The following is a 72089-nucleotide window of genomic DNA, read 5'->3' as shown; positions in this document are numbered from 1 at the left end:
GATAGAATGTGGACATGATGAAATTGTAAAGTTATGTATAGATATGTAATGTAATGATATTGAGGTTTAGAAGTGTGCTTGACCATAGTATATTGAAATCCTTTTTTTATACATGATCTTAATGTTTAATGATGTTTATGTAAACCAACTCAACACATGTTGTATCGCCCTTTGGGGCATTGATGAGATCCCACAGAGGGACCATGTTTATGATTATGTTCAGTGCATGCACAGGTTGAGTTTGGTGTATGAATGAAAGAAAAGTTTTAAATTTTTATGTATGTGGTTGATCATGTATGGGATTATATAGATTTTCAGGTTGCATGTTAGGCTTGCTACGGGTTCCGGCGGCCTTAAGTCGACCTGGATCCTAGCACCGGTAGCGGTCCGATTTTCGGGTCGTTACAGAATGGTATCAGAGCCCTAGGTTCATATGGTCGGACCTAGAGTGTCGGGCTCATAGTTGTGTTAGAAGGTCAAGCACAATAGGAAGATCATGTCCACTAGGATAGGATGTGGAGTCCTGTCTTACATGATGATGTGAAATTCCATGATTATATACATGTGCATTAATGCTATGATATGAATGTGATGTGTGTGATGCGGGTTCATGTGTGCCCACATGAACCATATGATGCTAATGTTTATGTGATGTGAACTTTTTTTTTCAGAAAACAGGATGAGAGGAACTCGTCGATCAGCAAGATTGACTGGAGTACCACCTGAGGATGAGGGCACGAGCGCCCGTCCTCCAGCATTGCCTAGGGCAATGTCAAGTAGGTCTAGCAGGGAAAGAGCAGTAAGAGACCCTAGAAGGTCTTTGGATCTGGGTAGAAGCAGATCAGTAAGAGGAACAGTTCAGGGAGGAATGTCAGAGGACATGGGGGATGATATGGATGTAGAGCAGAGGAAGGATGGCAGTCTGGGAGTCAGCATGTCAGAAGAAGGAATGGGAGAATCCCAGGGATGCACCCAGGCCTCGGGATTTGTTCAGCCACCCTACTACCCACCCTTCTCACAAAACCCTGGGTATTCGATGGGAGGCACATCGGATTCCCATAGCTTTAGCCCTTATCCCACACAGATGCCATACCCACCTTATTATCCACCATACCCACAGTACCCAATGTATCCACCTCCACCTTACTATCCAAATCCAGCAAACCCTACCCCAGGGGATGCTGCACCTCCTCCTCCTCCAGCAGAACTAGCAGCCCCAGCTACTCAACCTTCTAGACCTAGCTCAGCCAGTGGGAGCAAGGTCAAGATGACCGACTACATGAAGTTGGGTGCTCCTCAATATGAAAAAGGGGATGACCCGTTTGTGTATCTTGAGAGGGTCAAGGTGATCACAGATGAGATTGGGGCTGATGATAGTAGAGCCATTCAGATGGCTGGGTTCACACTTAAGTGCAAGAAGGCACGAGAGTGGTTCAAGAATTATGTGAACCCGAAAGTGGATAGCATGTCTTGGGAGGAGTTTGCAAACGAGTTTGCAGGATGGGCTTTCCCAGATAGTTCAAGGGAGCTGAAGATGATAGAGTTTGAGCAGTTGAGGCAGATTGATGAGATGGGTGTAGAGGAGTTCACAGACAGATTCTTGGAGCTGTTGCCATTTGCAGGGCAAAACCTTGACTCAGACCAGAAAAGGTCAAGGAGGTATATCATGAAACTCCACTCCAGATATTCCTCCTTGATCCAGTCAGCAGATAGGGAGAGCTTCCATGCCATAGTGGATATGGCCCAGAAAATGGAGGCCAGTGCCATCGTTCAAGGGACAGTTAAACAGTCAGCGGCACAGCCTTCTGGTTCTAAGACCTCAGGCTCTTCTTCAATGAGTGCAGCAGCTTCAGGCAGCAAAAAGTGGGACAGAGGTCCCAGGAAGTCTAAGAAGAATAAGTTCTGGAACAAGGTCAAGTCCAGTCTGGGACTAGGGAGTGGCTCAAGCTCTGGTGCGGATAATGCAGTTTGTGCAAGGTGTGGTAAGCCACACAAGGGAGTATGTCGGTTTGGGACGACAGCCTGTTACAGATGTGGTCAGGAGGGGCATATGTCTCGAGAATGTCCAAGAACAGCCCCGATGGCACAGTCCCAGCAGACAGCTTCAGGTAGTGTAGCGCAGCCAGCAGCTCCAGCCATGACTCAGGCCAGTGGTAGAGGTAGAGGGAGAGGGGCAGCCTCTTCTTCAGCGGGTTTCAGAGGTGAAGGTCCATTAGCTCCTGCACGGATCTTCACAATGACACAGCAGGAGGCAGATGCATCTAACACCGTGGTGGCAGGTAACTTAGTCATTGGTTGTTCAGATGTGTATGCCTTGATGGACCCTGGTGCATCTCATTCTTTTATTGCTCCGAGAGCCGTCCAGAGGTTGGGGTTGATGATCTCTGAGTTAGAGTGTCCTCTCTAGGTCAGTGGACCCAAGTGTGATCCATCAGTAGCAGAGTCAGTTTGCCAGTGTAGTCCTGTGTTTGTTGAGGAAAGATGCTTGTCCGCCGACCTTGTGGTTCTAGACTTGACAGATTTTGACGTCATTCTAGGGATGGACTGGTTATCTACCCATGGTGCTACCTTGGACTGTAGGGACAAGGTAGTCAGGTTCAGAGGTCAGGATGGGTCAGAGGTTGTCTTCAGGGGAGACATGAGGGGTACACCTAGAGGTCTGATATCAGCTCTTCAGGCTCGTAGGTTGCTTAGGAAGGGATGTCAGGGGTATTTGGCTCATGTGAGAGAGCTTAGCAGTCAGGTTAGAGAGCCCGCCTCGGTGCCAGTGGTTAGAGAGTTTCTAGATGTCTTCCCAGACGAGCTGCCAGGTTTACCGCCTGCTAGGGAGATAGAGTTCGAGATAGAACTGATGCCTGGAACTCGACCGATCTCTATCCCTCCCTACAGGATGGCTCCAGCCGAGTTGAAAGAATTGAAAGAACAATTGCAAGAGCTGGTAGAAAAGGGCTTCATCCGACCGAGCACCTCACCTTGGGGTGCACCAGTTTTGTTTGTGAGAAAGAAGGATGGATCCCTTAGACTTTGTATCGACTACAGGCAGTTGAACAAAGTCATTACCAAGAATAAGTACCCATTGCCAAGGATCGACGATCTATTTGACTAGCTAGCCGGAGCAGGTTGTTTCTCCAAAATAGATCTGAGATCGGGGTACCATCAGTTGAGGATCAGAGAAGATGATGTGCTAAAGACGGCTTTCAGGACCAGATATGGACATTTTGAGTTCCTTGTAATGCCGTTCGGGTTAACCAACGCCCCTGCAGCATTCATGGATCTCATGAACAGAGTGTTTAGCCAATACCTGGATCACTTTGTTATTGTCTTCATAGATGATATCTTAGTGTATTCCAGGAATGCAGAGGAGCATGCCCATCATCTGAGGTTGGTTCTGCAGACCTTGAGGGAACATGGCTTATACGCCAAGTTCTCCAAGTGTGAGTTCTGGCTGAGGAGCATTTCATTCTTGGGGCATGTTGTGTCAGAAAATGGAATAGAGGTGGACCCTAAGAAGACAGAAACTGTGGCTAATTGGCCTAGACCCACTTCAGTGACAGAGATTAGAAGTTTCTTGGGTTTGGCTGGTTACTACAGGAGGTTCGTTCAGGACTTCTCAAAGATTGCAGCTCCTCTAACCAGACTAACCAGGAAGAATCAAAAGTTTGTGTGGACCGACCAGTGCGAAGAGAGTTTTGAAGAGCTTAAGAAGAGGTTGACTTCAGCACCAGTGTTAGCTCTGCCATCTAGTGATGAGGACTTTACAGTCTTTTGTGATGCGTCCCGTGTGGGACTGGGTTGTGTACTAATGCAAAATAAAAGGGTGATCGCTTATGCTTCTAGACAGCTGAAGAAGCATGAGTTGAATTACCCCACACATGACCTAGAGATGGCAGCAGTAATCTTTGCGCTCAAAATGTGGAGGCACTACCTCTATGGGGTAAAATGTGAGATCTTTACAGATCATAAGAGCCTGCAGTACATCCTGAGTCAAAGAGATTTGAACTTGAGACAGAGGAGATGGGTAGAGCTGCTGAGTGACTATGATTGCAAGATTCAGTACCATCCGGGTAAGGCGAATGTTGTGGCAAACGCCTTAAGCCGAAAATCACTCGGTAGTTTATCCCACATATCGGCAGAAAGGAGGCCAGTGGTGAAGGAGTTTTACAAGCTCGTTGAGGACGGTCTACAGTTGGAGTTGTCTGGTACAGGTGCATTGGTAGCCCAAATGAGAGTGGCACCCGTGTTTCTGGAGCAGGTGGCGCAGAAACAGCATGAGGACCCAGAGTTAGTGAAGATTGCCAGGACTGTTCAGTCAGGCAAAGATAGTGAGTTCAGATTCGACAGCAAAGGGATCCTCCGCTATGGGAGCAGACTGTGTGTACCAGATGACATAGGGCTAAAAGGAGACATTATGAGGGAGGCTCATAATGCAAGATATAGCGTTCACCCCGGAGCCACCAAGATGTATCAAGATTTGAAGAAAGTTTATTGGTGGCCAATGATGAAGAAAGAAGTGGCACAGTTTGTGTCGGCCTGCGAAGTGTGTCGGAGGGTGAAACTGGAACATCAGAAGCCGGCTGGAATGCTTAACCCGCTACCTATGGACTTCGTAGTGGGGTTACCGGCGACGTCCAACAGAGTGGACTCCATATGGGTGATTGTGGACAGACTCACCAAATCTGCTTACTTCATCCCTATCAGGAGTGGCTATTCTATGGACAAGTTGGCGCAGGTATATGTTGATGAGATCGTCAGGCTGCATGGGGTTCCTGTTTCAATAGTGTCGGATAGAAGGCCCCAGTTCACCTCCAGATTTTGGCGGAGTCTGCAGAATGCCATGGGTATCAGGTTGGATTTTAGCACTGCTTTCCATCCACAGACAGACGGACAATCAGAAAGAACCATCCAGACCATAGAGGATATGCTTAGAATGTGTGTGCTGGACTTTGGCGGTTCTTGGAGGCAGCATCTACCCTTGGTGGAGTTTTCCTACAACAACAGCCATCATGCTAGCATCGGGATGGCTCCATATGAAGCTTTGTATGGGAGGAAGTGCAGGTCACCTGTTTGCTGGGAAGAAGTTGGAGAAAAGGCCTTGGCAGGGCCTGAGCTAGTAGAGATTACCAGCAGGGTAGTACCAATAATCAGAGAAAGGATCAAGACTGCTGCAAGCAGGCAGAAGAGTTATGCAGACATCCGCAGAAGACAGGTAGAGTTTCAGGAGGGGGATCTGGTATTGCTCAAGGTGTCTCCAATGAAAGGAGTGGTTCGCTTTGGGAAGAAAGGTAAACTAGCCCCACGATACATCGGACCCTTCGAAGTCTTGCAAAAGATTGGGAATGTGTCGTACAAGCTGGATTTACCTGCTTCAATGGAAAGAATCCATCCGGTTTTCCATGTTTCAATGTTAAGGAAGTTCGTGTCAGATCCGAGCAAGGTTCTTAGTGAGCCTGATGTGGAGATCCAAAAAGATCTCACCTATGTTGAACAGCCTGTACGGATCATAGACACCCAGATCAGGAAGCTGAGAAACAAGGAAATCCCGATGGTGAAAGTCCTTTGGAACCACCATATTTTGGAAGAATGCACTTGGGAGACACGGGAGTCCATGTTCCAGCAATACCCTTATCTTTTCTAAGGTTAGTTTCTTATATGTTTCATGTGTTTTATGTGTATGTTATGTTGTATACCATGCTATGTGCTAGTTGAGGAACATTCGGGGACGAATGTTCTTAAGGGGGGAGAATGTAATACCCGGCTAGACTCCGGTATCGGAATTCCTACCGTCCGGTGGAATCTCGAATGTCGGAAGCCTCTAGTAGGGTAGAAACATGTTTTCATAAAATGTTTTAATGTTTTTGATGGTTTTAAGTAAAAAAGGAAATGAGTTTTCTTGCATGAAAACAACCTTGGAGGAAAACCCAGGTCCGGCCGCCGAACCTCAAGTTCGGCCGCCGAACATGCAGGCATTTCGGGTGTGCCTTAGGCCCCCGAAGGCATAAGTGAGGGAAGTCCAGGTTCGGCTGCCGAACCTCAAGTTCGGTCGCCGAACATGGCATGCATGCGGAGGCACGTTCGGCCCCCGAACGTGGCCTGGCCAGCCACTATAAAAGGGTCCCTTAGCCGAAAACGGGTGAGCTTTTCTCCCCATTGTCGGCCAAGGTGAGTTCTCCGCCGTCCCTCACCAATCTTGAGTCTTTTCCTTCAGATCTTTCAAGATTTTCACAAGTTTTTGCTTTCTTTTGAAGATTTTCAAGCTTTGAGCAAGTTTTGAACTTGGAGACCCAAGGCGCAAAATCTCTCCCAACTCCAAGTTAGATCGCCTCTACTCTCGATCTTCAAGAGGTAATGGTCGATCTCTAGCTTACATTATGTTTTAAACAAGTTTTATGCAAGTTCATGGGGTAGAAAATGCATGAGTAAGCTTATGTTGAGTTTATGGGTTTTTGATGAGTTTTTGAGCAATGTGGCTTGTAAATGTATGTTTGATGTGTTGTAGTTGGGGTTTAAGGTAGTTTGAGACTCCTAGGAGCTTGTATGCATGTTTTGGTTGAGCTAAATGCATGATGGTATGAGTTTGGAGGCATTTGTGCATGTTTGAACCAAGTTTCTGCCCTTTTGGGAGAAACCAGGTTCGGCAGCCGAAGGGACTTTTGGCCGCCGAACCCTCTTGTGGAGGCAGCCTTCGGCTGCCGAAGCTTGCCCCCGAAAGGAGACTTTCGTCTCTGTCTGGGAGTTTCGGCCGCCGAAAGTGCCGCCGAACATGCATGAGTTTCGCCTCTGTCTGGGAGTTTCGGCCGCCGAAGGTGCCGCCGAACCTGCCTGACTTTCGGCTCTAGAGGGACTTTCGGCCGCCGAACCTGCCGCCGAAAGTGCCCTGTCCAGCCTTTCTTTGCATGTTTTTGCATGGATGTTTTGAGGAGTTCTAGAGGGTTTTTGGGGGATGTTTTTAGAGTTATGTTCTAGTTGTTTGGTCCCTCATTTGAGTCCACCTGTGTAGGTTCAGACCCGAGGAACCGAGGACCTCAGCAGTGAGTCAGCTGCTTCAGTCAGTGCCAGAGCTAGCCAGAGGTGAGTGGAATAACTCTTATGCTTTTAAATAAATAAATCAGTTTTGAGCATGTTCATGCATCACGGATGCCATGTGATATTTTAGGTTGTTTGCATTAGAAATCACGAATATGTTGCATTGCATAATATGTTGTTGATGTGGATGAATGTTGAATGATCCATTAGCCCTCATATGTTATGACGTGATGATATGATATGGAAGTCCAGGTGTGGCCTGCACTACGCCCCTGGCACTATGTAAAAGAAAGACCGGACGTGGCCTGCACTACGCCCCCGGCACCATGGATTATGTATGTTATGTTATGTATAAGGGAAAGATCAGGTGTGGCCTGCACTACGCCCCTGGCATGATTGGAATATGTAGAGGGCTAAATGGTGACAAGTTCATCCTTGATATGATTAGTTGTGATGTGATGCATTTCATGTTATCATGTGTTTAAATGTTTTATTATTCTGCTCACTGGGCTCTTGTAGCTCACCCCTTTCCCCTTAACCCTAGGTATGCAGGTACAGGGTAGACCAAGAGGTCCGCAAGACTATTGAAGTCGTTTATATGTAATAGATAGAATGTGGACATGATGAAATTGTAAAGTTATGTATAGATATGTAATGTAATGATATTGAGGTTTAGAAGTGTGCTTGACCATAGTATATTGTAATCCCTTTTTGATACATGATCTTAATGTTTAATGATATTTATGTAAACCAACTCAACATATGTTGTATCGCCCTTTGGGGCATTGATGAGATCCCACAGAGGGACCATGTTTATGATTATGTTCAGTGCATGCACAGGTTGAGTTTGGTGTATGAATGAAAGAAAAGTTTTAAATTTTTATGTATGTGGTTGATCATGTATGGGATTATACAGATTTTCAGGTTGCATGTCAGGCTTGCTACGGGTTCTGGCGGCCTTAAGTCGACCTGGATCCTAGAGCCGGTAGCGGTCCGATTTTTGGGTCGTTACAGAATGGTATCAGAGCCCTAGGTTCATATGGTCGGACCTAGAGTGTCGGGCTCATAGTTATGTTAGAAGGTCAAGCACAATAGGAAGATCATGTCCACTAGGATAGGATGTGGAGTCCTGTCTTACATGATGATGTGAAATGCCATGATTATATACATGTGCATTAATGATATGTGATGTATGTGATGCGGGTTCATGTGTTTGCACCTGAACCATTTGATGCTAATGTTTATGTAATGTGTGTTGTTTTTCAGTAAACAGGATGAGAGGAACTCGTCGATCTGCACGATTGACTGGAGTACCACCGGAGGATGAGGGCATGAGGGCCCGTCCCCCTGCATTGCCAAGGGCAATGTCTAGCAGGTCTAGCAGGGAAAGAGCAGTGAGAGACCCTAGAAGGTCTTTGGATATGAACAAAAGCAGATCAGTAAGGGAAACAGTTCAGGGAGGAATGTCAGAGGATGTGGGGGATGATATGGATGTAGATCAGAGGAGGGATGGCAGTCTTGGAGTGAGTATGTCGGAAGAGGGTATGGGAGAGTCCCAAGAAGGCACTCAGGCCTCGGGATTTGTTCAGCCACCCCAGTACCCACCCTTTTCTCAGAATCCCGGGTATTCGATGGGAGGTAAATCGGATTACCCCAGCTTTAACCCTTACCACTCCCACATGCCATACCCACCTTTCTACCCACCATACCCACAGTACCCTATGTACCCACCCCCTTCCTTCTATCCAGGTACAACAAACCCTACCCCAGGGGATGCTGCACCTCCTCCACCACCAGCAGCACCTACTATCCCAGAAACCCAAATGCCTAAACCTAGCTCATCTGGAGGGAGCAAGGTCAAGATGACCGATTACATGAAGTTGGGTGCTCCCCAGTATGAAACCGGTGATGACCCGTTTGTGTATCTTGAGAGGGTCAGAACGATTACAGATGAGATAGGAGCTGATGACAGTAGAGCCATTCAGATGGCCGGGTTCACACTAAAATGCAAGAAGACCCGTGAGTGGTTCAAGAACTATGTGAACCCGAGATTGGACAGCCTATCTTGGGAGGAGTTTGCAAATGAGTTTGCAGGATGGGCTTTCCCTGACAGTTCAAGGGAGTTGAAGATGATTGAATTTGAGCAGTTAAGGCAGTCAGATGAGATGAGTGTAGATGAGTATACAGACAAGTTCTTGGAGCTGTTGCCATTTGTTGGGCAAAATCTGGATACAGATCAGAAGAAGTCAAGGAGGTATATCATGAGGCTCCATTCCAGGTATTCCTGCTTGATTCCGTCAGCAGAGAGGGAGAGTTTCCATGGCATTGTGGATATGGCTCGAAGGATGGAGGCTAGTGCAATCATCGAAGGGAAAGTTAAGCAGTCAGTAGCATAGCCTTCTGGTTCCAAGACCTCAGGTGGGGGAAGGTTAGACCCATCTTCTCTGAGTGCAGTAGCTTCAGGCAGTAAAAAGTGGGGTAAGGCCAAGTCTAAGAAGAACAAGTTCTGGAGCAAGATCAAGTCAGGTCTGGGATTGGGAAGTGGCTCGAGCTCAGGTGCAGATAATGCAGTATGTAGGAAGTGTGGGAAGCCGCACAAGGGTGTATGTCCGGTTGGGACGACAGCCTGCTTCAGATGTGGGCAGGAGGGACACATGGCTTGGGAGTGTCCTAGAGCAGCTTTTATGGCACAGTCTCAGCAGACAGCTTTTGGTAGTGTGGCTCAGCTAGCAGCTCCAGCCGCGACTCAGGCTAGTGGCAGAGGCAGAGGGAGAGGGGCAGCCTCTTCTTCAGCGGGTTTCAGAGGTGAAGGTCCATTAGCCCCAGCACGGATCTTCACAATGACACAGCAGGAGGCAAACGCATCGAACACCGTGGTGGCAGGTAATCTCATCATTGGTTGCTCAGATGTTTATGCCTTAATGGACCCTGGTGCATCTCATTCTTTCATTGCTCCAAGGGCCGTCGAGAGGTTGGGATTGATGGTCTCTGGGTTAGAGTGTCCCCTATGGGTCAGTGGACCCAAGTGTGACCCATCAGTGGCAAAGTCAGTCTGCCAGTGTAGTCCAGTCTTTGTGGAGGGAAGATGCCTTTCTGCCGACCTTGTGGTTCTAGATTTGACAGATTTTGACGTCATTCTAGGGATGGATTGGCTATCTACCCATGGTGCTACCTTGGACTACAGAGACAAGGTAGTCAAGTTCAGATGTTAGGATGGGTCAGAGGTTGTCTTCAGAGGAGACAGGGGGAGTACACCTAGAGGTTTGATATCAGCCCTTCAGGCTTGTAGGCTACTCAGGAGGGGTTGTCAGGGTTTTCTAGCTCATGTGAGAGAGCTGGATAGTCATGTTGGAGAGCTCGCCTCAGTGCCCGTGGTCAGTGAGTTCTTAGACGTTTTCCCAGACGAGCTGCCAGGTTTACCACCTGCTAGGGAGATAGAGTTCGAAATTGAGTTGATGCCTGGAACTAGACCGATCTCTATCCCTCCCTACAGGATGGCACCAGCAGAATTGAAAGAGCTTAAGGAGCAGTTATAAGAGTTGGTAGATAGAGGCTTCATCCGACCGAGTACCTCACCTTGGGGTGCTCCAGTGCTATTTGTGAAAAAGAAGGATGGATCTCTCAGACTTTGTATCGACTACAGGCAGTTGAACAAGGTCACTACCAAGAATAAGTACCCGTTGCCAAGGATCGACGATCTATTCGACCAGCTAGCAGGAGCAAGTTGTTTCTCCAAAATAGATCTGAGATCGGAGTATCATCAGCTGAGGATAAGAGAAGAGGATGTACCGAAGACAGCATTCAGGACCAGATATGGGCACTATGAGTTCCTTGTGATGCCGTTCGGATTAACCAACGCCCCTGCAGCATTCATGGATCTCATGAACAGAGTATTTAGCCAATATCTGGATCACTTTGTTATTGTCTTCATAGATGATATCTTAGTGTATTCCAGGAATGCAGAGGAGCATGCCCATCATCTGAGGTTAGTTCTGTAGACCTTGAGGGAACATGGCTTGTATGCCAAGTTCTCCAAGTGTGAGTTCTGGCTGAGGAGCATTTCATTCTTGGGGCACGTTGTGTCAGAAAATGGAATCGAGGTAGACCCCAAGAAAGTGGAAGCTGTAGCTAACTGGCCTAGACCCACTACAGTGACAGAGATCAAGAGTTTCTTGGGTTTGGCAGGTTACTATAGGAGGTTCGTCCAGGACTTCTCTAAGATTGCAGCTCCCATGACCAGATTGACTAAGAAGAACCAAAGGTTTGTGTGGACCGACCAGTGTGAAGAGAGCTTTGAAGAACTAAAGAAGAGGTTGACTTCAGCACCAGTGTTAGCTCTGCCAACTAGTAATAAAGACTTCACGGTTTTCTGTGATGCGTCCCGTGTGGGACTGGGTTGTGTGCTAATGCAGAATGAAAGGGTAATTGCTTATGCTTCTAGACAGCTGAAGAAGCACGAGTTGAATTACCCTACACATGACCTAAAAATGGCAGCGGTGATCTTTGCGCTCAAGATGTGGAGGCACTACCTTTATGGGGTAAAATGTGAGATCTTCACGGATCATAAAAGCCTGCAGTACATCCTGAGTCAGAGAGAGCTGAATTTGAGGCAGAGAAGATGGGTAGAACTGCTCAGTGACTATGATTGCAAGATTCAGTACCATCCGGGTAAGGCGAATGTTGTGGCAGACGCCTTAAGCCGGAAATCACTTGGCAGTTTGTCCCATATTTCAGCAGCGAGGAGGCCAGTAGTGAGGGAGTTCTTCGAACTCATCAATGAAGGTCTACAGTTGGAGTTGTCTGGTACAAGTACTTTGATAGCCCAGATGAGAGTGGCACCCATGTTTCTGGAGCAGGTGGCTCAGAAACAGCACGAGGACCCAGTGTAACGACCCGGAAACCGATACCCCTCTGTAACGGCCCGAACCGTTACCGGCGCTAGGATCTAGATCGGCTTAAGGCCGCCGGAACCCGTAGCAAGCCAAACATACCTCCTATCACCTGGTCAAATCCCATACATGATCAAAACTTTAACATAAAAACTTAAACATCTGATGCAATCACCGAGCTTGACCTGTATGCGACATAACTGGAACCATAAAGAACCCCCTACTAGAGCCCTCATCAAAACTCTAGCTGGGTCAACATAACATACATTAAGCTGGGATCACATCCAGAACCTAACCTGTGCATGCATCAAACCACAAACATAAGACCTCCACTAGGGTCCTCATCAAACTCTAGCGTGGTAAATAACACATGCCACAAGATTAGTTCAAACACAACTCAACAATAAACCATTACATACATCATGTACTAAAAAGGGACTAACCAAGTCTTAGGGCCAAGCACAGTACTAATACATAAACATAACTCTACTTTACTTTACATTACATTCTCTTACAATTCATTATCTCAGTTTACATTACATGTCCACACAACACAAATCTATTACAAAAGCAAAGCCTTAACTCCTGAGACTTCCCGGACGACCTCATACCTGCAACACTGGGGTTAGGGGATAGGGGTGAGCTAAAAAGCCCAGTGAGTAGAAACAGAAAAACAGTTCATTAATTACATGCTTTTATGAAATGCGTCACAGCACAAACATTTCACATAACGGATTGGACATGACCACCAAAACTCCCTCTGACTGTAACATAACATGGTGCCCGGCCCTTCGGGCTCCTCAGGACTTCATTATGCCTGGCCCTTCGGACTCCTCAAGACTTCATTATGCCCGGCCCTCGGTGGGGCTCCTCAGGACTTCATTAACATAACATAGCTAGGGCTATTGGGGTCGCCTTGGTCCATCCACATCAACAGTAAATAATGCAATGCGTCATATTCAGGTAACTAGTGCAATCAACCTATTACATATAAACATGATGCATGAACATGCTTTAGGCATTTGAATTTCGTAAAATAAAAGATTAAGTTTAGTTCTACTCATCTCGGCAGACGCTGGACTGACTCTGCAACTGCTAACACTGATGGCCTCCTCGGTCCCTCGAGTCCGATCCTACACAGGTGGACTCGAATGAGGTGCCAAACACACTCTAAACAACTCATAAATAACTACCCAAAAACCCCCTAAAACATCACTTAAACATGCATAGAAAATAACCATGAAAGGGCTGGACAGGGCACTTTCGGCGGCACCTTTGGCGGCCGAATGTCCCTTCCAGAGACGAAAGTCATGCAGGTTCGGCGGCCGAAACCTCACTCCAGTACCGAAAGTCAGGCACCTTCGGCAGCCGAACATCACCTTCGGCGGCCGAACATCACCTTCGGCGGCCGAAAGTCTGCTCTAGATCCGAAACACAACTTTCGGGGGTAGGGTTCGGCAGCCAAAACAAGCTACCACAGGCAGGTTCGGCGGCCGAAACTACTTTCGGCGCCGAACCTGAGTTCTTCCCAGAAGGGCAGAACTCAGCTTTCACATGCCCCACAGCCTCCAAACCTTCCAAAACATGCATTAACTACTCTACAACATGCAACCAAGCACATAGGGGTCTCAAACTATCCTAAACCCCAACAATAATACATTCATTATACATAAACACACATTTGCATAAAGGGTAACATAAACCCTCAACCTTATGCATTTGTTCTAAAACAACCCAAATCCTCACATACTCTCTCCCCATCATGCATACTCACTCCCACATGCATAGACTAGTCTACACTTCCAACATATCATCACATAAACACTCATAAACATACATTTATATAAAAACGCACATAAACCTTATCATGCATACCTACCCATACTCAACCATTAAAACTTCTTAAAACTTCATTAAAACATAAAGGAAAGCAAAGATCTACACTTACCTCTTGGAGATCGAGGGTTGGTGTGATCCCTAACTTGGAGATGGGAGGAAACTACTCCTTGGGTCTCCAAGCTCCCAAAACTTAGATCTAAGCTTGAAAACTCTTCAAAACAACCAAGAAACTCATAAAGACATGAAGGAAATGAAGAAAAACATGAAAACGGCCAAGGGAGGACAAAAACTCACCTGAGCTCGAGAATGGGGAGAAAACTCGCCCATTTCCAATCTGAGGGCTCTTTATAGGTGGCCTGGTCAAAGACCTTCGGCAGCCTAACGTGCCCCCTAAACTCATGCATGTTCGGTGGCCGAACTTGAGGTTCGGCGGCCGAACCTTGGCTCGTCCAAACAAAGCTTTCGGAGGCCAAAAGCGCTCCCGAAGCCTTCCCATGTTCGGCGGCCGAACATAACTTTCGACGGTCGAACCTGGCAAATGCCTCCTTGGTCTTTTCTTTTCAAAACTCCATTCTTTTCTTTTTAAAACCATAAAATCATGTGAAAACATTTTAAAAACACATTTTACCTCTCTAGACGCCTCTGGCATCTTCAGAATTTTAGATTCCAACGGAGATTCCACCGAAGGTAGGGATTTCGATGCCGGAATCTAGCCGGGTATTACACCCAGAGTTAGTGAAGATTGCCAGGACTGTTCAGTCAGGCAAGAATGAAGAGTTCAGATTTGACAGTAAGGGGATCCTCCGCTATGGGAATAGATTGTGTGTACCAGATGACGTGGGACTGAAGGGAGACATTATGAGGGAAGCTCATAATGCTAGATACAGTGTTCACCCTGGAGCCACCAAAATGTATCAAAATCTGAAGAGAGTGTATTGGTGGCCAGCTATGAAGAGAGAAGTTGCAGAGTTTGTGTCAGCCTGCGAAATATGTCAGAGGGTGAAACTGAAACATCAGAAGCCGGCTGTAATGCTTAACCCACTACCTATTCCAGAGTGAAAATGGGAGAACATAGCTATGGACTTCGTGGTGGGGTTACCGGCAGCGTCCAACAGATTAGACTCCATATGGGTGATTGTGGACAGACTAACCAAATCTGCTCACTTCATTCCTGTCAGGAGTAACTACTCTGTGGACAAGTTGGCACAGGTGTATGTTGATGAGGTTGTCAGGTTGCATGGGGTTCCTGTTTCAATAGTGTCTGATAGAGGGCCCCAGTTCACCTCCAGATTTTGGCGGAGTCTGCAGAATGCTATGGGTACCAGGTTGGATTTTAGCACTGCTTTCCATCCACAGACGGACGGACAATCAGAGAGAACCATCCAAATAATAGAGGATATGCTCAGAATGTGTGTGCTGGATTTTGGCGGTTCTTGGAGGCAGCATCTACCCTTGGTGGAGTTTGCCTACAATAACAGCCATCATGCTAGCATAGGGATGGCTCCATATGAAGCTTTGTATGGAAGGAAGTGCAGGTCACCTGTTTGCTGGGAAGAAGTTGGGGAAAGGGCCTTGGCAGGGCTTGAGCTTGTAGAGATCACCAGCAGAGTGGTGCCCATAATCAGAGAAAGGATCAAGACTGCTGCAAGCAGGCAAAAGAGTTATGCAGATATCCGCAGAAGGCAAGTAGAGTTTCAGGAGGGGGATTTGGTATTGCTCAAGGTGTCTCCGATGAAAGGGGTGATTCGGTTCAGGAAGAAAGGTAAGCTAGCTCCACGGTACATTGGGCCCTTTGAGATCTTGCAAAAGATTGGGAATGTATCGTATAAGCTAGATTTACCTGCTTCCATGGAGAGAATCCATCCCGTTTTCCATGTTTCTATGCTACGAAAGTTTGTGTCAGATCCGGGTAAGGTTCTTAGTGAGCCTAATGTGGAGATCCAAGAAGATCTCACTTATGTTGAGCAGCCAGTACGGATTCTTGACACTCAGATCAGAAAGTTGAGAAACAAGGAGATCCCGATGGTGAAAGTCCTTTGGAATCACCACAACATTGAGGAGTGTACCTGGAAGACACGGGAGTCCATGCTCCAGCAATATCCTCATCTCTTCTAAGGTGAGTTTTATGTGCTTTGTTGTGTGTTTATGTTTTTATGCCATGCTAGGTTTGTTTGGTGAACATTCGGGGACGAATATTCTTAAGGGAGGAAGAATGTAATACCCGGCTAGACTCCGGTATCGGAATTTCTACCGTCCGGTGGAATCTCGGACGTCGGAGACCTCTAGAAGGGTAAAAAAAACCATGTTTTCATAAAATGTTTTAATGTATTTTATGGTTTTAAGCAAGAAAAGAATTGAGTTTTTGAATGAAAAAGACCAATGAGGCATTTTCAGGTTCGGCCGCCGAACATTGGATAGTTTAGGGGGGAAAGTTAGGCTTCCGAAAGTTTCAAAGGTTCGACTGCCGAACCTCATGTTCGGCTGCCGAACCTCATGTTCGGCTGCCGAACCTCATGTTCGGCCGCCGAACTTGCATGAGTTTTGGAGGCATTTTAGGCTGCCGAAAGGTAGTCTGGCAGTCCCTGTATAAGAGCTCCATGGCCGAAACGGGCGAGTTTTCTCCCCATTTTCGGCCACGGTGAGTTCTTGCTCTCCCATGGTTCGTTTTTGATGTTTTTTCCTCCAATCTTTCAAGTTTTAACAAGTTTTCACTTGGTTTGAATATATTTGAACAAAAAGAGCAAGTTTTGAAGCTTGGAGACCAAAGAGTTGATTTCTCCCTATCTCCGAGCTAGGATCGTCTTTCCTCTCGATCTTCAAGAGGTAAGCTTAGATCCAACCTTCCTTGTAGGTTTTAAACAAGTTTTATGAAGATCTATGGGGTAGAAATGCATGTTTAGGTTATTTTAAGTTTATGGGTTTTTATGTTGAGTTTTGAGCAATGTATGTTGGATATGCATGTTTGATGTGTTGTAGTTGGGGTTTAAGATAGTTTGAAGCCCCTAGGAGCTTATATGCTTGAGTATGCATGTTGTAGAATAGGAAAATACATGATTGAATGAGTTGGGAGGCGTTTATACATGTGAAAGGCTGGGTTCTGCCACTTTGGGAGGACCCAGGTTCGGCAGCCGAAGGCCCTTTCAGCCGCCGAACCTGCCTGTGGAGGCCAACTTTTTGCTGCCGAATCCTGCCCCCGAAAGTGGAATTTCGGCTCTGGAAGGAACTTTCGGCCGCCGAAGGTTCCGCCGAACATGCATGAGTTTCGTCTCTGGAGGGAACCTTCGGCCGCCGAAAGTGCCGCCGAAGGTGCATGACTTTCAGCTTTGGAGGGACTTTCGGCCACCGAACCTGCCGCCGAAAGTGCCCTGTTCAGCCCTCCTTTGCATGATTTCTATGATTGTCTTAAGGTGTTTTTAAGGGATTTTTGGAGAGTATCTTAGAGTCATGTTCATGGATGTTTGGTCCCTCATTTGAGTCCACCTGTGTAGGTTCGGACCCGAGGAACCGCGGACCTCAGCAGTGAGATAGCTGCCCCAGAGTCATTTGAGCTAGCCTAAGGTGAGTGGAATAACTCTTTATGCTTTAAAGTAAATAAATCAGTTCTTAGTATGATTCACGCATCATGAATGCCATGAGATATACTAGGGTGCTTGCATTAGAATTCACGAATATGTTGCATTGCATAATATGATGATGATGTGGATGGGTGTTGGATGATCCTTTAGTCCTCGTATGATATGATATGGTATGGTATGGAAGTCCAGGTCGAAACCCATTCTACGCCCCTAGCACTATTGGATATGTTGAGGACTATTGGTAACAAAACCATCCTTGATGTGATTTGTCTGTGATGTGATGCATTCCATTGTAGCATATGATTTAAATGTTTTATTATTCTGCTCACTGGGCTCTATAGCTCATGTAACGACCCGAAAATCGGACCGCTACCGGCGCTAGGATCCGGGTCGACTTAAGGCCGCCGGGACCCGTAGCAAGCCTAACATGCATCCTGAAAACCTGTTTAATCCCATACATGATCAACAATCATAGATAAAAATTAAAAACTTTTCTTTCATTCATGCCATCATATGCCGAACTCAACCTGTGCATGCACTGAACACAATCATCATCATAAACTTGACCCCTCTATGGGATCTCATCAATGCCCCCAATGGGTGGCATAACATGTGTTGAGTTGGCTAACATAGTCATCAATAAACATTAAGATCATGTATCAAAAAGGGATTACAATATACTATGGTCAAGCACACCTCTAACCTCAATATCGTTACATAACATATCTATACATCATTATACAATTTATCATGTCCACTTTCTAACTATTACAAATACAATACTTTACTCTTCTCGACTTCTCTGTCTAGCCCGTACCTGCAAATCCTGAGGGATTAGGGAAAAGGAGTGAGTTACAAGAGCCCAGTGAGCAGAATAATAGAAAACAATATTTAAAATCTCATGCCATCATGTAATGCAACACATCACAGCAAATCACATCTCGGATGGTATTGTCACCGATAGTCCTCTACATTCCAAAGTGCCGGGACGTAGAATGGGTACAACCGGTCTTTCTCTTAACATAACATATCATACATACCAATGTGCCAGGGACGTAGAATGGGTACAACCTGGACTTTCTCTTACATAGTGCCAGGGACGTAGAATGAGTACAACCTGGACTTCCATACCATATCATGCCGTAGCATCATCATACCATATGAGGACTAAAGGATCATCCAATAACCAATCCACATCAACATCATAAATGCAATGCAACATATTCGTGAATTCTAATGCAAACAACCTAATTCATCACATGGCATTCATGATGCATGAACATGCTCAACTGTATAATTCATGTGCTTTAAAAATATAAGGGTTTATTCTACTCACCTCTTGGCTGAAGCTCTACTGACTCAGAAGCAGCTGAACTCACTGCTGGGGTCCTCGGTTCCTCGGGTCCGAACCTACACAGGTGGACTCAAATGAGGGACCAAACAACTAGAACATAACTCTAAAAACATCCCCCAAAAACCCCCTAAAACACTTCAAACAATCATGCAAAAACATGCAAAGGAAGGCTGAACAGGGCAGGTTCGGCGGCACCTTCGGCGGCCGAAAGTCTCTCCAGAGCCAAAACCCAGGCAGGTTCGGCGGCACCTTCGGCGGCCGAAAGTCCCAGACAGAGACGAAAGTCTCTTTTCGGGGGCAACTTCGGCAGCCGAAAGGCCTGCCTCCCCAGCCATGTTCGGCGGCCGAAAGTTCCTTAGGCTGCCGAACCTGGTTTCTGCAAAAGGGCAGAAACTTGGCTCCTTTATGCACATTTGCCTCCCAAATCTTTCAACATGCACATAACTCATTCAAATCATGCAAATATACATACATTGGCTCCTAGGGGCTTCAACTAACTTAAACCCCAACTACAACACACAACAACAACACATTGCTCAAAAACACAACATAAACTCAAAAACCTAACCATGAGCTAAACATGCATTCTACCCCATAGATCTTGCATAAAACTTACTTTAAACATGAAATGAGCTTAAGATCGGCTCTTACCTCTTGAAGATCGAGAGAGAGACGTCCTAAACTCGGAGGTAGGAGAGATTTGAGTCCTTGAACCTCAAAGCTCCAAAACTTGCTCAAAACTTGGAAATCTTCAAAATAAGATGAAAACTTGTGAAAACCGTGAAAGATTCGAAGGAAAGAACTCAAGGATGGTGAGGAATGGCGGAAAGGCTCACCTTGGCCGAAAATGGGGAAAAAGCTCGCCCGTTTTCGGCTAAGGGACCCTTTTATAGTGGCTAGCCAGGCCACGTTCGGGGGCCGAATGTGCCTCCGCATGCATGCCATGTTCGGCGGCCGAACTTGAGGTTCGGCAGCCGAACCTGGGCTTCCCTCACTTATGCCTTCGGGGGCCTAAGGCTCACCCGAAAAGCATGCATGTTCGGCGGCCGAACTTTTGAGTTTCGGCGGCCGAACCTGAGTTTCCTCCAAGGGTGTTTTCATGCAAAAACTCATTTCCCTTTTTACTTAAAACCATGAAATACATTAAAACATTTTATGAAAACATGTTTCTACCCTACTAGAGGCTTCCGACATCCGAGATTCCACCGGATGGTAGGAATTCCGATACCGGAGTCTAGCCGGATATTACATTCTCCCCCCCTTAAGAACATTCGTCCCCGAATGTTCCTCAACTAGCACACAGCATGGCATACACATAACATACACATAAAGCATATAGAACTCACGAAGAACTAACCTTAGAAAAGATAAGGGTATTGCTGGAGCATGGACTCCCGTGTCTCCCAAGTACATTCTTCCATATTGTGGTAGTTCTACAGGACTTTCACCATCGGGATTTCCTTGTTCCTCAACTTTCTAATCTGGGTGTCTATGATCCGTATTGACTGCTCAACATAGGTGAGATCCTCTTAGATCTCCACATCAGGCTCACTAAGAACCTTACTCGGATCTGACACGAACTTTCTCAACATTGAAACATGGAAAACCGGATGGATTCTTTCCATTGAAGCAGGTAAATCTAGCTTGTACGACACATTCCCAATCTTTTGTAAGACTTCAAAGGGTCTGATGTATCGTGGAGCTAGTTTACCTTTCTTTCCGAACCGAACCACTCCTTTCATTGGAGACACCTTGAGCAATACCAGATCCCCCTTCTGAAACTCTACTTGCCGTCTGCGGACGTCTGCATAACTCTTCTGTCTGCTTGCAGCAGTCTTGATCCTCTCTCTGATTATGGGTACCACCCTGCTGGTAATCTCTATTAGCTCAGGCCCTGCCAAGGCCTTCTCTCCAACTTCCTCCCAGCAAACAGGTGACCTGCACTTCCTTCCGTACAAAGCTTCATATGGAGCCATCCCGATGCTAGCATGATGGCTGTTATTGTAGGCAAACTCCACCAAAGGTAGATGCTGCCTCCAAGAACCGCCAAAGTCCAGCACACACATTCTAAGCATATCTTCGATAGTCTGGATGGTCCTTCCGGACTGTCCGTCCGTCTGGGGGTGGAAGGCAGTACTGAAATCCAACCTGGTACCCATGGCATTCTGCAGACTCCGCCAAAACCTGGAGGTGAACTGGGGCCCTCTATCCGATACTATAGAAACAGGAACCCCATGCAGCCTGACGATCTCATCCACATATACCTGCGCCAACTTGTCCACAGAATAGCCACTCCTGACAGGGATGAAGTGAGCAGATTTGGTGAGTCTGTCCACAATCACCCATATGGAGTCCAATCTGTTGGACGCCGCCGGTAACCCCACTACGAAGTCCATAGCTATATTCTCCCATTTCCACTCTGGAATAGGTAGCGGGTTAAGCATTCCAGCCGGCTTCTGATGTTCCAGCTTCACCCTGTGACACACTTCGCAGGCTGACACAAACTGTGCCACTTCTTTCTTCATCGCTGGCCACCAATAAACCTTCTTCAGATCTTGATACATCTTGGTGGCTCCGGGGTGAACGCTGTATCTGGCATTATGAGCCTCCCTCATAATGTCTCCTTTTAGCCCTATGTCATCTGGTACACACAATCGACTCCCATAGCGGAGGATCCCCTTACTGTCGAACCTGAACTCACTATCTTTGCCTGACTGAACAGTCCTAGCAATCTTCACTAACTCTGGGTCCTCATGCTGTTTCTGAGCTACCTGCTCCAGAAACACGGATGTCACTCTCATCTGGGCCACTAAAGCACCTGTACCAGAGAACTCCAACTGTAGACCTTCGTCAATGAGCTTGTAAAACTCCTTCACCACTGGTCTCCTCTCTGCCGTAATGTGGGATAGACTGCCTAGTGACTTCCGGCTTAGGGCGTCTGCCACAACATTCGCCTTACCCGGATGATACTGAATCTTACAATCATAGTCACTCAGCAGCTCTACCCACCTTCTCTGTCTCAAATTTAAATCTCTTTGACTCAGGATGTACTGCAGGCTCTTATGATCTGTAAAGATCTCACATTTTACCCCATAGAGGTAATGCCTCCACATCTTGAGTGCAAAGATTACTGCTGCCATCTCAAGGTCATGTGTGGGGTAATTCAACTCATGCTTCTTTAGCTGCCTAAAAGCATAAGCAATCACCCTCTCATTCTGCATTAGTACACAACCCAGTCCCACACGGGACGCATCACAAAAGACTGTAAAGTCCTCATCACTAGATGGCAGAGCTAATACTGGTGCTGAAGTCAACCTTTTCTTAAGCTCTTCAAAACTCTCTTCGCACTGGTCGGTCCATACAAACTTCTGATTCTTCCTGGTCAACCTGGTCAGAGGAGCTGCTATTTTCGAGAAGTCCTGAACGAACCTCCTGTAGTAACCTGCCAAACCCAAGAAACTCCTGATCTCTGTCACTGAAGTGGGTCTAGGCCAGTTAGCCACAGTTTCTGTCTTCTTGGGGTTCACCTCTATCCCATTCTCTGACACTACATGCCCCAAGAACGAAATGCTCCTCAGCCAGAACTCACACTTAGAGAACTTGGCATACAAGACATGTTCCCTCAAGGTCTGCAGAATCAACCTCAGATGATGGGCATGCTCCTCTGCATTCCTGGAATACACTAAGATATCATCTATGAAGACGATAACAAAGTGATCCAGGTATTGACTAAACACTCTGTTCATGAGGTCCATGAATGCTGCAGGGGCGTTGGTTAACCCGAACGGCATTACAAGGAACTCAAAATGCCTATATCTGGTCCTGAAAGCTGTCTTCGACACATCCTCATCTCTGATCCTCAGCTGATGGTACCCAGATCTCAGATCTATTTTGGAGAAACAACCCGCTCCTGCTAGCTAGTCGAATAGATCGTCGATCCTTGGCAAAGGGTACTTGTTCTTGGTAGTGACTTTGTTCAACTGCCTGTAGTCGATACAAAGTCTAAGGGATCCATCCTTCTTTCTCACAAACAAGAGTGGTGCACCCCAAGGTGAGGTGCTCGGTCGGATGAAGCCCTTTTCTACCAGCTCTTGCAACTGTTCTTTCAATTCCTTTAACTCAGCTGGAGCCATCCTGTAGGGAGGGATAGAGATCGGTCGGGTTCCAGGCATCAGTTCTATCTCGAACTCTATCTCCCTAGTAGGTGGTAAACCTGGCAGCTCGTCTGGGAAGACGTCTAGAAACTCTCTAACCACTGGCACCGAGGCGGGCTCTCTAACCTGACTGCTAAGCTCTCTCACATGAGCCAAATACCCCTGACATCCTTTCCTAAGCAACCTACGAGCCTGAAGAGCTGATATCAGACCTCTAGGTGTACCTCTCCTGTCTCCCCTGAAGACAACCTCTGACCCATCCTGACCTCTGAACCTGACTACCTTGTCCCTGCAGTTCAAGGTAGCACCATGGGTAGATAACCAGTCCATCCCTAGAATGACGTCAAAATCTGTCAAGTCTAGAACCACAAGGTCGGCGGAAAGGCATCTTCCCTCAACAAACACAGGACTACACTGGCAGACTGACTCTGCCACCGATGGATCACACTTGGGTCCACTGACCCAGAGAGGACACTCTAACTCAGAGATCATCAACCCCAACCTCTGGACGGCTCTCGGAGCAATAAAAGAATGAGATGCACCAGGGTCCATCAAGGCATACACATCTGAACAACCAATGACTAAATTACCTGCCACCACGGTGTTAGATGCATCTGCCTCCTGCTGAATCATCGTGAAGATCCGTGCTGGAGCTGATGGACCTTCACCTCTGAAACCCGCTGAAGAAGAGGCTGCCCCTCTCCCTCTGCCTCTGCCACTGGCCTGAGTCATGGCTGGAGCTGCTGGCTGAGCCACACTACCAGAAGCTGTCTGCTGAGACTGTGCTCCAAAAGCTGCCCTAGGACACTCCCGTGCCATGTGTCCCTCTTGCCCGCATCTGAAGCAGGCTGTTGTCCCAGCTCGGCAAACTCCCCTGTGTGGCCTATCACACTATGCACAAACTGCATTATCCGCGCCAGAGCTTGAGCCACTCCCTAGTCCCAGACTAGACTTGACCTTGTTCCAAAACTTGTTCTTCTTGGGCTTCCTAGTGGTGTTACTCCACTTTTTGCTACCTGAAGCTGCTGCACTAAAAGAAGAAGAGCCTGGGGTCTTAGAACCAGAAGGCTGTGCCACTGACTGCTTAACTGTTCCCTGAACGATGGCACTGGCCTCCATTTTCCTGGCCATATCCACTATGGCATGGAAGCTCTCCCTATCTGCGGACTGGATCAAGGAGGAATATCTAGAGTGGAGTTTCATGATATACCTCCTCGACCTTTTCTGGTCTGAGTCAAGGTTTTGCCCTGCAAATGGCAACAACTCCAAGAATCTGTCTGTGAACTCCTCTACACTCAAATCATCAGTCTGCCTCAATTGCTCAAACTCTATCATCTTCAGCTCCCTTGAACTATCTGGGAAATCCCATCCTGCAAACTCATTTGCAAATTCTTCCCAAGACATGCTGTCTACTATGGGGTTCACATAATTCTTGAACCATTCTCGTGCCTTCTTGCACTTAAGCGTGAACCCAGCCATTTGAATGGCTCTACTATCATCAGCCCCAATCTCATCTGTGATCACCTTAACCCTTTCAAGATACACAAACGGGTCATCCCCTTTTTCATACTGAGGAGCACCCAACTTCATGTAGTCTGTCATCTTGACCTTGCTCCCACTGGCTGAGCTAGGTCTAGGAGGTTGAGTAACTGGGGCTGCTGGTTCTGCAGGTGCTGGAGGTGGTGCAACATTTTCTGAGGTAGGGTTTGGATAGTAAGGTGGGGGTGGATACATTGGATACTGTGAATATGGTGGGTAGTAGGGTGGGTATGGCATCTGTGTGGGATAAGGGGTGAAACTAGGGTAATCCGATGTACCTCCCATCGAATACCCGGGGTTTTGTGAGAAGTGTGGGTAGTGGGGTGGCTGAACAAATCCCGAGGCCTGAGTGCCTCCTTGGGACTCTCCCATTCCCTCTTCTGACATACTAACTCCCATACTGCCATCCCTCCTCTGCTCTACATCCATATCATCCCCCATGTCTTCTGACATTCCTCCCTGAACTGTTCCCCTCACTGATCTGCTCCTACCCAGATCCAGAGACCTTCTAGGGTCCCTTACTGCTCTGTCCCTGTTGGACCTGCTTGACATTGCCCTAGGCAATGTAGGAGAACGGGCGCTCATGCCCTCATCCTCAAGTGACACTCCAGTCAATCGTGCAGATCGACGAGTTCCTCTCATCCTATTTTCTGAAAAACAGTGCACATAGCAAGCAAACATTAGCATCATATGGTTCATGTGGGCACACATGAACCCTCATCACATACATCACATAGCATTAATGCACATGCATATAATCATGGCATTTCACATCATAAAACAAGACAGGACTCCACATCCTATCCTAGTGGACATGATCTTCCTATTGTGCTTGACCTTCTATAACATCTATGAGCCCGACACTCTAGGTCCGACCATATGAACCTAGGGCTCTGATACCATTCTGTAACGACCCGAAAATCGGACCGCTACCGGCGCTAGGATCCGGGTCGACTTAAGGCCGCCGGGACCCGTAGCAAGCCTAACATGCATCCTGAAAACCTGTTTAATCCCATACATGATCAACAATCATACATAAAAATTAAAAACTTTTCTTTCATTCATGCCATCATATGCCGAACTTAACCTGTGCATGCACTGAACACAATCATCATCATAAACTTGACCCCTCTATGGGATCTCATCAATGCCCCCAATGGGTGGCATAACATGTGTTGAGTTGGCTAACATAGTCATCAATAAACATTAAGATCATGTATCAAAAAGGGATTACAATATACTATGGTCAAGCACACTTCTAACCTCAATATCGTTACATAACATATCTATACATCATTATACAATTTATCATGTCCACTTTCTAACTATTACAAATACAAGACTTTACTCTTCTCGACTTCTCTGTCTAGCCCGTACCTGCAAATCCTGGGGGATTAGGGAAAAGGGGTGAGCTACAAGAGCCCAGTGAGCAGAATAATAGAAAACAATATTTAAAATCTCATGCCATCATGTAATGCAATACATCACAGCAAATCACATCTCGGATGGTATTGTCACCGATAGTCCTCTACATTCCAAAGTGCCGGGACGTAGAATGGGTACAACCGGTCTTTCTCTTAACATAACATATCATACATACCAATGTGCCAGGGATGTAGAATGGGTACAACCTGGACTTTCTCTTACATAGTGCCAGGGACGTAGAATGGGTACAACCTGGACTTCCATACCATATCATGCCGTAGCATCATCATACCATATGAGGACTAAAGGATCATCCAATAACCAATCCACATCAACATCATAAATGCAATGCAACATATTCGTGAATTCTAATGCAAACAACCTAATTCATCACATGGCATTCATGATGCATGAACATGCTCAACTGTATAATTCATGTGCTTTAAAAACATAAGGGTTTATTCTACTCACCTCTTGGCTGAAGCTCTACTGACTCAGAAGCAGCTGAACTCACTGCTGGGGTCCTCGGTTCCTCGGGTCCGAACCTACACAGGTGGACTCAAATGAGGGACCAAATAACTAGAACATAACTCTAAAAACATCCCCCAAAAACCCCCTAAAACACCTCAAACAATCATGCAAAAACATGCAAAGGAAGGCTGAACAGGGCAGGTTCGGCGGCACCTTCGGCGGCCGAAAGTCCCTCCGGAGCCGAAACCCAGGCAGGTTCGGCAGCACCTTCGGCGGCCGAAAGGCCTGCCTCCCCAGCCATGTTCGGCGGCCGAAAGTTCCTTCGGCTGCCGAACTTGGTTTCTGCAAAAGGGCAGAAACTTGGCTCCTTTATGCACATTTGCCTCCTAAATCTTTCAACATGCACATAACTCATTCAAATCATGCAAATATACATACATTGGCTCCTAGGGGCTTCAACTAACTTAAACCCCAACTACAACACACAACAACAACACATTGCTCAAAAACACAACATAAACTCAAAAACCTAACCATGAGCTAAACATGCATTCTACCCCATAGATCTTGCATAAAACTTACTTTAAACATGAAATGAGCTTAAGATCGGCTCTTACCTCTTAAAGATCGAGAGAGAGACGTCCTAAACTCGGAGGTGAGAGAGATTTGAGTCCTTGAACCTCAAAACTCCAAAACTTGCTCAAAACTTGGAAATCTTCAAAACAAGATGAAAACTTGTGAAAACCGTGAAAGATTCGAAGGAAAGAACTCAAGGATGGTGAGGAATGGCGGAAAGGCTCACCTTGGCCGAAAATGGGGAAAAAGCTCGCCCGTTTTCGGCTAAGGGACCCTTTTATAGTGGCTGGCCAGGCCACGTTCGGGGGCCGAATGTGCCTCCGCATGCATGCCATGTTCGGCGGCCGAACTTGAGGTTCGGCGGCCGAACCTGGGCTTCCCTCACTTATGCCTTCGGGGGCGTAAGGCTCACCCGAAAAGCATGCATGTTCGGCAGCCGAACTTTTGAGTTTCGGCGGCCGAACCTGAGTTTCCTCCAAGGGTGTTTTCATGCAAAAACTCATTTCCCTTTTTACTTAAAACCATGAAATACATTAAAACATTTTATGAAAACATGTTTCTACCCTACTAGAGGCTTCCGACATCCGAGATTCCACCGGACGGTAGGAATTCCGATACCGGAGTCTAGCTGGGTATTACAGCTCACCCCGCTCCCTTAACCCCAGGTTTGCAGGTACGGGATAGACCAGGAGGTCAAGAAGAGTAAAGTCATGGTCATGTAATAGCTAGTGGTGGACATGATAAATATTGAAATGTAATGAATAGTATTAGTTAGTTATAAAGTGTAATGATGATATTGGGGATTATAGTTGTGCTTGACCCTAGATTGTATGTTAATCCCTTTGTTTACATGATCTTTCGAATATAATGGTTTAATGATATTTTAAGTAAGCCAAACTCACTATATGTTATGTTACCCCATTGGAGTATTTGATGAGGACTCCAGTGTGGGGTTGATGATTATGTTTATGATTTGTGCATGCACAGGTTGAGTTTAGTGATTGGATGAAAAGAAAAGTTTTAAATTTTTATGTAATTGTTGATCATGTATGGGATTAAACAGGTATACAGGATGAATGTTTGGCTTGCTACGGGTCTCGGCGGCCTTAAGCCGATGTGGATCCTAGCGCCGGTAGCGGTCCGGTTTCCGGATCGTTACAGGACGCATCACAATACACTGTGAAGTCTTCATTACTAGTTGGCAGAGCTAACACCGGTGCCGACGTCAACCTCTTCTTTAGCTCTTCAAAGCTCTCTTCACACTGGTCGGTCCACACAAACCTCTGGTTCTTCTTAGTCAGTCTAGTCATAGGAGCTGCAATCTTAGAGAAGTCCTGAACGAACCTCCTGTAGTAACCTGCCAAACCCAAGAAGCTCTTAATCTCTGTCACTGAAGTGGGTCTAGGCCAGTTAGCTACAGCTTCCACCTTCTTGGGGTCCACCTCTATCCCATTTTCTGACACAACATGCCCCAAGAATGAAATGCTCCTCAGCCAGAACTCACACTTGGAGAACTTGGCATACAAGCCATGTTCTCTCAAGGTCTGCAAGACTAACCTCAGATGATGGGCATGCTCCTCTGCATTCCTGGAATACACTAAGATATCATCTATGAAGACAATAACAAAGTGATCCAGGTACTAGCTAAACACTTTATTCATGAGATCCATGAATGCTGCAGGGGCATTGGTTAACCCAAACGACATTACAAGGAACTCATAGTGCCCATATCTGGTCCTGAATGCTGTCTTCGACACTTCCTCTTCTCTTATCCTCAGCTGGTGGTACCCGGAACTCAGATCTATCTTGGAGAAATAACCTGCTCCTGCTAGTTGGTCGAATAGATCGTCGATCCTTGGCAACGGGTACTTATTCTTGGTAGTGACCTTGTTCAACTGCCTGTAGTCGATACAAAGTCTAAGGGATCCATCTTTCTTTTTCACAAGGTGAGGTACTCGGTCGGATGAAGCCCTTATCTACCAACTCTTGCAACTGCTCTTTAAGCTCCTTCAATTCTGCTGGTGCCATCCTGTAGGGAGGGATAGAGATCGGTCTGGTTCCAGGCATCAACTCTATTTCGAACTCTATCTCCCTAGTAGGTGGTAAACCTGGCAGCTTGTCTGGAAAGACGTCTAAAAACTCTCTGACCATGGGCACCGAGGCGGTCTCTCTGACATGACTATCCAGCTCTCTCACATGAGCTAGAAAACCCTGACAACCCCTCCTGAGCAACCTACGAGCCTATAGGGCTGATATCAAACCTCTAGGTGTACCCCTCCTGTCTCCTCTGAAGACAACCTCTGACCCATCCTGACATCTGAACCTGACTACCTTGTCTCTGCAGTCCAAGGTAGCACCATGGGTAGATAGCCAATCCATCCCTAGAATGACGTCAAAATCTGTCAAATTTAGAACCACAAGGTCGGCGGAAAGGCATCTCCCCTCAATAAAAACGGGACTACACTGGCAGACCGACTCTGCCACTGACGGGTCACACTTGGGTCCACTGACCCATAGGGGACACTCTAACCCAGAGACCATCAGACCCAACCTCTCGACGGCCCTCGGAGCAATGAAAGAATGAGATGCACCAGGGTCCATTAAGGCATAAACATCTGAACAACCAATGATGAGATTACCTGACACCACGATGTTTGATGCATTTGCCTCTTGCTGAGTCATCGTGAAGATCCGCGCTGGAGCTGATAGACCTTCACCCCTGAAACCCGCTGAAGAAGAGGCTGCCCCTCTCCCTCTGCCTCTGCCACTGGCCTGAGTCGCGGCTGGAGCCACTGGCTGAGCCACACTACCAGAAGCTGTCTGCTGAGACTGTGCTACAAAAGCTGCTCTAGGACACTCCCGTGCCATGTGTCCCTCCTGCCCACATCTGAAGCAGGCGGTCGTCCCAAACCGACAGACTCCCTTGTGCGGCTTCCCACACTTCATACATACTGCATTATCTGCACCTGAGCTTGAGCCACCTCCTAATCCCAGATCTGACTTGATCTTGCTCCAGAACTTGTTCTTCTTGGACTTAGCTTTACCCCACTTTTTACTGCCTGAAGCTGCTGCACTCAGAGAAGAGGGATCTAACTTTCCCCCACCTGGGGTCTTGGAACCAGAAGGCTGTGCCACAGACTGTTTAACTCTCCCTTCAATAATTGCACTAGCCTCCATTCTCCGGGCCATATCCACTATGGCATGGAAATTCTCCCTCTCTGCTGACTGGATCAAGGAGGAATACATGGAATGAAGCCTCATGATATACCTCCTAGCCTTCTACTGATCTGTGTCTAAATTTTGCCCAGCAAACGGCAACAGCTCCAAAAATCTATCTGTGTACTCATCCACACTCATTTCCTCAGTCTGCCTCAACTACTCAAATTCAATCATCTTCAATTCCCTTGAACTGTCAGGGAAAGCCCAACCTGCAAACTCATTAGTAAACTCCTCCCATGATAGACTATCCACCCTCGGGTTCACATAATTTTTAAACTACTATCGGGCCTTCTTGCACTTCAGTGTGAACCCAGCCATCTGAATGGCTCTACTGTCATCAGCTCCTATCTCATCTGTAATCATCTTGACCCTCTCAAGGTACACAAATGGGTCATCACCTGTTTCAAACTGGGGAGCACCCAGCTTCATGTAATCGGTCATCTTGACCTTGCTCCCTCCAGATGAGCTAGGTTTAGGTACTTGGGTTTCTGGGACAGTAGGTCCTGCTGGTGGTGGAGGAGGTGCAACATCCCCTGGGGTAGGTTTGCTGTACCTGGGTAGAAAGATGGGGGTGGGTACATAGGGTATTGTGGGTATGGTGGGTAGAAAGGTGGGTATGGCATGTGAGAAGGGTAAGGGTTAAAGCTAGGGTAATCCGATGTACCTCCCATCGAATACCCCGGATTCTGTGAAAAGGGTGGGTACTAGGGTGGCTGAACAAATCCCGAGGCCTGAGTGCCTCCTTGAGACTCTCCCATGCCCTCTTCAGACATACTCACTCCAAGACTGCCATCCCTCCTCTGATCCACATCCATATCATTCCCCACATCTTCCGACATTCCACCTTGAACTGTTCCCCTTCTGCTCACATCAAAAGACCTTCTAGGGTCCCTTGACGTTCTCTCCCTGCTTGACCTGCAGGACATTGCCCTAGGCAATGCAGGAGGACGGGCATCCGTGCCCTCATCCTGAGGTGGTACTCCAGTCAATCGTGCAGATCGACGAGTTCCTCTCATCTTGCTTACTGAAAAACAGCACACATCACATAACACATTAGCATCAAATGGTTCATGTGCAAACACATGAACCTACATCACATACATCACATACATAGCATATCATCAATGCACATGTAACGACCCAAAAACCGGACCGCTACCAGCGCTAGGATCCAGATCGGCATAAGGCCACCGGGACCCGTAGCAAGCCTGACATATATCCTGTATACCTGTTTAATCCCATACATGATCAACAATTACATAAAAATTTAAAACTTTATCATTTATTCATTCATTCATTCGTTCATTCATTCCTTCACCAAGCTTAACCTGTGCATGCACAAATCATAACATAAAACCACTCACTGGAGTCCTCATCATATACTCCAATGGGGTATCATAACATACATTAAGCTTGGTTTACAATAATCATCATTAAACATTTAAGATCATGTACTAGAAAGGGATTAACAACATACTATGGTCAAGCACACTCTAAACTTCCATAAGCATCATTACATTACATTTCTATACTATACTTTTACATTACATCATATTCATGTCCACGTCTAACTATTACATACAATATGACTCTACTCCTGCTGACCTCTTGGTCTACCCTGTACCTGCAAACCTGGGGGTTAAGGGAGAGGGGTGAGCTATAAAGCCCAGTGAGCAGAATAAATAAACATTCAATTTAAATTTCATGCTTTCATGAAATGCAACACATCACAAACAAATCACATCAAGGATGGACTTGTCACCAATAGTCCTCTACATAGTCCAATCGTGCCAAGGGCGTAGAATGGGCCTCACTAGTCTTTCTCTTAACATAACATAACATAGCATAACATTCCATAGTGCCAGGGGCGTAGAATGGGCCTCATTGGTCTTTCTCTTAACATAGTGTCAGGGGCGTAGAATGGGCCTCACTGACTATCCATACCGTATCATCATCATACCATAACATACGAGGACTAAAGGGTCATCCAACATCCATCCACATCATCATCAAGTTATGCAATGCAACATATTCGTGAATTCTAATGCAAACAACCTAGTATATCTCATGGCATACGTGATGCATGTATCATGCTCAAAATTTATTTATTAGCTTTGAAACATAAAGAGTTATTCCACTCACCTCTGGCTGAAGCTCTACTGACTCTGAAGCAGCTATCTCACTGCTGAGGTCCTTGGTTCCTCGGGTCCGAACCTACACAGGTGGACTCAAATGAGGTACCAAACAAAGACTAACATAACTCTAAACTGCTCCCCAAAAACCCCCAAAAACATCTTAGAACAACCATAGAAATCATGCAAAGGAAGGCTGAACAGGGCACTTTCGGCGGCATGTTCGGCGGCCGAAAGTCCCTCCAGAGCCGAAACTTAGCCATTTTCGGCGGCACCTTCGGCGGCCGAAAGTGGGTTCCAGAGCCGAAACTCATGCATGTTCGGCGGCACCTTCGGCGGCCGAAACTCCCTTCCAGAGTCGAAAGTCCACTTTCGGGGGCAGGGTTCGGCAGCTAAAGGCTGGCCTCCACAGGCAGGTTCGATGGCCGAAAGTCTCTTCGGCTGCCGAACCTGAGTTCTTTCAAAGGCAGAACTCAGCCTCAACTCATGCACAAATACCTCCCAATCTATTCCATCATGTATTTACCTAGTCTACAACATGCAAACTCAAGCCAACAAGCACATAGGGGTCTCAAGCTAACTTAAACCCCAATCAAAACACATCAAACAACCCACATTGCTTATAAGCATAACATAAACCCATAAACTCAACAATAACCTAAACATGCATTTCTACCCCATAGATCTTCATAAAACTTATTTAAAACATACAAGAAAGGTTGGATCTAAGCTTACCTCTTGAAGATCGAGAGGAAAGATGATCCTAGCTTGGAGATGGGGAGAAATCACCTCTTTGGTCTCCAAGCTTCAAAACTTGCTCTTTTGCTCAAATATCTTCAAATCAAGTGAAAACTCATAAGAAAATCATGAAGATTCGAAGGAAGAAGCTCAAAATCGATGAGGGACGGCGGAGAACTCACCTTGGCAGAAAATGGGGAGAAAAGCTCACCCGTTCGGACATGGGGACCCCTTTATAGGTGGCTGGCCAGGCCACTTTCGAGGGCCTAACGTGCCTCCGCATGCATGCCATGTTCGGCGACCGAACATAAGGTTCGGCGGCCGAACCTAGACTTCCCTCACTTATGCCTTCGGGGGCCTAAAGCGCTCCCGAAGCGCATGCATGTTCGGCAGCCGAACTTGAGGTTCGGCGGCCGAACCTGAGGTTCGGCGGCCGAACCTGAGTCTTCATCTCAAGGTTATTTTCATTCAAAACTTAATTTCTTTCTTGCTTAAAACCATCAAATACATTAAAACATCTTATGAAAACATGGTTTTACCCTTCTAGAGGTTTCCGACATCCGAGATTCCATCGGACGGTAGGAATTCCGATACCGGAGTCTAGCCGGGTATTACAGCACATGCATATAATCATGGCATTTCACATCATCATTCAAGACAGGACTCTACATCTTATCCTAGTGGACATGATTTTCCTATTCTGCTTGACCTTCTAGAACATCTATGAGCCCGACACTCTAGGTCCGACCATATGAACCTAGGGCTCTGATACCAATCTGTAACGACCCGGAAACCAGACCGCTACCGGCGCTAGGATCCAGATCGGCTTAAGGCCGCCGGGACCCGTAGCAAGCCTAACACACAACCTGTACACCTGTTTAATCCCATACATGATCAACATATACATAAAAATTTTGAACTTTTCTCATTCATTTACCAAACTTAACCTGTGCATGTACAACTCAGAAGCATAAACATTAAACACCACACTGGAGCCCTCGTCAAATACTCCAATGGGGTGACATAACATATGATAAGTTTGGTTTACATAAATATCATTAACTCATTTCATTAAAAGATCATGTACTCAAAAGGGGATTAACAACATACTAGGGTCAAACATATCTCTAAACCTCAATACTCGTCATTTCATTACATTACTATACATTACATCATCCTCATGTCCACAGCTAACTATTACATAAAACTTGACTTTACTCTTGCTGACATTCTGATCTAGCCCGTACCTGCATACTTGGAGGATTAGGGAAATGGGGTGAGCTACTAGAGCCCAGTGAGCAGAATAATAAAAAATTTAAAACATATGCTAAAATGGAATGCATCACATCACAGACAAATCATATCAAGGATGGTTTTGTCACCAATAGTCCTCTACATATCCAATAGTGCCAGAGGCGTAGAATGGGCCTCGACCTGGTCTTTCTCTTAACATAACATACATAACATAACATTCCTATAATGTCAGGGGCGTAGAATGGGCCTCGACCTGGTCTTTCTCTTAACATAGTGCCAGGGGCGTAGAATGGGCCTCGACCTGGACTTCCATACCATACCATATCATATCATATCACATCATATCATACAAGGACTAAAGGATCATCCAACATCCATCCACATCATCATCATATTATGCAATGCAACATATTCGTGAATTCTAATGCAAACAACCTAATATATCTCATGGCATTCGTGATGTATTAACATGCTCTAAAACTGATTTATTTACTTTGAAACATAAAGAGTTATTCTACTCACCTCAGGCTAGCTCTGAAAAGACTCGAAAGCAGCTAACTCACTGCTGGGGTCCTCGGTTCCTCAGGTCCGAACCTACACAGGTGGACTCAAATGAGGGACCAAACATACAAGAACATGACTCTAAAATACTCCCCAAAAACCCCCTAAAACACCTTAAAACAATCATAGAAAACATGCAAAGGAGGGCTGAACAGGGCACTTTCGGCAGCAGGTTCGGCGGCCGAAAGTCCCTCCAGAGCCGAAAGTCACGCACCTTCGACGGCACCTTCTGCGGCCGAAGGTTCCCTCCAGAGACGAAACTCATGCATGTTCGGCGGCACCTTCGGCGGCTGAAGCTCCCTTCCAGAGCCGAAAGTCCACTTTCGGGGGCAGGGTTCGGCAGCCAAAGGCTTGCCTCCACAGGCAGGTTCGGCGGCCGAAAGTCCCTTTGGCTGCCGAACCTGAGTTCTTCCAAAGGGCAGAACTCAGTCTCCACAATGCACATTTGTCTCCCAAACCATTCAACTCAAACACAACACTTCCAAAACATGCATACATACTTCCATAAGCTCATAGGGGCCTCAAACTATCCTAAACTCCAACTACAACACATCAAACATGCATATACAACATACATTGCTCAAAAACTCAACATAAACCCATAAACTCAATAATAACCTAAACATGCATTTCTACCCTATAAACTTTCATAAAACTCGTTTAAAACATGAAATGAGCTAAGGATCTACTCTTACCTCTTGGAGAATGAGAGGAGAGGTGATCTAACTCGGAGATGGGGGAGATCCAGCTCCTTGGGTCTCCAAGCTCCAAAACTTGCTCAAAGCTCACAAATCTTCAAAAACCAAGCAAACACTTGTTAAAACTTGAAAGATTGGAGGAAAATCGTAAAAAACGACCATGGGAGAGCATGGACTCACCGTTGGCCGAAAATGGGGAGAAAACTCGCCCGTTTCGGCCATGGAGCCCTTATATAGGGGCTGGCCAGACCACCTTCGGCAGCCTAAAGTGCCTCTAAAACTCATGCAAGTTCGGCGGTCGAACATGGAGTTCGACGACCGAACCTGAGCCACTTTCGGAAGCCTAACTTGCCCCCCTAAACTATCCCACGTTCGGCGGCCGAACTTGAGCCACTTTCGGAAGCCTAACTTGCCCCCCTAAACTATCCCACGTTCGGCGACCGAACTTGAGGTTTGGCGACCGAACCTGGAAATGCCTCCATGGTCTTTTTCATTCAAATTTCAATTTCTTTCTTACTTAAAATCATAAAACACATTAAAACATTTTATGAAAACATAATTTTACCCCTCTAGAGGTCTCCGACATCCGAGATCCCACCGGACGGTAGAAATTCCAATGCCGGAGTCTAGCCGGGTATTACAAAGATGGAGAAGAAGAGAAGGGGCGGCACTAAGAGAGGAGGAAGAGGAGAGGAGAAAAATATGATCCTAAGTTTAATTCTAGGAGTATTTATATAGGCAAAAAAAGATAAAATTTAATAGTTTAAAATAAATTTTACTACTCTTATCTTATCTCTATCATAATCTGATTGAGTTCGATTCAACTTGATCCAACTTGAAACTGATCTTATCCTTACTTAGGCGGCAAAATCTGCTGAGACGGCATTTTCTGAAGCTCCCTATCGCCTTGGGCTATAGGTTTGGTCAAGGTTGTAACCTCTCAATTTAAAAATTCTTTAATTCAGTCTCTTTTCGTTCTTTTCCTTAATTTCTACTCAAAAATCTGTTTAAAATTAAATTTTAAGTAAAAATTAAATATTTATATTAAAACTATAACAAAATCATAAAATTAAATGAGAAAAAAATTATGAATTTTACAACTCATCATAACCATACTTTATGCCAAGTACATGACCTTCTATTAGTTATCACTTAATGCATGTGCTGTGCAAATCTGTTTCAATATGTGCTTTATTTAATTTTATAAACAGTATTCTAAAAAAGTTATTTAAAATTATTTTTTGGTTTCAAAATCAAAGTAATTTAAACCAATCAAGAAACAAATGTTTGGATTGCTTTCTTTTTCTATTATTTACTTTTGTTTTTTACTTTTTTTTTTTTGGCTCGTGAAATTTATTTCCTTGAAGACCTTCCTGTAGGACACATTAGACGATTTTATGTTCCCTTATCCCCTCTTATTGTTATTATTATTACTCACATTTCTACTACAAAAATTTATGATCATGATGAATTCATTAAAAGGACAGAAAAAAATGAATATCAAACATTTATAATCAAACAAAGTTCAAACTTTATTGTTTGGAAGATCTTTTTTGTTTTTAAATTATGGGTAACTTTTATTGTTTTAATATTTTACCCCCATTCAGCAACTTATTTTTAAGGTAAAATTCAACAAACTAAAATTTAGAGGTTTTAAAAATAGAATTTAAAAGATTATTTTTTTAAAACTTTTAATTAACTAATACTAAAATAACTAACAACTACTGAACGGTGGATTGGTATTCTTTGAACAACACCTTAATATATAATGTCTTGAACTCAATGGTGTGCATAGTACAAGATAGACTGTAAATAATGTCAGGCCCAATATTGTATTGGGCCTCTGTTTCTGGGCTTGTGGGCTTTGATTGTAAATTTGGATGGCTGAGTTTTTGAGCTCACCTCTTGTCTGTTAATTGGGGCCTTTGCAATATCATTTGGATTCTGAAAAATAAAAAATAGAAAAAGTAGATGGGTCACTTCTTTAGACAAGCTGATAGGGCCCAAGATTTGCCCTTCTGTTCTGTATCCAGCTGGCGAAGTTTTTAGACAACCCTTCGTGTAATATGGCCCCGACTCTGCATTGGGAACGTGGGTCACAGGCCTAATTTTCAGATTCCTCGAGTGATAAACTCCAATACAAGCGCGGTCCGATATCGATGCCCGGTTTTTTTTCTTTCAGCCTTCAAATCTCGCGAAATTTTGCCTGTCGTTTTATTTTCCCCCCGCGTTTGGCCATCGTCGCAGTCACTCAGACAGTTGAGCTCTCTCTACCTCTCCAATTAAATTAGTCTTTCAACCGAATACGAAATCCTGAGAAGTTCAGAAATAACCATGACCGCTGATACACTGCCGTACCAAAACGGCGTCATTTCTAATGGAGATCTGGCCACCATCAATAACCCTAGCTCTACCAACGCCAACGCTAAGAAGTCTCGGGAGAGCGAAAGGCGCCGTCGCAGGCGGAAGCAGAAGAAGAACAATAAGGCTGCCTCTCAGGCTCTCGATGCCACCGCCAACGGCAACGAAAGTGACGATGATGCTAAGGAGAATAACGATCCTCAACAGGTAGTCTAGGATTTTAGGGTTAATGTTAGTATTTGCTTGTGGTTACTGTAATGGATGAAGAAATTGTTGGAGCTTAGTTGCTATCCTGGCTGTAATTCGTAAAGTTAGGATTGTATGGTGTTTGGTTGATTTGGTATGGGCTACTCTCGCTATTTGACTTGCCATAAATTATGAAATTAGAATGTCTGTGAAATGCTTTTATTTATTTTTTTTTAATATTCAATGTTAGATATCTTTTTTTGGTCCAACCATGCAGGCATTCGAGCAAGTGGTAGTTGAGTATGTTCCAGAAAAGGCAGAGTTGGAAGATGGTTTGGATGAAGAATTCAGGAAAATCTTTGAGAAATTTAACTTCCATGAAATTGCTGGTTCTGAGGTATGATGATTAATATCTTTGATAATTAGGCGTGAACTGTCACTGCCTCGTGAAATTGGTTTTCTAAATCCTGCGCTTATTGTATTTAACAGGAGAACGATAAAAAGGATGAATCGTCCCAAATTGCTGATTCTAAGAAAAAGGTCGATTCAGATTCAGAAGAGGAAGAACAAGATGCTACACTGAAGGAGAAAGGCATATCCAACAAGAAGAAAAAGGTTATTTCTAGTGTCATTTATTGTTGTACGGTTTATGTAGTTCTTGTTATGATATATTCATCATTGTACTAAAAATAATGTTTGTTTTATTAGCTTCTGCGACGGATGAAGATTGCTGAACTAAAACAGATTTGCTCAAGGCCTGATGTTGTTGAGGTAATTACAGATGTTGAATTTCTGGCCATTTTATCACTTTTTGTTTTTGGTTGTGTTGGTTTATTTGTGAGCAGCCATGACTGGTTGTTTACCATTTACTTAATGTGCAGGTGTGGGATGCTACTGCAGCTGACCCAAAGTTGCTAGTGTTTTTGAAATCATACAGAAATAGTGTTCCCGTGCCCAGACATTGGTGCCAGAAAAGGAAATTTTTGCAGGTTAGTAAATCCTTATTCCTTGTAAAAGTAACAGTATGAGTTAACACATGCATGATTGATGGGTGTGTTGCACTGTGGGAGATTTAGAGAAGAGGGTGTGGGAAGATAAAGTGCATAAGGTTTGTCTTATACGTATATATGTGATTCTTGCAGGGGAGCCGCTGTGACAATGATGGAGCCTTGGACTTGTATGTGTTTGGCAAAAGGGACCCTTGAGTGATTTCTCTTATAATATAATTTGCTTGTGTGGCTGGGGATGTTAGATATTTCATATGATGCTTTTTATGGAAATATGTTTTTATATTTTTCTTCCTTTCAATCATGACTTCTATTTGCATGCTACATATGAGGGTTTTCATTGTTGAATTGCTAATTCATCTGCTTTGAATTTTCAGATGCCTTTCCATTGTGCTAAATGCTGGGGCTATATTCTTCTGAATTTAATATTTTATTTTAATTTTCTTTAAGTGAAGGGATTTAGACTGGTTGCTAAATTATTACTTATAGTATACATGAACACATATTTGTCCTGTTACTTGTATCTCATTGGGCATTGGATTTGTTTTGCAGGGAAAGCGTGGTATTGAAAAACAACCTTTTCAGCTTCCTGATTTTATTGCTGCTACAGGAATAGAGAAAATTAGACAGGTAGCTATGATGTTGCAAATATGCTATTCAGATGCATTTTCAAACCTTTTTAGAGTTGGAGTTTGAAGTCATGTTCCATCCAAAAATAATTTTTTCTAGCCAGTATGCCTGTGGAATTACTGTTATATTGCTTTTAGGTGGATTGTGGACATCAAAGTAAAAAAATTATTATTATTTCTCAATTTAGTTTGTGCACTTTTTTTCAGTGACATTAACTATTTGCTGCATTTTTTTCACTTATGCAGGCTTACATTGAAAAAGAGGATAGTAAGAAGTTGAAACAGAAACAACGTGAGCGTATGCAGCCGAAGATGGGGAAGATGGATATTGATTATCAGGTTTCTCACATTGGTTTGATTTCTTTTCTTTTCTTTTTCTGTTTTAGGATATTATTATATTTTTCCTGTCTCTTATGTTCCTCTAACACTATGGTTTGTTGCTTAGGTGCTTCATGATGCATTTTTTAAGTACCAAACAAAGCCAAAGCTTACAAATCATGGTGACCTATATCATGAAGGGAAAGAATTTGAGGTATCATTTGTATTTAGTAATATGTTGTTTTCCTTCTATATATGCTTCTTTCGTTTTTTTTATTTCTTTTCTGAAGCACTTTGCATGTGGTGTCCATTGTAATTAGTTACACACACACACTCACACACACATATAGTGCCAGGAGTATTGTTTTGTTGTTGTGCGCAACATGCTTAGCTTTTTGTTTTTAAATTTTAATTAATAAAAAAAATGTTTCTTGGTTTAAGATTGTGAAGTTCTACAACTTAATGTAGTTATCTTCTATGTTACTTGGACTCGGGTGGACACGGATACATATTCATGCGTCAGATTCATGAAATTCCAAAATATAAGATATGGGGATATGGATCCGAATTCAGACATGGGTACTTGGATACACTTATGTAATTAATTAGTATTGGGAGAGCTTTCTTAGTAATCCATTTTTATTACTTTAATTAATTAGTACTGGGAGAGCTTTGGCACTTTGAATTTAAAGTTTAGTCTTCAATTAAGCGTGGGAAGAGGAATTCAGTCTTCAATCAAGAAATTAAAAGTGGCAGCCACTTATGATTTAACTAATAAATAAGGAGCCACACAACCTTTCGTTTTTGCATCTGCCACCCATCTTAATAATTTATTATTTTAAAAACAATTAAATAATCATTTTTCTTAGCCACAAAATGAAATTTGATGGCCTCTTAATTGCATTCAGCTGTATACCTCGTTCCACTTCAAGGTCCTTTTATCTTCCTCTGGTGAAAAATAGCACTTATAACACCCATCTTAGTAAACTAATCATACAGCTGTATAACACTTATCTTGGCAACACTTGGGCATCTGAATTTAGTGTGTGTAAAATTTTGTGAATGAACTTCCAATCTCATAGATGATGCTTGAAAAAACGTTGGGCTATTTATTTATTAGTTTTGTTTATATGTTCTCTCCTGTTATGCAGGTGAAGCTTAGGGAGATGAAGCCTGGCAGTCTTTCACAAGAACTAAAAGAAGCTCTTGGTATGCCAGAGGGTGCTCCCCCACCTTGGCTTATCAATATGCAGGTCAGCTTCGCAATTATGTTGTCTTTAGAGCTTCCCTTAATTTAGCTCTCTCTCTCCTTTTTGATATTTGTCTAAATGTGAATTATTTGATAGAGATATGGCCCTCCACCATCTTACCCACACCTGAAAATTCCTGGACTGAATGCTCCCATTCCACCTGGAGCTAGCTTTGGTTATCATCCTGGTGGCTGGGGCAAGCCTCCTGTTGATGAAGTAAGTTGTTTTACTTGTTGAATGATGATTTAAAGCTTTCTGTAATTTCTTAATGTGTGTTAATTGTCCACCCAAAAGCATTTAATACATCTTGTTTCGGATGCTATTTTCAGTGTATGATTAGTTTACTTTTGTGTTCTGTGAATAGTATGGTCGTCCTCTATATGGAGATGTTTTTGGAGTTCAGCAACAAGAACAGCCCAATTATGAGGTAATTTCTCATATTACTTGTCTGTAATTTTCTGATTCTGTAAAATTTTTCTGAATTCTGATCTGTTTTTAATCTTCCCTGTTGAACAACTGTTTCAGGAAGAGCCAGTTGATAAAACCAAGCATTGGGGTGACTTGGAGGAAGAGGAAGAGGAAGAAGAAGAGGAAGAGGAGGAGCAGATGGAGGAAGAGGAGTTGGAGGATGGCATTCAATCTGTGGATAGCCTCTCGAGGTATGGAGATGAATTAGTTTCTTTTTATTTTTCTTTATGGTTCTACGCGTGCATTCAAGCACTTCGATACTCCTAAATGTTTGTGTGCTTTTAGCATCATGTAACAGTTCTTTCTTTTCCCTTTTTTTAAACAGTACACCGACTGGTGTCGAGACACCAGATGTCATCGACCTCCGGAAGCAACAAAGAAAGGAACCTGAGAGGCCTCTTTACCAGGTGAGTGTTATCATGTGAAGCTGTATTTAGTGTTATAAACTCAATATTGTGACATTAATATATTTTCTCTATTTCCTCTTAAGGTTCTTGAAGAAAAAGAAGAGAGGATTGCTCCCGGGACCTTACTTGGAACAACCCACACGTAATTATCCCATTCCTTGAAAATTTTCTGACTTTTGTTGGATATTTTCTCCTCTTCCAATCTTATTGTATGCTAAATTTTTGTCTTTGTCGTCAGGTATGTGGTTGCTAGTGGTACTCAAGATAAATCAGCAGCCAAAAGGGTGAGAGGACATGTGCTTGTGATTTTTGTTGTGATTGAAGTACAATCAAATGAATACTTGATATACATGCAGAATTCATTGACCAAATCAATATTATTTCTGCACATCCAGACTAAAGATGCAATGATAATATCAATTATGCATGCATCTGTGATTTTTAACGTATCTTATAAAAATCTGTTGCAGGTTGATCTTCTTCGAGGCCAGAAAACAGATAGAGTTGATGTTACTCTACAACCTGAAGAATTGGATGCTTTGGACAACGTTTTACCTGCGAAGTGAGTGGGACTCTTATAAATGTTACATCTGAATTTGATGGTTCTTCATACTTAAATATATTCCTAATTTTTATGAATTTGTCAGGTATGAGGAAGCAAGAGAGGAGGAGAAGATGCGTAGCCAGCGTGAGGATTTCAGTGATATGGTTGCAGAGGTATGTTACACTTACATGCTTGCCAACTTCATGATTCTTGCTTGCAACCCTCCAATAATTCCAGATTGCTCCAAGTACATTAGTGCTATTGCTGCGAAGATAATGCAATTCTTGAGATCCACTGATATCGAAGCAGGCCACTAGCCATGATTTTTTTTTCCCTATCAGGCAACTTAATAACAATGATTTTTATATGTTATCAATAATGAGCTGTATTTGCTGCAGAATGAGAAGAAAAGGAAGCGTAAGATGCAGGAGAAGGAAGGGAAGTCAAAGAAAAAGGATTTCAAGTTTTAGGCCAAGGCAGACAATAGTAACCAGGCACAAAGCGAAAGCATTTGTTAGTTGAAGCTGTGAAATCTCGCTTGTATGGTTAGATGCGGAGAATGTCTAATTTTGTCGTTTGATATATGATCTTTATATATAATATTGAGTTACCAGCAATATCACTAATTTTCCTTCTCCCATCCCATGGTGTAGTTATTGCTGCGAGTTGCAGCAATGTGGTGGGTTGGATGCTAGAGCTGCAATGAAAGGATGTATGATAGGATTGAATAAAACTAGAGTTTCTTTGATTTGATTAGATGATAACAAACAACTAATGTGTTTTCTCATCTTTTGTCTTGCATTTTGGTATTGTACCCGTTTTGATTAATGTCGCGGTCAATATTTTCAAAGAAAAATCAAATTATTTTAATAAAAATAACCAAGATATTCTTTAGATATTAAGACTTATTGAGATTACTAAAGTTTGTTATATTATAATAAAAGGATGACATTTTATTAGAAAATAATTTTTATAGAAAATATATTTCAAACGTAAATTATTTCGGTGGAAACAAGCGGTTTTTAAATGTTGTGTTACAATTGGAACAATCGAATGTGGCGCTAATTGACGCTTGGGATCCTTTTTTGACTTCTGCTCCCTGTTGCTTAGATTCCGCGCCTTCATGTTCAAAGGATTAGCCATCGGTGACAGAAATTGAGTTTGATTTTCTCTTCTTTTTTTTTTTCTCCCCTAGATTTTCGTGGCTGCTGCAGCCATTTCTTTCTTCTTTTTTTTTTTTTTTCAATCTTTCTATTTTTATAGTTTGTTCTTGTTTTTGTTATTTCCCTTCTAATAGTTTTGTTCTCTTTAAATACGAGTATATGTATATATATTATTCTCATAAAAAAAGGCTTGTGATTCTTGAAAATTGATTTAATTGTGAGATGGGTTCATTTAAATTCTGAAATACATATAAATTTCTTAAGATTCAATTATTATGTCACATGAAAGTGAATTAAAAGACAATAGTGTTGAGAATTTACTGAGGATAAAGTTATGCAACTAGAAAATAAATTTCAGTTTGATATTCCAAAATATAAGAAATGAATTTAGTCGAGGTTACAATTGGATGGATTATCTAAACATATAAGTTTGACCATTGATGCTTGGTGGTGCCGGCCGACCATCAGAAACTAAGGAGCTTTAAATAAAGAAAGAAAGGATAAAAGGAAGAGGTGGAGTGGGATATTGCAAAGCAATTGCATCAACTCTTCTTTATCTTTATGCATGAAAAGTTAAAAAGTACGTTTTAGTGACCAAACTGCTCAACCACAGCTTCTTGGTTGTTAAGTAAGGACTAAGTTGAGAGAGCTGGATTTGGATGACTGCGCTTTCTGATATTATTATATTATACAAAATTTATTATTTAGTCTCTAATATATATAGATATACACACTAGATTGATTTGAATTAAAATTCATAATTTCATTTAAAATAAGCAATTTAATGGTAGCATCCATGTATTTATTCAAAATATTTAATTTAGTTTATTTTTATTTTTAGTTTTATTAATATAATTTAAAGTGTTTAATTTCAAATTAGTTAAAAATTAAAATTCAGTATAAATTTATGGATTTAAATTAAAAAAATAATAAGTTTAATTTCTAATTTCAAACTATTTTTTAAATTGAGCTTAAATTAACATTTTCAGACAAATTTAAAACAAAAAAAAAGTTAAAAATGAGTTAATTGATTTTATTTTTTTTAATAAGTACATGGGTGAAATTCAATGCCTCTTGTAATTTTAGTTTAGTTTTATTTATGTTTTGATTTAGTTTAGGTTTGATCAATTAAATAATTTGTTTTTTATGGTTTAATTTTTATAAAAACAATTAATCTTAATTAAAAATCAAACATAATTAACCTAACAGTCTGTCATTCGTATTCAAAATTAATTTTAATTTTAAATTGAACCGGTTTCGTCTGGTTTTCATCCATCCCAAAGCCTAGTCTAGGACTGGGACCCTCCTATTCTGACCCTAATTTTATTCTGACTAGCCTAACAAATCACTATCCAACACCTCTCTGATTTTGTGATTGTGCAATTTTCTCTCTTCCTCCATTCCCTCACCTTATATTCTTCATGGTGGGGCTAAGAAAAACAATTATATAAAAATTTAATTCATACTTGAAATAAAAATGAAAGGATGCAATAAATAATAGATCAAAACAAAATTATTATATAATTATTTTTTTCTTAATTTTCAACTATTAATTAATTAATGTTTCCAAGGATAATTAAATTCAAACTTCAAATCATTGAAAGTTGAAATTCTTTGACACATGACATTAGATTGGATCCATCACCAAATTTATTATTATAAGTTTAATAAAGATGAAAAAATATTTACATTTAAATTAAATTAAATCTAATATAAAAAATACCTTAAATCCAAGTTCCAACCTGGATTGAATCGCACGAGTGGTCCCGAGATTTAGTGACACGTAGGACGACGGCGTTTTGGATCATTATGTCTCAAATTATTAACAATTAATTACCATAATTAATTAATGACCATGATAGTATACCATGAACAAAACCAATCCATGCTAATTAAATATTAAAATATTAAGAGAATATATTAATGAGGTGGACAGATTAGACTTGTTATTTAAAATTATTAAGTTAGATTAATGATTAAGCTAAACATGTGTATGGTCCTTTTCTGAATTTCTCCAAACACATTCTGTTTGCTCCCTTTTCATAATGTGGAAAATTCCCAATTTGCAATCTCACTTTACCTACCTAACCCCAAATTGGATTTCTATATATTACATCTAATCACATTAATTAATTAATTATGATTTTATTAACATTTTTTAATCTCGTGCCTTGCTCGTGGGTTAATTATGTACACGTGCCTTCGTGTGTGGTCCTATTTTCTTTGACGCCTCAACTTGCTGAAATAATCTCATCTTAAGCTGGACTTGACAAGTGATGTTGACGCCTGCCGCCTGGACGGTGCAGCTTTCCATCGTGAGGCAAAATCAAAATACAACTGCAAAGGCAAGCTGCACGTGCATGAAGCTCTCATAATACACCGACTCGTATATAATCCAATGTATCTCGGCTCATTAGTCATAGAGAATCATTTGATGCCAACTCTTACAGTAAAGGGTCCCACATGACCCCACTTTAGCATACGAGAATACAAGTACTGTTATCTTATACAATGGTCCGCGGCTTCTGCTTAGCTTGGTTTGCAGTCTGCTCCTTCTGGAAGCTAAAACTAAATTATTTGGTATCTGAATCTGATAGAATAAAAACATGTACTTGCTCTTTACAACTCATGCACATAGGAGCACTATCAACGGTGATGAAAACATCCACGTGTCAAGTACCCATCTTCACCTTAAGGACTAAGTAAATCTCTCTTTCTCTCTCTATAAAATTTCGTGGAGATAAGCAAGGGATTGACACTATTAAATTGTTGCCAAAAATTACATCCTCTGCAACAATTATTGAGTTTCCAATCAATTGAAGCTCTTTAGCATTGGACCACGAGACACACGCGAAGCTTTCCATCAGTAATCTTCATCTTGTTAAATTCTTGGATAATCATCATCATTTACTGCTACCTTAATTTTACAGATATATAGTATAGAGAGCTAGGGAGATAAGATAGAGACTCAGGGAGACATGCTCACTTCTCATCACCTTCCTAGGAATTTCCTTGCGTTTCAGACCACCTTATCACCAATTTCTTTCAATCGTTACACTGTTTGTCTTATAAGGACAAATCTTCTCTTCTTGTTATTCTTCATTTCGATATCTCTTCTTGCTCCTCGATCCAAAGGCTAGGATTTCTTCATCTGGTTTGTGTGATCTTATACGAATTTGTTGCTTTCTCATCCTTAGCTGGTTTTCTTGATTTTTTAGGGTGTTTTAAGAGATGGGTTTGAGTTCTAAGCAGGTTTCTAGTGATGGGTTAGATTGGAGCCAGACACTTTTGCAGCAGGCACGGACCTTGGAGCTCCCTAAGCCTCCTATTGTAAGGGGGCAACAGCAACAAAACCAGCAGCAATCAGAGCCCTTGAAGTGCCCAAGATGTGACTCAACGAACACCAAGTTTTGTTACTATAACAACTACAATAAGTCACAGCCAAGGCATTTTTGCAAGACGTGCAAGAGGCACTGGACTAAAGGTGGCACTCTCCGCAATGTTCCTATAGGCGGTGGGCGCAAAAATAAGCGGCTGAAAACGTCGAAAAACACTGCTAAAACCTCCTCCGCAGCCGCCACTAGAAGCGCCACTAGTACAAGAACCAATAGTGGCAGTATCATTAACAGGGTGAATCCCCAAATTGTAATTCAAGCTCAGCATCAAAAGCAAAATCTTCCTCTCGCACATGGTGATCAGAAAAGCGTATCTGAAATCATGTGTCAAGCAATGATTAGCCCACCATCTTTAGCTTTGCAACAGAATTCTATGAGCTGCAGCAACTTTTCCAGTAAAAGTTTCAATACCGGGAACAGCGGTGTCTTTCTGGGTTCAACTTTGTCTCTTCCTCAAAATCAAGGATTACACTTTCCATATTCAAGCTCAAGCACTTTCGACACACACCCATCTTTGATCTCCACCTCCTTGCAGTCCTCAAATCTTTATAACTACAGAAGTGGAGAAGCTATGGAAGATTCAACCATCACAACCGTCATGCCTGCCACGAGCAACACCATCTCTCATCAGCCATGGCAAGTGCCAAATGCAAGCTGTGGTATGGACATGACAAGTTACTGGAATTGGGATGATATTGATACTTTTGTATCCACTAATCTCAACGTACCCTGGGATGATTCTGAGCTTAAACCATAATTATGGGGGTTTCAATTGACCATTAGGAGTGTGTATAAATCATTTTCTTTTCTTCTTCTTCTTTTTTCCCCTTTGATCTTTATCAACTATAAGTTATTGGGAATTTGTGTTTGATTGAGGTGAATGATTTCAGTGTCAAAATTCAAGTTTCTGTTTTTCAGGTCATGTATAATGTAGTGTAACTATTATAGTACGTAGACTAATTGAAGCTGTCCCTTTTAGTTTCAGCTTCGGGCTAATATATATCAGGTGTCCATTTCTGTACTCTCTAGTCTTCCTTGCTCATTTCAATTATAAAATTTTAATCTTCAAGGGTAGGGTTAATTACTTGTGATTCGGCTGGAGAAGAGGCATTGGGGAGCCAAGAGGGAGATGGGTCTCATCCAGCTAGGGTGGGCTAACTCAGATGTGATGTATGATTCTTGTGGATGTGTATATTTTTTTGGATATCTGAACAATAATATTTAGATGGGGATTTGTTTTGTTCACCACTCGTTGAGAATCATTCTCTTTTGCTTGTCCTCATGCCAATCTTGCTGTAAAGTAGATTTTGCAATAATTCTTGCACATTTTAGAATCTTAATTGCGAGTTTATCAAATTGTTATATCCTATAAGTGAACAAGGCACGTTGTGCTATCAAAGAAGAGCTGAAATTTGATTTTTTAGATAAATATTATTAAAAGAGAGTCACAAAATCGAGAGAAGTTAGTATATTTAAATACAAAATAAAAATTCTGAACAAAACGAAAGAACAAAGAGAAAAAAGATAACAAAAAAACAAGCTAGTTACAAGGGAAATGCACCCCGAAATCTCAGCAAAGAGTCGATCTACACAACAAGAATAAAAGAAGCGGCCATACCACCACATCAAAATCAAGAATATCTGCAATAAAATTTGTTTTTCCCTAAACCTATGACCCCATCAACCAACAATTCATAATAAAAAGAGCCAAAGGATGATAAGAGACATCACCAAATTCAATAAGACAAATAGCAAAGAAGAGAAGTATTATCATCTGTTCATAGAATTCCAAATTAAGCCGTTTTTACCAACTAGATCAGAATTAGCTTGAATACTATTATTCACAATACTATTAAGTCATGTCCATCCATAGCCAAGCCGACAAAAAGAGAACACCTACTCAGATAGTACGTTCTACCTTCACAATTTTCAAGCTGAGGCATTGATGTGAAGTAATAGGTTAAAATAGGCTGATTCAGCTTTTCTTCAATCATAAAACTTGATCTTTCTAGGAAATGCAGCTTCTTCTTGTGGCCTTTGTTCTTTCATCATTTGTGGTTGTGGCCATCTTCCATTTTTATTTTCTTTCACATTTCTTTTTATTATTAATGAAAAAAGATTTCTGCGTGAGACTGTAATTATCCCTTCGATCTAAACCCAACCCATGGGAAGGATCTATCACTAAATCCGAGATGAGTCAGGAGTGGCAAGATCTGACCAACCTGATTCATCCGCTTAAAGGATCGAATCTGAGTTGGAGGAAACCACCCACGTCAATAAGAAGAAAATCTACATTCTCACTTGATATATTAATACCATTAGGTGACCACCTTGAGATTTTTATTCGTGCTTTGGAGTGCACATGTTTTGCGTGGTTTATATGTGTCCCATTCGTAATAATAACAATGTTATTAAAGAAATACTACAAGTGTACTAGTTGCGTTAGGAAGCTACCAAGGAAGGTGATGGCCAACAAGAAAACAAGGGCCCTGAGATATGCAGCCGTGATGCGACTGCACCATATGTGGTGGGCTCCCATCTGGGTTTCACTTGGCTCCACTTATATGGACGGTGTCCTAATGGATAAGCAGTAGCCAATAGGCAGAGAATCAGATACTTTATGTCTTTGCAATATATGTAGAATTCAATGTTCGACGCCATTTTCTTTTTTGGTAATCATAATCTCAGTTTAACAGAATTATAGAAAGAAAAAAAAAAAAAAAAGAAGCTAAAGTATTGTTCATTTCACTCTATAAAACCAATTCAGAAAACCCAATTCTAGAGCCCCACTTCAGTTCACAATGTATTGATCTGGATCAAGAATTCAAGATTAATTGGGCTATTTTTTCTTCAAATTAGGATTAAATCAGCATTCATAGAGTATTAATTTTATCTGCAAGCTGATTTATCTGTAGATAATAATACTACAGGACGGCCAGTCAAATCGTATCTAAAACTGTGAAATCTCAATTCCAAATACCAACTAAAACCAAACGAATAAAGAATATATCAATTTCAGCTTATAAATACCACATGTCAGAGGAGAATATATTATGCACTACTGAGCATCCTAGGCCAAAAGAATCTGAAATAATCAACGGTTAACAGATAACTGAAATTCAAAAGAATCTAGCTCAATTTCTTCAAGTTTAGGATTGGGAATAAAGTATTACTCTTGTTCAACCTCAGATGTCCACATTCAAGATATGCAAGTCAAAAGAACTGTGTTATATGTTCCTCATCCTCACACCGGTATCTCTGCCATATGAAGGCTGGCCGTCATTCGCCCTGGAATAGCTTACATAGTAAACCTCAGATACTATGCCTGTAAGAATGACAAATGCAGCTCCAGCCCCAAATACTCCCTTTCTCAGTTCCCGGCACGATAGTTTATGGTCTGATGACAAGTAGTATTTGGTGTGGTATGCATTTCGAATAGAACCAGCTAACAAGCAGACCTCAGCAATTAAAAAGAACACCCTTGCATGAGAATGCATATAACATATTAGTGAATTCATTATTTTTCTTGCCCAAAGATCTGTGAGAAGGATTAAAGTGAAGTCATCTTAACAGCTTAGACAGAATACATACCAGCAGGTGATAAATAAAACAATTGCCCAGCTCCTAGACCTGCTGGGTCTCATGGCCTTTCCACAGCACAAGCATCTACTTGCCACCATTATTAGGATTTGACTAGCCATAAGGGCAACCAAGGCACCGACACCTAATCCTGTTGCGATATCTGAATCATATTGACAGTACTTATAATCTCCTTGTACATTGACTGTGGCCTGTAAAAACAGGACAAGGAGTTAGGAGAGTATATGTTGTCATAAAACCCCTCCTATAATTAAGGTATCATTTGAAATTTCACATTTCCTTTGACAAAATGAACGAAAAAAAGAAGCTGTGGATGGAACTATAACTTAATGCAATCCCCTAGTTCAAGCCCATTAAGAACCTTAAGCAAATGAGGAAACCTTCACATCTACCCACAAAAAGGAACCTGCTTTTCTCCAAGAGAGAGCAAGGAATCATAGATAATATACTTCAGAAATAAGGAAGAGTTGATTAAATCTATCCATCAACTGACAAAAGCAAAGATATACAAACAAACAATGGGCTTACAAAACTTAATACATGCACAGTATCATATCATACATTCTGTTTTTGGCTTTTCTTTTCTGTTTGGTTTTAGTTGTTTTAGTGATATAGCTGTGTACTTTACTCTGTATTTTTCTCCAGGTTTTTGACCTAACCTTGCAAGCATAGGTTTTATTTTGTGATTTCAATCTAATTGTGAGTGTGTAGAATAGCTTGCTTTGTTAAATTTTTTCTGCATACATAATTAATAAAAGAAGACTGTTTTGTTAAAAAAAAAGTCTCTCACTGGAAGCAATAATATTAGAATCTTGCAATTTTGAAGTTATAAATGTCTCCATCAGATTTAATTCTTTTCAAAATAATTGTTTGAAAAGAAATCAATAGGAGATTAAGGGTTTTGTTACGTGTAAAACCCAGAAAGCAACAACATCTCAAAGAACCCATGCAAACCAACAACAAAGATTCAGAGACAAAACGACACAGAAAAGAAAGAAAATGTAAAAGAAAAAGAGAAAGATGGAAAACTCACAGTATTCCTCCTCTGCTCAGCGGCAACAGCAAGAGCAAAAGCAACCAAATCAAACACAAACACCACCGGCAGCAACACTCCTGATGCCATTTTTCAAAACCCACGGCACAAAATCTCTCCTTTTTCTTTGTTCCTCTCTCTCTAAACAGCACCGAAAAAAATAAAAACAATAAAGCGTTAGAGAAAAGCACAAGAAAGTTGATGCTGTATTAACTATAGAATGAATCAAATATTAAATACATTATTAGCACACACACGTTGCTGTGATCGAGTGCTTTTGCTTCTCGAGTAAGTTGATTAAGATTAAAAAAAAAAATGCTGTATTAAAATCCAGGGATAAGTATATATTCTCTGCATACTGGAGAAGGTCCAGAGTCAGCACAGGCATCACCATCATGCTTGTGATGAATTGGGCTTCTTGTTGTGACAATGTTTAAAAAAATTAAGAGGAGGTTGGATGGATTCCTGAGCCATAAACTAGACCCATGTGGATGTGGGATGCAGTCCAATTTCAAAAAGTCATCATCATCATCATCCAACACTGTTAAATTAATTAGTAAAAATTAAACTAATCCTCAGTCTTTGCCTTTCTGAATTTGCTAATTCCTAGGTAAACTTCCTAACTTCATTACATGCAAGTAGCTTGGGCTTAGTCGGAGGCCCATATGTAATAAAGAAAATTAGATAAGAATCGCTGAGGCAGCAACGAACTCAACTAACTCCAAGGCTCTGAAACATGATGCACATTTAACATAGCCGCAAATTCCATGTCTTCTGATGAGCAGTGTTCTCACGTAATTTCCATACATATTATATATGTGAATATCTGATTAATTAGAACGAATTTATTAAAAAAGAAAGAAAAAGACATTATCATGAAAGAAATTCATATTTTCATTGGAATTAAACTCTTAATTATAGTTATATAGCTGAAAATGAGTAGTACAAATTTGAAACGGAAGTATGAATTAGTAGAAGGAAAATTTCGAATTGATGAGCTTCCAACATGTAGCTGATAATGAAATATTTTGTAGGAGTCCAAAATTTTTTTCCTTTTTACTCATTTTAGATATTAATTATTAAAAAGAAATCATTTGAAAAAACTGCTTTATTATTTGAAATATTAATTTTTATAAATTTAATTTAATTTTAAATAATTTTTTAATTCTAACTAACATATTAAAAAATATATTATTCGTAATATATATAAATTTATAGAGGATATATATATATTAAATCCATTAATTTCATATATTATTAGTTTTTTGTTCTTATAAAAATTATTTTTGTTCCACAAAAAATAGATTTAATTCTAATTTTACATGTACTAAGTATTTGGAAGTAATAAATATTGTTTGGCCTTCTATAATATATTATTCACCTGCATTAATATATTAGAATTAAATAACTCAAATTACTAAATTATTTTTAAAATAAATAAATTTTATTTTTCAATGCATATTAAATACGATCACAATGGTAAATTAATAGATAAATATATTTTTAAAAAATAAAATGGTTTATGATGGAAAAAAAATTTATAATATTAAGTGAGTATTAAGGTTTGCCCTTTTAAGTAGTTGAAGTTTGGTGTGTATGCAGAGAGTGATAATAGAAAATTAAAATTTTGATGGCTTGAAAATAAAATAGTGAAGCAGAAATTTAAGGGTAAAAATATTATTTTTTATCTTTGAATTATTGTGAAGATTATGTGGATAGCAAAAGAAATTTGAGATGGATGAATAAGATGATTTCATTCAACAGAGAGTAGTTGTATTTATATAAAAGAAAAATCAAGAAGGTTATAACTACCTACATTGAGGTGGAAATAAAATTCAATTACCTTTCAATTATTCTAACAGAACTGGAATTATCTAGAATGAACTAAAATAAAATTTTCCTCCATTTTATAAATCTATTTTACAGTTACATCCCCTCAAGATGGAGATGGTGAAGATTTCACTAATCCCATCTTGGACAATAAGTGAACGAAGGAAGGATTGCACAATGGTTTGGTGAGTAAGTCTGCTAGTTGAACCTTCGAACCTATGTGCTCTGTAAAGATAAAGCCTTCTATTAGTTTGTTTCTTACAGCCTGGCAGTCAATTTCTAGAGGCTTACTATGCTTATGAAATACTGTATTTGAAGCAATATGAAGAGATGCTTGGTTGTCGCATTTTAGTGAAATGGGCAAGGAAATAGGAACTTGGAGCTCTTGAACATACACTATCCATTGTAGTTCATAAACTATTGTTGACATGCTTCTATATTCTGCTTCAGCCGTGGATCTACTAATAGTGGCTTGCTTTTTGGATTTCTAGGAAACAAGGAAAGACCCTAGGAAAACACAATAGCCTGTGATTGATTTTTTGGATACAGGGCATGAAGCTCAATCTGTATCACAGTATGCAGACAAGTGAAGACTGTTGGTCTTGGAAAAAAAATGTCTCGGTTGCCTTTGAGATACTTTAGTATATGATATGCAGCTTCAAGGTAAGATTGGCAAGGAAGTTGCATGAACTGACTCAATTGTTGTATTAAGTAAGTAATGCCTGGTCTGGTGAGACTGAGATAAAGCAGCCTGCGTACTAGCTTTTTGTAAACTTCAGGATCAGGGAGTGGTGCACCTTGATTAGGCAACGGTTTGCAACCTTTTACTATAGGAGAATTAACAGTTTTAGCATTTTGAAGTCCTGCATCTTGTATAATTTGCAGGATATATTTTTATTGGCTCAAGTGCATTCCACTAGAAGATCTATCAATTTGTAATCCTAAAAAAAATTTGGCATATCCTGAATCTTTAATTGTGAACTGATCATAGAAGAATATTTTGACTTGCAGAATTAGTTTTTCTTGAGCACCAGTGAGTAGCATGTCATCTACATACACCAGCAAGGTTAGGAAGCCATCACAGGACCCTTTAACAAACAAGCAATGATCATGAGGTGATTGAAAGAAGCCAAATTATTTAATTTTGGCAGTAAACTCCTTATTCCACTACCTTCTAGCTTGCTTCAGCCCATATAGAGACCTTTTAAGTTTGCAGAATTGGCCTGGTCGTGTTTTTTCATAGCCCTCAGCAGGATTCATATAAAGTTCTTCATCTATAAAGCCATGCAAGAAGACATTATTGATACCTGGTTGATGAATTGATCAATCTTTTGCAACTGCAGTTGTTAAAAGAATTCTAACAGTGACAAGTTTAGCAACATGGGAAAAACTATCAGTATAATCCAAGCCAAGCAATTGATTAAAGCCCTTAGCAATAAGTTTTGCCTTATAGCTTTCCACTACCCCATCAAGAAGATATTTTACTTTGAACACCCATTTGCATCCTATGGATTTCTTTCCTGTAGGCAAGTAAGTTATTTTCCATGTTTGGTTTTGTTCAAGAGCTTGCAATTCATTTTATATGGCTAAAATGTAATTTTTGTCATGTTTAGCATGAATATAAGAGCTAAGTTCCTTAATCTTAGATACATTGGCTACAAAGGCTGTATAAGAGGGTTTAAGATGAATAACAGAAGGAAAAATACCTGATGTGACAGAATTTATTCTTGGACTGTTGCTATTGGTAGGATCAGCTTCTTAGGTTGCTAAGGCAACACAGTCTTACAGCCATGCAAGTTTAGTAATCTTCCTTGTACTTCTCCTAATTGGAGCATCTTGTATAGAATTAGACTAAGGAAGTACTGAAATTGAAACAGTAGGATTAGATGGCATATGAGGACTGGAGTTACTGGGAACTTAATGCAATTCTTGCAATGATTGTTGGTTAGTAATAGGAGGAGTGAAATGTTCTAAAGGTATAGGTAGAGGGAAATTTCAGGGGGTTGTCATCTTCTGGAAGGGAAACAATGATTCATAAAAGACAACGTCTCTTGAGGTGAAACATTTATGAATGTCTAGGTTGTATAATTTGTAGGCTTTGCTTTGTGGGACATATTCTAATAACACAAAAGGGTGAACTCTTTGATCAACTTCAATTTGTTAAGGGATACATTGGTGGCAAAACAAAGATGTAACGCCCCGGAAATCCGGACCGCTACCAGCGCTAGGATCCGGGTCGACTTAAGGCCGCCGGGACCCGTAGCAAGCCTGACATAAAACTTGTAAACCTGTATAATCCCATACATGATCAACAACATGCATCAAAATTAAAACTTTTCTTCATACATACTGTCATCAACTAACTCAACCTGTGCATACTCTGAACATATACATAACATAGTCCCTCTGTGGGATCTCATCAAGCCTTAAAGGCAAAATAACCTGTATTGAGTTAGTTTACATAAACATCATAACATAAGATCATGTATATACAAAAGGGATTAACAATATATTATGGTCAAGCACAACTCTATCCTCAATAACCTCATTACATAACATCCTGAATATCTTTACATTTCATCATAATACAATTGTCATGTCCACACACTAACTATTACATACATATGACTTTTTCTTCTGGCCTTCTCTATCTATCCCGTACCTGCAAACCTGGGGGTTAGGGGAGAGGGGTGAGCTAGATGCCCAGTGAGTAGAACTGTAAAAAGAATATTTAAAACATGCTATCATGAAATGTGTCACTGCACATATAAATCACACCACGGATGGACTGATTCAAAAATCCCTCAACTCCATGCCCGGCTCTATTATGGGCACCACAGGACTTCGTATTGCCCGGCCCTATTATGGGCACCACAGGACTTCGTACTCGGAGTTATTGCCCGGCCCTATTATGGGCACCACAGGTCTTCGTATTGCCCGGCCCTATTATGGGCACCACAGGTCTTCGTATATAGAAGGCTAATGAATCATCCTAATGTCCATCCACTATCATCTATCACAACAATACAATGCGGCATAGTCGTGAATTCTAATGCAAACAACCTATAATATGATCATGATGCATGAAGCATGATAAAAGCATTTCATTTCTTAATTTAAAAGGTTAAGTTTAGTCCCACTCACCTCTGGCTGACTCTGACAAGCTCTGTAGCAGCTGGCTCACTGCTGGGGTCCTTGGTTCCTCGGGTCCAAACCTACACAGGTGGACTCCAATGAGGGACCAAACATACATAAACATAACTCTAATATATTCCCCAAAAACCCCCTAAAACATCCTGAAAATATCTCATAGAGATATGCATGAAGTGGCTGAACAGGGCACTTTCGGCGGCACCTTCGGTGGCCGAAAGTCCTGGACAGAGACGAAACTCAGGTAGGTTCGGCGGCACCTTCGGCGGCCGAAAGTCCTGGACAGAGACGAAAGTCTCTTTTCGGGGGCAACTTCGGCAGCCGAAAGGCCTGCCTCCCCAGCCATGTTCGGCGGCCGAAAGTGCCTTCGGCTGCCGAACCTGGTTTCTGCCAAAGGGCAGAAACTTGGCTCCTTTGTGCATTTCCGCCTCCAAACTCACCAATCATGCATACCACTCAACCAAAACATGCATACAAGCTCCTAGGGGCCTCAAAACATCAAATACCCCAACTACAACACTTCAAACATACTCAAACATGCCACATTGCTCAAAAATCACATAAAACCTAACATTTACTTAAAAACTCATACAACCCTATACATGCCATTCTACCCCATAAAATCACTTAAAACTTACTTAAAACACATGAGGAGCTTAAGATCGGCTCTTACCTCTTGAAGATCGAGAGGAAGACGACCTAAACTTGGAGATCCACGAAAATGAGCTCCTGAGTTCCCAAAGCTCCAAAACTTGGTTTAAAAGCTCAAAACCTTCAATGCAAGCTTAAAACTCAAGAAAAATGGTAGAGATTTGGAGGAAGAACACAAGAGTTGAAAAAGGAAGGTCGGAAGCTTGCTGTGGCCGAAAATGGGAGAAAGCTCGCCCATTTCGGCTAAGTGCCCCATTTATAGGTGGCTGGCCAGGCCACGTTCGGGGGCCGAATGTGCCTCCGCATCCATGCAATGTTCGGCGGCCGAACTTGACTTTCGGCGGCCGAACCTGGACTGCCCTCACTCATGCTTTCGGGGGCCTAACGTGCCTCCAAAACGCATGCATGTTCGGCGGCCGAACTTGACTTTCGGCGGCCGAACCTGGGTTTTCCTCCAATGCTATTTTCATGCAAAAACTCATTTAGTTTCATACTTTAAAACCATTAAAAACATGAAAACATTTTATGAAAGCATGGTTCCACCCTTCTAGAGGTCTCCGACATCCGGGATTCCACCGGACGGTAGGAATTCCGATACCGGAGTCTAGCCGGGTACTACATTCTCCCCCCCTTAAGAACATTCGTCCCCGAATGTTCCTCACTAGCACACATAGCATGGCAAAGAACATAACACATATACAAGGCACATAAACACATAGGGATCTAACCTTAAAAGAGATGAGGGTACTGCTGGAGCATAGACTCCCGTGTCTCCCAAGTGCATTCCTCTAAATTGTGGTGGTTCCACAGGACTTTCACCATCGGGATTTTCTTGTTTCTTAACTTTCTGATCTGGGTGTCTATGATCCGCACTGGCTGTTCAACATAGGTGAGATCCTCTTGGACCTCCACATCAGGCTCACTAAGAACCTTGCTGGGATCTGACACAAACTTCCTCAACATCGAAACATGGAAAACCGGATGGATTCTTTCCATTGAAGCAGGTAAATCCAGCTTGTACGACACATTCCCAATCTTTTGCAAGATTTCAAAGGGTCCGATGTATCGTGGGGCTAGTTTACCCTTCTTCCCGAAGCGAACCACTCCCTTCATTGGAGACACCTTGAGCAATACCAGATCCCCCTCCTGAAACTCTAACTGTCTTCTGCGGACGTCTGCATAGCTCTTCTGTCTGCTTACAGCAGTCTTGATTCTTTCTCTGATTATGGGTACCACCCTGCTGGTGATCTCTACTAGCTCAGGCCCTGCCAAGGCCTTTTCTCCAACTTCCTCCCAGCAAACAGGTGATCTGCACTTCCTTCCGTACAAAGCTTCATATGGAGCCATCCCGATGCTAGCATGATGGCTGTTGTTGTAGGCAAACTCCACCAAAGATAGATGCTGCCTCCAAGAACCGCCAAAGTCTAGCACACACATTCTGAGCATATCCTCGATAGTCTGGATGGTCCTTTCTGACTGTCCATCAGTCTGGGGGTGGAAGGCAGTACTGAAATCCAACCTAGTACCCATGGCATTCTGCAGACTCCGCCAAAATCTGGAGGTGAACTGGGGCCCTCTATCTGACACTATCGAAACAGGAACCCCATGTAGCCTGACGATCTCATCCACATATACCTGCGCCAACTTGTCCACAGAGTAGCCACTCCTGACAGGAATGAAGTGAGCAGATTTGGTGAGTCTGTCCACAATCACCCATATGGAGTCCAATCTGTTGGACGTCGCCGGTAACCCCACTACGAAATCCATAGCTATATTTTCCCATTTCCATTCTGGAATAGGTAGCGGGTTAAGCATTCCAGCCGGCTTCTGATGTTCCAGCTTCACCCTCTGACATACTTCGCAGGCGGACACAAACTGTGCCACTTCTTTCTTCATTGCTGGCCACCAATAAATTTTCTTCAAATCTTGATACATCTTGGTGGCTCCGGGGTGAACGCTGTATCTTGCATTATGAGCCTCTCTCATAATGTCTCCTTTTAGCCCAATGTCATCTGGTACACATAGTCTGCTCCCATAGCGGAGGATCCCCTTACTGTCGAATCTGAACTCACTATCATTGCCTGACTGAACAGTCCTGGCAATCTTCACTAACTCCGGGTCCTCATGTTGTTTCTGAGCCACCTGCTCCAGAAACACGGGTGCCACTCTCATCTGGGCCACCAAGGCACCTGTACCAGACAACTCCAACTGTAGACCTTCCTCAATGAGCTTGTAGAACTCCTTTACCACTGGTCTCCTCTCTGCCGCGATGTGGGATAGACTGCCTAGTGACTTCCGGCTTAGGGCGTCTGCCACGACATTCGCCTTACCCGGATGATACTGAATCTTGCAATCATAGTCACTCAGCAGCTCCACCCACCTCCTCTGCCTCAGATTCAGATCCCTCTGACTCAAGATGTACTGCAGGCTCTTATGATCTGTAAAGATCTCACATTTCACCCCATAGAGGTAATGCCTCCACATCTTGAGTGCAAAGATTACTGCTGCCATCTCAAGGTCATGTGTGGGGTAATTCAACTCATGCTTCTTCAGCTGCCTAGAAGCATAAGCAATCACCCTCTCATTCTGCATCAGTACACAACCCAGTCCCACACGGGACGCATCACAAAAGACTGTAAAGTCCTCATCACTAGATGGCAGAGCTAACACTGGTGCTGAAGTCAACCTCTTCTTAAGCTCTTCAAAACTCTCTTCGCACTGGTCGGTCCACAGAAACTTCTGATTCTTCCTGGTCAGTCTGGTCAGAGGAGCTGCTATTTTTGAGAAGTCCTGCACGAACCTTCTGTAGTAACCTGCCAAACCCAAGAAACTTCTAATCTCTGTCACTGAAGTGGGTCTAGGCCAGTTAGCTACAGTTTCTGTCTTCTTGGGATCTACCTCAATACCATTTTCTGACACTACATGCCCCAAGAACGAAATGCTCCTCAGCCAGAACTCACATTTAGAGAACTTGGCATACAAGCCATGTTCCCTCAAAGTCTGCAAGACCAACCGCAGATGATGGGCATGCTCCTCTGCATTCCTGGAATACACCAAGATATCATCTATGAAGACAATAACAAAGTGATCCAGGTACTGGCTAAACACTCTGTTCATGAGATCCATGAATGCTGCAGGGGCGTTAGTTAACCCGAACGGCATCACAAGGAACTCAAAATGCCCATATCTGGTCCTGAAAGCCGTCTTTGGCACATCCTCTTCCCTTATCCTTAGCTGATGGTACCCCGATCTTAGATCTATTTTGGAGAAACAACCCGCTCCTGCTAGCTGGTCGAATAGATCATCGATCCTTGGCAGAGGGTACCTATTCTTGGTAGTGACTTTGTTCAACTGCCTGTAATCGATACAAAGTCTAAGGGATCCATCCTTCTTCCTCACAAACAAGACCGGAGCACCCCAAGGTGAGGTACTCTGTCGGATGAAACCCTTTTCTACCAGCTCTTGCAATTGCTCTTTCAACTCCTTTAACTCGGCTGGAGCCATCCTGTAGGGAGGGATAGAGATTGGTCTAGTTCCAGGCATCAACTTTATATCGAACTCTATCTCCCTAGCAGGTGGTAAACCTGGAAGCTCATCAGGAAAGACATCCTGAAACTCTCTGACAACTGGCACCGAGGCCGGCTCCCTGACCTGACTGTCTAGCTCTCTCACATGAGCTAGGTACCCCTGACATCCCTTCCTAAGCAACCTACGAGCCTGAAGAGCTGATATCAGACCTCTAGGTGTGCCCCTCTTGTCTCCTCTGAAGACGACCTCTGACCCGTTCTGATCTCTGAACCTGACTACCTTGTCCCTGCAGTCCAAGGTAGCACCATGGGTAGATAGCCAATCCATCCCTAGAATGACGTCAAAGTCTGTCAAATCTAGAACCACAAGGTCGGCGGAGAGGCATCTTCCCTCAATAAAAACTGGACTGTACTGGCAGACTGACACTGCCACTGACGGGTCACACTTGGGTCCACTGACCCATAGGGGACACTCTAACCCAGAGACTATTAGACCCAACCTCTCAACGGCTCTCGGAGCAATAAAAGAATGAGATGCACCCGGGTCCATTAATGCATACACATCAGAACACCCAATGACGAGATTACCTGACACCACGGTGTTGGATGTGTTAGCCTCCTGCTGAGTCATGGTGAAGATCCTGGCTGGAGCTGATGGACCTTCACCTCGGGAACCAGAAGAAGAGGCTGCCCCTCTCCCTCTACCTCTGCCACTGCCCTGAGTTGTGGCTGGAACTGCTGGCTGTGCCACACTACCAGAAGCTGTCTGCTGGGGCTGGCCCATAAAAGGCGCTCTAGGACAATCCCGAGCTATGTGTCCCTCCTGTCCACATCTGAAACATGCATTAGTCCCAGCTCGACACACTCCCCTGTGCGGTCTTCCACATCTCTGGCATTCTGTACCATCTGAGCCTGAGCTCGAGCCACCGCCGAATCCCAGACCGGATTTCAACTTGTTCCAAAACTTATTCTTCTTCGGCTTCCTGGTGGTACTATCCCACCTCTTCTTACCTGAGCTCTGAGAAGAGAAACCTGGTCCTCCTCTACCTGGGGTCTTAACCCCTGAAGACTGGGTCACTGACTGCTTCACTGACCCCTCAACTATAGCACTTGCCTCCATTCTTCGAGCCATATCCACCACAGTGTGGAAACTTTCTCTCTCAGCTGACTGAACCAACGAGGAGTACCTGGAATGCAGCTTCATAACATATTTCTTGGCTTTCTTCGTATCTGAATCTAGAGCTTGCCCTGAAAAAGGCAATAGCTCCAAGAATTTATCCGTGAACTCCTCTACACTCATGTGCTCTGACTGCCTCAGTTGCTCAAAGTCAATCATTTTCAGTTCTCTAGAACTGTCTGGAAAAGCCCATCCAGCGAACTCATTCGAAAATTCTTCCCATGCCATACCGTCTAGTCTCGGGTCCACATAACACTTGAACCATTCCCGTGCCTTCTTGCACTTTAAAGTGAACCCTGCCATCTGAATGGCCCTGCTGTCACTTGCCCCTAGCTCATCAGTTATCGTCTTCACTACTCTCAGATACTCAAAGGGGTCATCCCCTGACTTGTATTTGGGAGCATCTAGCTTGAGGTAATCTGTCATCTTTACCTTGCTCCCATCGACTGAGCTAGGTCTAGGAGGTTGAGTAACTGGGGCTGCTGGTTCTGTAGGTGGTGGAGGTGGAGGTGCAGCATTCCCCGAGGCGGGGTTTGCCGGGTTTGGATAGAAGGGTGAGGGTGGATAAGCTGGGTACTGTGTATAGGGTGGATAGAAAGGTGGATAAGGCATGTAGGTAGGGTAGGGGTTAAAGCTGGAGTAATCCGATGTGCCTCCCATCGGATACCCTGAACCCTGTGGGAAGGGTGGATAATGGGGTGGAAAACCATACCCCGAGGCCTGGACGCCTCCCTGAGACTCCCCTGTCCCTTCTTCCTCCATGCTCACATCCAAGTTCCCATCCCTCCTCTGATCCTCTCCTGTAACCTCCCTCACATCTGAAGAACTTCCTCCTCTATCAGTCCCCCTTCTGCTAGCATCAAAAGACCTTCTAGGGTCCCTTGACACTCTCTCTCTGTTGGCTCTACAAGACATTGCCCTAGGTAATGTAGGAGGATGGGCGCTCGTGCCCTCATCCTCAGGTGGCACTCCAGTCAATCGCGCAGATCGACGAGTTCCTCTCATCCTATTCTCTGAAAAACAGCTCATAACAAGCAAACATTAACATCATATGGTTCATGTGGGCACACATGAACCCTCATCACATACATCACATAGCATAACATATCATTAATGCACATGCATAAAGTCATGGCATTTCACATCATCATGCAAGACAGGACTCCACATCCTATCCTAGTGGACATGACCTTCCTATTGTGCTTGACCTTCTATAACCTCTATGAGCCCGACACTCTAGGTCCGACCATATGAACCTAGGGCTCTGATACCATTCTGTAACGCCCCGGAAATCCGGACCGCTACCGGCGCTAGGATCCGGGTCGACTTAAGGCCGCCGGGACCCGTAGCAAGCCTGACATAAAACTTGTAAACCTGTATAATCCCATACATGATCAACAACATGCATCAAAATTAAAACTTTTCTTCATACATACTGTCATCAACTAACTCAACCTGTGCATACTCTGAACATATACATAACATAGTCCCTCTGTGGGATCTCATCAAGCCTTAAAGGCAAAATAACCTGTATTGAGTTAGTTTACATAAACATCATAACATAAGATCATGTATATACAAAAGGGATTAACAATATATTATGGTCAAGCACAACTCTATCCTCAATAACCTCATTACATAACATCCTGAATATCTTTACATTTCATCATAATACAATTGTCATGTCCACACACTAACTATTACATACATATGACTTTTTCTTCTGGCCTTCTCTATCTATCCCGTACCTGCAAACCTGGGGGTTAGGGGAGAGGGGTGAGCTAGATGCCCAGTGAGTAGAACTGTAAAAAGAATATTTAAAACATGCTATCATGAAATGCGTCACTGCACATATAAATCACACCACGGATGGACTGATTTAAAAATCCCTCAACTCCATGCCCGGCCCTATTATGGGCACCACAGGACTTCGTATTGCCCGGCCCTATTATGGGCACCACAGGACTTCGTATATAGAAGGCTAATGAATCATCCTAATGTCCATCCACTATCATCTATCACAACAATACAATGCGGCATAGTCGTGAATTCTAATGCAAACAACCTATAATATGATCATGATGCATGAAGCATGATAAAAGCATTTCATTTCTTAATTTAAAAGGTTAAGTTTAGTCCCACTCACCTCTGGCTGACTCTGACAAGCTCTGTAGCAGCTGGCTCACTGCTGGGGTCCTTGGTTCCTCAGGTCCAAACCTACACAGGTGGACTCCAATGAGGGACCAAACATACATAAACATAACTCTAATATATTCCCCAAAAACCCCCTAAAACATCCTGAAAATATCTCATAGAGATATGCATGAAGTGGCTGAACAGGGCACTTTCGGCGGCACCTTCGGCGGCCGAAAGTCCTGGACAGAGACGAAACTCAGGTAGGTTCGGCGGCACCTTCGGCGGCCGAAAGTATTGGACAAAGACGAAAGTCTCTTTTCGGGGGCAACTTCGGCAGCCGAAAGGCCTGCCTCCCCAGCCATGTTCGGCGGCCGAAAGTGCCTTCGGCTGCCGAACCTGGTTTCTGCCAAAGGGCAGAAACTTGGCTCCTTTGTGCATTTCCGCCTCCAAACTCACCAATCATGCATACCACTCAACCAAAACATGCATACAAGCTCCTAGGGGCCTCAAAACATCAAATACCCCAACTACAACACTTCAAACATACTCAAACATGCCACATTGCTCAAAAATCACATAAAACCTAACATTTACTTAAAAACTCATACAACCCTATACATGCCATTCTACCCCATAAAATCACTTAAAACTTACTTAAAACACATGAGGAGCTTAAGATCGGCTCTTACCTCTTGAAGATCGAGAGGAAGACGACCTAAACTTGGAGATCCACGAAAATGAGCTCCTGAGTTCCCAAAGCTCCAAAACTTGGTTTAAAAGCTCAAAACCTTCAATGCAAGCTTAAAACTCAAGAAAAATGGTAGAGATTTGGAGGAAGAACACAAGAGTTGAAAAAGGAAGGTCGGAAGCTTGCTGTGGCCGAAAATGGGAGAAAGCTCGCCCATTTCGGCTAAGTGCCCCATTTATAGGTGGCTGGCCAGGCCACGTTCGGGGGCCGAATGTGCCTCCGCATCCATGCAATGTTCGGCGGCCGAACTTGACTTTCGGCGGCCGAACCTGGACTGCCCTCACTCATGCTTTCGGGGGCCTAACGTGCCTCCAAAACGCATGCATGTTCGGCGGCCGAACTTGACTTTCGGCGGCCGAACCTGGGTTTTCCTCCAATGCTATTTTCATGCAAAAACTCATTTAGTTTCATACTTTAAAACCATTAAAAACATGAAAACATTTTATGAAAGCATGGTTCCACCCTTCTAGAGGTCTCCGACATCCGGGATTCCACCGGACGGTAGGAATTCCGATACCGGAGTCTAGCCGGGTACTACAAAAGACATCCTATCACTTTTAGATAAGAGTAATCAGGTTGTTTCCCATACAGAACTGGATAAGGTGTTTTCTACTCCAAAACCTTAGTAGGTAACCGGTTTATGATATGAGTTGCAACAAGTAATGATTCTGACCAAAACTGATTTGGAAGACAAGCCTCAAACATAATTGCCCTTACTACTTGTAATAAGTGCTTATGCTTCCTCTCTACAACTACATTTTATTGGGAAAGGGGTGTAAACACATGATTCCTAATGAATAATCCCCTTGGAACTGAGAAAGCTATCACATGAATTATTGACAAATTCATTCCCATTGTCAGTTCTGATCTTCTTAACAGTATTCTCAAATTGATTTTCAACCATAAAGATAAAGTGTTTTACTACAGTAAAGACGTGAAGCTTATTAACAATCATATAGGTCCAACTGTACTTACTAAAGTCATCCATAATAGTAACCATGTAACCAGTTCCAGTTAGAGACTAAATTCTATATGGCCTCCATAGATCCATGTGAATAAGCTAAAAAATAGTATTAGTTGACAAAGTACTAATAGGAAAAGGTAATCTTTGTTGTTTTGACAGGGGACAAATAGTACAAGAGTGATCAACGTCTTTATTGATCTTGAGTATATGTATATGATCTAGTTTGGAGTAGGAAGTATGACCTAACCTAGAATGCCAAAGATTGTCATTATTTGAGGAAACATGAGAAGCACTACAAACAATCGAATTCTCTTTATTTTTTGCACTCGTTATACTGGTGTTAAGCAGATATAGTCCTTGGTTAACCTGTCCAACAGTAACAATCTCACTAGTTTGCATATCCTGCATTACACACTTGTTATGAGAAAAGGTCGCTGATATATTGCAGGTTTGAACAAGCTTACTCACAAGTAGGAGGTTATATTTGAAGGTAGGTATAAGTAAGACATCATATAAAACCACATTTGAGGTTAATTTTGTAGTTCCTAAATAAGTAACAGTCTATGTAGTTCCATATGGTAATTTTACTGATTTTGGTATAGTGGGGGCAATAATGTTAGTGAGTAGAGAGGCTGATGCACACATATGGTTTGTAGCCCCTATATCTATGATCCAAATTCCTTTCCTTTTATTATTCATACTAAACGAGTAAAAATTAGAGGACTTACCTATAAAATTTGCAATATTTGCAAATTCAGTGTCATATCCAGATGCTAGTGTTGCAGAAACTTTGCCTTTCATCATCGTTTTCATCTCCCATTGAAATAGGGCTGAGAAATTTGCATTCCAATCCTCAGGTTTGTTTGGTGAAACTGAGGTGCTGGTGGCATTAGTGATCTCCAAAGGTGTCTCTATTAGCATAGCATTTGCAGTATGTATCTGTTGCCTTCCATGTTTCTGCTTGAGATCCTTGTACCAATCTGAGTATCGAGTGATCTTGAAACATGCATCCTTTGTGTGGCTTGTAGTGTTACAGAATGTGCAATGCCTATCATCCTTTCTTCCATTTCTTTTGCTATACATCTTGAAGTCTGTATTGTTGTCCTTGATACTGTTTTGAGACTTAGCTATCATGATAGTAAATGATTCACTAGATTCAATTACCACATTCTGAACCTCTCTTTGTTTTTCAACTCTAAGAATCATTGAGTATGCTTTGTTAACACTAGGGAGTGGATCCATAAGTAAGACCTGATTCTTTATATGATCATAAATCTCATTGAGTCCTGACAAAAATTGCATGAGTCTGTTATCACTTTCAATGTTTGCTATTGCCTTAGAGGCACCACAAGTGCAGGCAAGGAAAGGACACAAACAAGAAAGTTCATCTCACATTTTCTTTAATTTGGTGAAATACACCATCACGGATCTATTACCTTGTGAAAAAATAGAGATCTCGTTCTTTAGTTAGAATAGCAAAGGACCATTTGTTTCTCCAAAACATTGTTCGAGTTCTTCCCAAAGATCTTTGGCAGAGGTGGTGTATAAGAACGTCTCAGCAATCTCCTTTGATATGGCATTCAAGATCCATGACACCATCATGCTATCCACTCTCTGCCACTTTTTGAACTGTAGAGTACCAACATCAGGCATTTCGCATTTGCCATTGATGAATCCAAGCTTATCTTTGGCTCTCAATGCGATGATCATTGATAAATTCCATGAAAGATAATTTTCTCCAGTCAGCGAAGCGCTGACCAAGATCAAATTCGAATAATCTGAACTGCACATATACAATGGACCATGGACATATCTTGGATCCATCGTTCGCTTTTTAGTTTGACCAATTTGATTATCCTGATCTTCCATTGAAGAGGAGGAAGAAGGATCCACATGTCTATTTTGCTCTAATACTGTGTGAAGATTATGTGAATAGCAAAAGAAATTTGATAGGGATGAGTCATATTATTTTATTAAATAGAGAGTAGCCGTATTTATATAAGAGAAAAGTCGATAAGATTATAACTGTCTATACTGAACTGAAAATAAGATCAAATCACCTTTCAATTATTCTAACAGAACTAGAACTATTTAGAATAAACTAAAACAAAATTTTCCTCTATTTTATAAATCAATTTTACACTTACAATTATATAGTGGGTGAGAAAAGTCAATTTTTATATACCTTTAAAATATTGCTGAAATTAACCTTAGACCTTTCAAGACTACATAATGCACTTTCCACCAGGCTAAACCTTGGAGTGCAGCAGAGTATGATTTATATTTTAAAAAATTCTTATAAATGATAATTTTATTTGATATTTCTATAATAATTTAGAGCTTTAAAAAAATAAATAATAATTTAAAAATAAATTTAAATTAAAAGATAAAATTTAATATTTTTAACTCTGTTTGTATAATAAATACACATATTTGACTTTTTAAACCAAAGTTAATTGCCCATACGTTTCAGTTTCTTGGAAAACTAGGGGTTTTGGTTCTGTCTCTGTTAATTTTTTGCCGTATTTGGAAATGGCTGCCGCTATCGGAAAAATACTTTTGGGAGCTTAGATCTTGAGTTGGCGGGAGCTGAAGCTAATTGCTTGCTTACTTGGTTAATGAAGTGATTAGTTTAATCAGCCAAAAGTCGGTTGTTGACATGTCAATGAAATAGGTTGTATGAGCTGATTTTTATAGCATTACTATTTATTTTGTAATGGTTTAGGTCAAAGATTCAAACTCTAAAGCTGCATTAATTAGTTTTGTAGAAAATATCTTTTATATTTTATAATGTTTTTTTATCATATATTTTATAATGTTTGAAATATTTAAAGAAATTAATTAATTAAAAAATTATCTTAATTTATTTCCAAAGAAAATGAATTTTTTTAAATGAGAAAATTATGTTCTACATGATTTATATTCTTGAAAATATGAATCTCATTCTCATCTCAAATAAAACAAAATTCTGTTCTTACAATTTGAATTCATTTTAATGAATATAATTTTCAAAATATGTAAAAGAAATATTCATAAAATTATAAATTAGTAGTTGAGAATAGTCAATAGAAAATTTTATTATAAAAACCACAGGGAAGGTCTTGAATTATATATTATTAACACTCAAATTAACAAAAAGAATCATGGGTTCTTTCTTTCCTTCCACTCTTTCCACCTCCTCTTTTTTCTTCCCCTCCTTGCCAAACACATCCCAAATTTCCATAAACAAAATGAGAAACCATTCCTATGTTGGCAGAGTAAGTTCATGCAAAACTACAAATGATAATGATCACCAAAACCCTACCACAAGGAGAGATGTTCTCATTGGTCTAGGAGGATTCTGTGGTGCAACCACTCTTGCCGATCACCCTTTTGCCTTTGCTAAGCCAATCTCAGCCCCAGACATAACCAAATGCGGCGAAGCAGATTTCCCCGCCGGTGCCAAACCCACCAACTGCTGCCCTCCACAATCCACGAAGATATTAGATTTCAAGCTTCCTTCTTCAAACTCCCCACTGCGCATTAGACCCGCAGCTCATTTGGTTGATGAGTCTTACGTAGCCAAATATTCCAAAGCCGTTGAGCTTATGAAAGCTCTCCCTGATGATGATCCTCGTAGCTTTAAGCAACAAGCCGATGTGCACTGTGCTTATTGTGATGGTGCTTATCACCAAGTAGGATTTCCAGATTTAGAGCTTCAAATTCACAACTCATGGCTTTTCTTTCCTTTTCATAGATACTATCTTTATTTCCATGAAAGAATCTTGGGAAAATTGATTGATGATCCCACTTTTGCTTTGCCTTATTGGAACTGGGATTCCCCTGAAGGAATGCAATTACCAGCTCTATATGCTAACCCTAAATCACCACTCTATGATCACTACAGAAACAAGAATCACCAGCCACCAACACTTGTTGATCTTGATTACAATAGAACCGAAAACCCCACGTCAAATCAAGCTCAAATCTCTAGCAATCTTACCATAATGTACAGGCAAATGATTTCTAATGGCAAGACTGCTAAGCTCTTCATGGGAAGTTCCTACCGTGCCGGCGATGAACCAGACCCTGGAGCCGGTTCCATTGAGAATATTCCACATGGTCCAGTGCATATCTGGACCGGAGACAACACTCAACCAAATCTTGAAAACATGGGAAATTTCTATTCAGCCGGAAGAGATCCAATATTTTTCGCTCATCACTCTAACGTTGATCGAATGTGGACGATATGGAAGACATTAGGAGGCAAAAAGAGAACTGAGTTCACTGATCCTGATTGGCTTGATGCATCGTTCCTATTCTACGACGAGAATGCGAATCTTGTTCGTGTTAAGATTAGGGACTGTATGGACAATAAAAAACTGGGATATGTTTATCAAGAAGTTGATATTCCTTGGCTGAAATCGAAGCCAACAACGAGAAGGTCAATGGAGAAAGTGGCCACCGTTTCTCATCACCATGGGCAGGTAGCACAAGCAGCTGAAACAAAAAATTTATCACCCATAAGTTCATTCCCTTTGATCTTGGATAAAGTGATAAGCACAGTGGTTAAGAGGCCAAAGAAATCAAGAAGCAAGGAAGACAAAGAAGAGGAAGAGGAAATTTTAGTGGTAGATGGGATAGAGCTTGAGAGAGATGCAGCGGTGAAATTTGATGTTTATGTTAATGATGAGGACGACTCGCCGAGTGGGCCTGAGAATTCTGAGTTTGCAGGAAGCTTTGTGAATGTACCTCATGCACATAAACATGGCAAGAAAATGAAGACGTGTTTGAGATTAGGAATTACAGATTTGTTAGAGGATTTGGGTGCTGAAGATGATGATAGTGTAGTTGTGACTTTGGTGCCTAAGTGTGGCAATGGTCTTGTTAAAATTGGCGGCATCAAGATTGACTTTACTCAAGACTAATATCTTCATGAGCAAAATACACTATTTTTGTTTTTTCACAATTCCTCCTACCGGATTGAAACCTATCAACATTATAGAAAATTATAATATATACATTTATTTAAAAATAACGATTAATTATTACTATTTTAATATATACATATATTTGTTAGGAATATTAATTAATAAGACTAATAAATTTTATTTAATATATACATATTAATTATTACTAATTTCGTTCCACAGTAAAATTTATACATTCAAATCTCTTAATTTAAAAAAAATATAATAATTTATTTAAAATACTTTTATGTAATATTTTTTATATATATTAATATAAATAACTTAAAAACTAATAAGAGTATATATATAAAAATAACGATTAATGTTATTTTGAAATTTTTAAAATTACTAAGTTATTCGGTTCAAACTGGAAAAAATCGATCAAACTGAATTAATTTGAAAATTCATTTAATTTTTTATTTACTTCATTTCAGTTCAGTTTTTAATTTTAAAATTTTCAATTATTTTGGTTCGATTCGATTTTGATTAGAAAAATTGAAAAAATTGAATCGATATGATTAGTGATAATAGTCTATTATTTTCAATAATATAGAGAGATTAGATCATATTAAAATTAAAATATTTCAATTAAATTTTAAAATATTAAAAATAAAGTGTAAAAATATAAAAAATTTATTAAAAATTCAAACCGATCAAATTAAATCAAATCAAATCGGTTCGATTCGATTTGATTTCTGACTAAAATTAATTCGGTTTAATTTCTATAAATACCAAAATTTTGATTTTTAATTTATTTAATTCGGTTCGATTTTAAATCAAATCTAGCGAATGCTCGCTACTAAAAATGACTGTTAGTATAGGATGAAGATAGTATTTGATGACCACCAGGCTTCCTCTACCCTGGGCGAGGCCGGGCCCAAGAGGAGAACAATGGCCCAAAGCCCATCAAGCGCTCCTTAGGCTGACCAACTCAGCATCTCAGGTCTCGATCCAGACACGTCGGGTCGGATGGGTTACCCGCGAGCCCAGACCCAGCAGGAAGAAGCCCAGCCCGGTGATGTGATGTGAGGGAGAGGAGCTAGTCCAGTCACTTTGCAGCCTTGTCTGCACGCGCGCCGGGAGAATTAAATGGCCGCCTGGCGTGGAGAGGGGGTTTGACACGTCCGTACGTACGGGCCTGAGTGACAT

General features: G+C 42.2%; 4 protein-coding genes across 6 annotated transcripts; 3 read left to right on the top strand and 1 right to left on the bottom strand.

The window, feature by feature from the left end:
* The first annotated feature begins 37525 nt into the window (after positions 1-37525).
* On the top strand, positions 37526-43404 carry LOC110605453 (splicing factor 3B subunit 2). The gene is made up of 18 exons (XM_021744044.2): positions 37526-38015; positions 38272-38391; positions 38484-38609; positions 38703-38765; positions 38876-38983; positions 39554-39631; positions 39877-39969; positions 40076-40162; positions 41100-41201; positions 41295-41414; positions 41563-41625; positions 41724-41857; positions 41992-42073; positions 42157-42215; positions 42312-42357; positions 42544-42635; positions 42721-42790; positions 43016-43404. Exons 1-18 carry the CDS (start codon positions 37782-37784, stop codon positions 43085-43087), a joined length of 1749 nt encoding a protein of 582 aa, XP_021599736.1. The 5' UTR covers positions 37526-37781; the 3' UTR covers positions 43088-43404.
* Positions 43405-46530: 3126 nt separating this feature from the next.
* LOC110605654 (dof zinc finger protein DOF1.4) lies at positions 46531-48420 on the top strand. The gene has a single exon (XM_021744293.2). It carries the CDS (start codon positions 47012-47014, stop codon positions 47930-47932), a length of 921 nt encoding a protein of 306 aa, XP_021599985.1. The 5' UTR covers positions 46531-47011; the 3' UTR covers positions 47933-48420.
* Positions 48421-49325: 905 nt separating this feature from the next.
* LOC110604789 lies at positions 49326-52209 on the bottom strand. 3 transcript variants are annotated; one of them, XM_021743096.2, is made up of 4 exons: positions 52064-52209; positions 51809-51949; positions 50767-50966; positions 49326-50655 (listed from the first exon to the last, which is right to left on the bottom strand). In XM_021743096.2, the coding sequence occupies exons 2-4, from the start codon at positions 51896-51898 to the stop codon at positions 50403-50405; spliced, it is 543 nt and encodes a 180-aa protein (XP_021598788.1). In that variant the 5' UTR covers positions 51899-51949; positions 52064-52209; the 3' UTR covers positions 49326-50402. The 3 variants fall into 3 exon arrangements, with proteins under 3 accessions (XP_021598788.1, XP_021598789.1, XP_043808665.1); XM_021743097.2 differs by having other exon boundaries at positions 52049-52181; XM_043952730.1 differs by lacking the exon at positions 52064-52209 and having other exon boundaries at positions 51809-52015.
* A 16925-nt stretch (positions 52210-69134) lies between these two features.
* Positions 69135-70933, top strand: LOC110605532 (polyphenol oxidase, chloroplastic). The gene has a single exon (XM_021744153.2). It carries the CDS (start codon positions 69135-69137, stop codon positions 70896-70898), a length of 1764 nt encoding a protein of 587 aa, XP_021599845.1. The 3' UTR covers positions 70899-70933.
* Positions 70934-72089: the final 1156 nt, after the last annotated feature.

The sequence above is a fragment of the Manihot esculenta genome, chromosome 17, assembly GCF_001659605.2.
Source record: "Manihot esculenta cultivar AM560-2 chromosome 17, M.esculenta_v8, whole genome shotgun sequence".
NCBI lineage: Eukaryota > Viridiplantae > Streptophyta > Magnoliopsida > Malpighiales > Euphorbiaceae > Manihot > Manihot esculenta.
The sequence above is the reverse complement of the archived record's forward strand: the minus strand, read 5'-3'. Positions and strand labels throughout refer to the sequence as shown.

Excerpts from the sequence above, each read along its gene's own strand:
- LOC110605654 (XM_021744293.2), top strand. The coding sequence starts at position 47,012 with ATGGGTTTGAGTTCTAAGCAGGTTTCTAGTGATGGGTTAGATTGGAGC.
- LOC110605532 (XM_021744153.2), top strand. The coding sequence starts at position 69,135 with ATGGGTTCTTTCTTTCCTTCCACTCTTTCCACCTCCTCTTTTTTCTTC.
- LOC110604789 (XM_021743096.2), bottom strand. The coding sequence starts at position 51,898 with ATGGCATCAGGAGTGTTGCTGCCGGTGGTGTTTGTGTTTGATTTGGTT. Across the intron at positions 50,967-51,808 it reads CTGAGCAGAGGAGGAATACT|GCCACAGTCAATGTACAAGG; the intron begins GTGAGTTTTCCA and ends CTGTTTTTACAG. Across the intron at positions 50,656-50,766 it reads GTTTTATTTATCACCTGCTG|GGTGTTCTTTTTAATTGCTG; the intron begins GTATGTATTCTG and ends TTCTCATGCAAG.
- LOC110605453 (XM_021744044.2), top strand. The coding sequence starts at position 37,782 with ATGACCGCTGATACACTGCCGTACCAAAACGGCGTCATTTCTAATGGA. Across the intron at positions 38,610-38,702 it reads TATCCAACAAGAAGAAAAAG|CTTCTGCGACGGATGAAGAT; the intron begins GTTATTTCTAGT and ends TTGTTTTATTAG. Across the intron at positions 40,163-41,099 it reads ATGAAGGGAAAGAATTTGAG|GTGAAGCTTAGGGAGATGAA; the intron begins GTATCATTTGTA and ends CCTGTTATGCAG.